The sequence below is a fragment of the Dipteris shenzhenensis genome, chromosome 29, assembly GCF_047967505.1.
Source record: "Dipteris shenzhenensis isolate YYH24624 ecotype China chromosome 29, Dip_SZ_1.0, whole genome shotgun sequence".
NCBI classification, from domain to species: domain Eukaryota; kingdom Viridiplantae; phylum Streptophyta; class Polypodiopsida; order Gleicheniales; family Dipteridaceae; genus Dipteris; species Dipteris shenzhenensis.
Genome location: NC_141624.1, coordinates 25,108,583 through 25,180,671, shown reverse-complemented (window position 1 = coordinate 25,180,671; position 72,089 = coordinate 25,108,583). Strand labels below are relative to the sequence as shown.

The window sequence follows — 72,089 nt, the reverse complement described above, 5'->3', positions numbered from 1 at the left end:
TCATTTATATATGTGTTTGAGTATTGTACATAACCGGGGTAAAGGCACAGTGACCTTAAACCCCCACACTCTCATGCCATCCTTTAAATGCCTGCATTTCCTGTTGATTGGGAACATTAGAAAGAACTGGTTCTTCTTCATTTCTTGTAATGAACTCCCAATAGCCTTTTCCTATAAGGAAATTCATCATTCTAAACTTCCATGCTTTTCAGTGACAATCTGTGAAAGAGAATCAGACGCCATTACAGAGCACTGCAAAAATTTCTGTCACTGGAAAAAACATAGCTTCTGCCTTACACAGGCAAATCTACAAAATTGACGAAAGTGGTATTTGACCACACAGTCACTTCCTAGTGACAATTTTGCAGGAACAGGCAACAAGGATGATTTTGTAACTCCCAATGTCTCTGCGCACAGGCATACGATGCAATTTCTGCGGTAACTTTTCACCGACCTATAGAGCAGTGGTTGCCTTTTTTTGAGTGCCTACGAAGAACTTTCGCCTTCAAAACGGGTCCCGAAATGGCCTCTAATCAGAAAAATAAAGTCACCGAGGGCTTTGCCCCTGCTTGCAACATATACAGCCCTCTCGCCACACCGCAAAGGGTGTCTCAATCTGAGACAGTGCACTCTTGCACTTTCGGCTGTGCTACCTGCAGAGATTTGCTCCCAAACTCGAAAAAGGAAAGCAACACTGGCCCTCTTACCAGGACACTGTGAACTTGGTTTGCTTTCTTGAGCTCCTTACCATGAACAAGGCTTTAATACCATGTCAAGATAGTGGGAGAGAAAGAAGGAGTCTCACTTGTGGCTTTCTCACATACACAATGGGGGAATACACACAAAGGTGGAGGCTGAAAACAGTTTTCCTCTTCTTAGTTGTGAAAGCCAAAAGAACACTTGTACAAAGAGATAGAAGAACCCTATATGTGGTTCTCAAACCAAACTCAGCTAACTAAGGTGGCATACTAACTGAGCCACGAACTAGAGTAAATAAGGATAGCTGTCATCCAGCTATCATTTGTGGGCGGTGTACCAACCGCATCTGCAGCTAACAAGTCGGTGACATAAATTCACAACGATCACCCTGGCATATCACGAGTGGAGCTCGATATCTCAACACAGTAGCCACCATTGGCTGGAGCTTATGGTGGCAGAGATGTGTAGATCTACAACGGTAGGGTGAGGCATCGCTGGCCAATAGCTTGAGAGATTTACATAGAAGTAGAGACTGTTGGAGGTGAGGTGAATGGTCATTGATGTTTTCTGAGAGGGGTGTGTCGACTGTCGATGGAGTGCCACCTCAGCCAAGAAGCTTAGTAAGGAGCTTTGGGTGAGCCTCTTACTAAAGGATGTAGATGGAGGTCTTTACCTCAAAATTCTATGCAGTAAAGAGAGTTCTCTCTTTCTCTCTCGAAACATAGTATCTTGCTCTCTGAATCTCTATGAATGAATGGTTTTCTCTCAAACACAATACTCTCTCAAAGAAGTCTAGGCTCTCAATTATCTCTCTCACAAGGAGTTCTCTCACAAATGCTCAAGAAATGAACAAAAAGAATAGATAGAATTCTTTCGATCGAATGAACGGAATTCACTCTCACAAGGATGGAATTTCTCTCACCTAAAACTAAAACTAACCTAGGAGAAAACATGTGCTCCTAAGGCAAGCCTACAACTAATCTAGGAGACTAGACATAAGCTCTGATACCATGACAAGATGCGGACTGTACTAGCCTAATCTATCACTTAATGAGCATAAAGATCACGGAGGATCAAACCAAATATGAAAAGCCATGGGGAGAGAGACAGGAAATATGAAACACTCAGTCTATTGCAATGTGTGTTCAACAATACATGGTAGGCCTCTTATATAGAGAGTGCCCTTTGAATAGTCAACAATTGTGGGATCCTCTCATCCACATCTCTTCTTGTGGATATCCTCAATCCACATCTCCACATCATGTAGTCCACATCTTAGGGTGGCTACTTTAATACATTCTTTATCACATAGCTTTGCCCTTTAATCTAATTGCTCATGGCACCACAACTCTCAACACTCTTCTTCTCTCTTCTCCCCACTCTTATTTCCTCTATTCTCTTTTTTCTTATTTCCTCTGTTCTCTTTTTTTTCCTTCTCTTCTCTTTTTCTTTTCCCTCTCGATCTTCTCTTCTCTTCTCTTCTCTTTTCCTCTCTTTCCCTTTGTTCCCCTCTCTTCTCTTATTTCCTCTCTTCTCCTTTCTCCTATGTCTTCTCTTCTTCCCCTCTCTTCTCTCCTCTCTTTTCCTTTCTTCTTCTCTTCTCTTTTTTTCCTCTCTTTTCCCCTCTCTTTTCTTCTCTTTCCTTCTCTCTTTTCCTCTCTCTTCCTTCCTCTTCTCTCCCCTCTCTTATTTCCTCTCTTTTCTTCTATCTCTTTTCTTAGTTCCTCTGTTCCCCTCTCGTCTCTTCTCTCTTTTCCTCTCTTCTTCTCTTCTCTTATTTCCTCTCTTTTCCTCCTCCCTTTTTCCTTCTCTCTTCTCCTCTCTTTTCCTTCTCTCCTTTCCTCTCTTTTCCTTCTCTCTTTTCCTCTCTTTTTCTTCTCTCTTTTTCTCTCTTCTGCTCTTCTCTCTTTTCCTCTCTTTTCCCTTCTCTTTTCCTCTCTCTTTTCCTCTCTTCCTTCTCTCTTCTCCTCTCTTTTCCTCTCTTTACTTCTCTCTTCTCCTCTCTTCTCCTTCTCTCTTTTCCTCCCTTGTCCTTCTCTTTTTTTCTCTCTTTTCCTCTCTCTTCATCCTCTCTTTTCCTCTCTTTTCCTTCTCTCTTTTTGTTCTCTCTTTTCCTCTCTTTTCCTTCTCTCTTTTCCTCTCTTTTCCTTCTCTCTTCCCCTCTCCTTGAGGTCCCACCCACGTGAAGCTTAAACATCTTGACATTGAGCAAGCATATGTAGACTTGTGTCATTGCGACCCTCTCCAAATCATTCTTTGAATTCTTGAGAGTGTCGGTTGTCTCAAATGCATTTTGGACTTTTGCTTTCTATGTCATGGCAACTGGAGGCTAAGATTTGAGACCCAGGAATTAAAAGAATGATCCGAGTCTATAAATGCTTGCTAGCTACACCAGTGCGAGGAGCCTATCTTTTTCTCTCTCTTTTCAAAAAATTTCCCCTATCTTTTTTGTGCTTTAAAAAAAATACAACATAACAAATAACAAAGAGAGGGATACAACATAATCTCATCATATATCATAATAAATATCCAAGAGGGGTTACAACAAATATCCAAGAGAGGGCTCCCTCTCATACACTAGAAACTGTAGCTAACATTCTCCAAATCGGAGTACTTTATAAACTGTAAAGACATTCTTCATTGTTTTTGTGATGAAGTGCTACCCTCCCCTTTGCCATATCTCTTCTTCTTCTTATCCTTCACCTCTTCTTTCTTTTTTTCCTTAGCCCATGGAGACTCCTTGGGCGCATGGCCTTCTTTTTCTGGATCAAGCTCTAGATCTCCTCAATAGAATTCTCCACCAAGATCTCCCGATTGGTTTTGTACATGTCCTTGTTGGGCAAATCCTTGCCTTTGGCATATGTGTTTGGACACAGATACACACCAGGGAGATATGGTATATCTACCTCCCCTTCCTTTATATCGTAATATTGACTATACAGCTCCTCCAAGTATGCTACCATAGCTTTTTCTCCATGGAGGGTAGTAGAGAGAGAGAGAGCGAAGAGAAGGGAGCAACTAGCAGTGAGCGAGGAGAAGGAAGCGATAAGAGAGCGACGAGAGAGCGACTAGAAGTAGCAGAATGGAAGGAGGGCAATTAGCATGCCCTTAAGAAAAACTTAAGGATGCCCATGATGCTGTAACATGGCTTACAACCAACCTCTCCACAAGCGTGCATTCAACGTACAGTAAACAAATCCTTAAGAATACTGTAGTATGTAGAGTGTTCCATGAAGTGAAATTGGATGAATTGCAAAGGAGAAGCCAACACGATTGCAAGAAAATTAAAGGAGGTTGTGGTATGCATAGCATATGGGGATTTTCAAATAACCAACTGATTAAAATGAGAAAACTTTCTTGTTTCTACAGTGCATGCATCATACAGGATCATGGCAATTGTGAGAACATTGCAACTGCAAAGACATGGGAGCGAGTTCAAGTTTTTCCTCTACGTTCAAATGGAGTCACAAACAATGGAGAGACAAACGACTAGCCACAGTTTGGGGAGAGTTTCAATGACCTCACTAACTATCTGGAAGAGGGGGATAACTTTGCAGTTGTCACAGATTCTGGGGAGAATGAGGAAGATGACCCATACTTTCTATTGCTGTGCACAAATCCTAAGTACAAGGTTGAGAAAAAATTTAAGGATAATTGGGGAACAACCTATGAGAAGTGGGATGTAGTAGTCAGAGATTTTTGGTACCAAAAAACATCCAAGAGAGGTTGCAATTACAAACTGCTACATAAGAGTCCACAAACATGTGTGTACTCTCATCTAGTAAGAGCTATTACGTTCTAGATGCAACCTGTGCCACAACCAAAGAAGGGCAAGAGTGTCTTTAAATTGGATTTAGACACACATGAGCACATCTTGGGGTGTCTTGGAGTGATGGACTAGGATGATTGAGATAGTCCTAAGAAAATGTATGTAGTCTCATTGTAGGGAAACAATATGTCCACTTGTCCTACAAAATGGAATTTGTATTGAGAATGCTTCTTTTTAGTATATCCCAAACAACCACCGTGCTAGTTTTATTAATTTGTTTTTGTAAATCCCAAATAGTAAAACCCATGCTTGTTTTTAGTATATTCCAACAACCATTGTGCTGGTTTCCCATAACAAATCCATTCATCTTGTAATAATAGAAACAAACCATCGCGCTAGTGGCTGTTCATATCCTAGTGCAAACCAACCATCGCACTGGTGGTAATAACTTATCATGCAGTACTACCATGCTATCCCTACAATAGTGCCATGCTATCCTAAAATTTGTTGCACAGTGCTATACTAAAACAGTTCCTTTAGATTGTTTATCGTTTTGTTAACCGTCAGATTTTATCCCATGCTTGCTTTTAGTATATCCCAATAACCACCGCATTGGTTTTCCATAATGAATCCATTCATCTTGTAATAATAGAAGCAAACCATCGTGCTGGTCATTGTTCATATTCTAGTGCAACCAACCACCATGTTGGAAATAACTTATCTTGCACTAATCCTGTGCTACTACCTTGCTATCCCTACACTACTACCATGCTATCCTAAAATTTTTTGCATAGTGCTAGTGCCCTTTAGACTAGGTATAGTTAAACATCAGATTTCAAGCACAGGCTACTTAAAACATTTAGAGTGTGTCTGGCTTTGACAATTACTTGTAGATCTTGGACATCCTCCAATATTGTTTACACTAATAGCTAGAGTGCTTTGGCTATTGCACATAATCTAGTGTTTCATGCCTATACCAAGCACATTGAGGTTCACTATCAATTATGTTCAAGAGCAGTTGTCAGCAGGAGACATAGAGTTGTCCTACCTTCCCACAGAGCACAACATAGCAGATATGTTTACAAAGGCTCTTCCTCATCCCAAGTTTGAAGCATTTCGATAGGCTTTACACTTTGTTCCCTTTGTTACATGATTTGGCATACCTTGTACATTCATAGGTGGCTATATCCTGTGGGATGAACATGTGCCACCATGACCAAAAAATACCAGATATTTTGAGACGTTTCTAGAATACTTCAGCCCATACCATGGAGGGAGGGGTTGTAGGCCATCATCTCCCAGTCGTATTGATGCACTCTAGGCCTTGGTATGTGCCATGTAGAGTTATTTATTGGCACTTAGGTCCCTTAGTACTTTCAGTGTCTTATAACACCTAGTACTAGTGGTACCACTACGACACTTTGTCTTAGAATTCCCTATTATTGTACTTTGTACTTTCATTCTTTCATAGTTGATGTGATGGTGGCTTTCAGCTCTTTCTCCATTCTTGTGCATCCTTCCGCTTCCTTGAGCCTACAGTTCGACCATCAAACGATGAGCATGAGAATGTGAAGTTCTGGGTTGCAAAAGTGGTGGACATGAGCATGGATGACCAGGGAAAAGCTGAAACATTTATAGCACTATGGTATGATCCAAGGGGTAGGAAGGAGAACCAAGACAACAATACATTGTATATTGGTTTTTTGAAAAAGGAATGGTTCCCAAACCATGAAGCAGTTTCAGAGCTTTCCACAAAGACAGTCATAGTATCCTGAAAATCAAGGACAAAGAAAACAAAGAAGCACATGGGGTATGATGTAGAAGAAAAAATAAGAATGCCGCTACCAATTATTTCTCACATTATGGAGTTTTTGAAGATTCTTGCTAAGGAGGAAGTAGAAGGAGATAGCGCAAATGAAGAATGCCCATGACAATACCATTTAAGCATCAATAAAGACTCGAGATGATGGTGCTCTGATGAGAGTGAATGAGGATGGCACCCAAGCAACAAGTGACGATGAATTGGACATTCAAACAAGCAAGTATCACGATCTCCCATTTATACTTAACACATTTGTGAAGGCAAAATTGAGTTATTGAAAAGACTGTGTTAGGCTCCTTTGTACAAAGACTCATCGAGAGCAATATTTCTTGTAAACATATGACAATGTAAAATTGCAAGCATAGCTATTACTATTTTTGGAGAACATTTAAAGAGTCTTCCATGTCTCTTGTCTATTTTAACCTTTAAGTCTTTTGAAACTTCAAGAGTGTTATAGTTTTCTACATCAAATCTTAAGTGCATTCTTTTGGATTAAATTATATTAATAAGTCTTTATTTTGAAAGTTATTTTTCATGGATTAAAATTAATAACTTGTGATTTTTTTAAAACGTGAATAAGATTGTTAAGAACAAGAAGTACAAAAGTAGGATTTAATCGAAGTTTTTACATTATTAGTGCACCATTATAGAGACAAATTGTGAAATTTATTATGTGGAAATGACAGTGCCAAAAAGTGAACTTTTGATTCTTAAATGAGATTTTCATAAAGTAAACTTTTCATTTGGGAAGGATTTTTGGGATTAGTCCAAAAGTAGACATATGAGTCCAAAATTAATGGAATAAGTGTTTTTAAATGAATTGCAACATTTCATTTTATGTTAAAAAAGAAGTGTAAATTGCAATATCTCATTTACATTTTTCCCTCAATTGCAACATTAATTAGACACACTAACATACATCATGACAACACCTCTTGTTCCGAGTCGCTAGAATTTGATTCATGATGTGTAAGTATAGGGGCATCATGCAAGGGACCTAGAAGATCTGTGTGTACCCACTTTGGCATATCACCATCATTGCACACACCTTTTACATCATCCAATACTCTACCATTCACATAGAGGTATAAAAGCTTATCTAATCTCTCTGATGTCAAGTGGTTTCTTGTAACAGAATCCACAAACTTGTAGTTACTCTAATTTTGTTCACTAAAGGAGTGGCTACAAGGTTGTGAGAATACTTTCTTGGACAAGGCCTCACCAAGGCTTGTAATGAGACATGGATGCTCCACACTCTTCCCACCATCTCCATGCTAGCATATCTTTGGCTAATTCTTTGATCTTGGATAGGCAAACAATCCTTCTCTATTTTGAAAAGTTGAGATTTTCTTAACAACAAAGGCATAATTGGATGGTTATAGATGTTGTAATCTTCCTATGGACATAGGCGTGGGATGGAAAATTGCCTTTTCTCACATCCCACTCTCTCCCGAGTAAGCATCTATCTACACTATGATCATTTGTGACATCATGCTCTGTATGCGAACATCAGTATTTCACATACACTAGCATAGTTAGCTAGCAATGCTTACATCTATGTGATAGTTGTTTCACTCACACTGAATACTTTCCAACATTATGACACAACTATTTCAAATATTTAAAAGAATTTGATCACATTACAAACAATCTTAAATATTTAGACTCAGCTTACGTATCATCAAACAAGGTATGTATGAAACTAGAAATTGATTGATTTGCAATTCCCATGGTCCCTCCATGGTCCAAATCAATGTCATATTACAGTGGTATAGTTGCACATGTTAAGGGTTCACTCATTCACATTTTCATTCTTTGCACGAGGTCCTATTCTTTCTACATGCTTACAGGATGGTAGCAATAGTTTTGACACTTGGTCCCTCACATCAGCTATTTGTCTTTCATGAGCTTCCATATTGGGGAGAGTTACAAATCAATCACATATTGGATCCCATGCATATCTTCAAGAATGTGGGGGCTTCTATGTGGGCACACTTGGTTGGTTATACAAAGACACAAGGGGAGTGCGAGAAGACTTGCATGAGATGGGTAGGATGTCTTACTTGTGGTCCCAATAGCGTGTGCAGAGAAGTCAAGAGCGTGGTTCTACAACTCAGGGGGGTGGTTCATGAACCAAAGAGCATCCTTTGTTCTCCCAAAGGCACCATGGATCCTTTCCAAGGTAGAGGAGGCAAGGGTCAAGACAAACATTGCACCTTTTCGGACACCCACGGGACACATGTGTTGCCTAAGGGGAGAGTTTACAAAGGAAATAAAGATTAGTGGCCTCAAGTTCCATGATTGGCACAAGGTCTTACAGGTATTTTACATGCTTGTGCTTGAAAGAATAGTAGAGCTAAGATTTTGATGCTTTCATGTAACTTATATGATTGTGACACTTTGTTATAACTCCTTTGTTGCTTGGGTCATTTATCATCCCAATTATAGTGAGAGGATGCTTAACAGAAGATGTTAGAAAATCTATCTACAATATCAATGGCATTGTCAAGTATGCTTACTATCATATCACCTTCATTATATTTCATACAGTTTTAAATGATTAGTAGAAAATATTGACTCTTACGGGTGCATGTGGCATAGGTGGATATCACAAAAAGAGATCTTTGTTTAAAGCATTGAGAGGGGTAAGGTGGACTTCATTAAAGCTACGTGCTTGATTGAGAAGCACATTCTCTCAAGCATTATGACAACTCAGGTATACTTGCTTGTACTACATGTAGTTGATGAGGTCGCCATTGTGGGAAACCATTCATAGTCATTGGATGTTTTTCCTTGAATGGTTTATGAAAAATTTGAAGGGATTTGTAAGGCAAAGAGCTAGACCTAAAGCAAGCATGGCAAAGGGATGTATTGTGCAAGACTCATTAGTATACATCATAGAGTTTCTTGCATCCATGGATCCTGATATGACACATACTTGGAACATCAAGGATGATGATAGTGTCATTGCAGAGGTTCCTCAAGGTAAAGGGGTTGAAAGAAAGATGAGTGAAAAGCAAAGAGAGAAATTCAATATGTTTTATGTCCTCAATAGTCCCAAGATGCAAAGATGGGTGGAGAGATATGAAGAGGTGGGTCAACGTTAGCTTGGGTGTAGCCAATCATGAAACTATTTTTAGGGCCATTTTGGGGTCACGACGCGATGCACTTTTGGGTGAATATTTGAATTTTGCATAGACCCATGCTCTCGCTGAAAATTTTCCTGATGTCATGAAGGCGCACTCGCATAATAATGAGATGCAATCTATTTTTTCAAAACACCGCATAGCTCGACACATGGAATCTCTACACTGCTTCACATAGCACAATCTCTGGCCTACACCACCTGATCACTTATCATCATATAGCCTTTTACTATAGCTTTGCCACTTGTCATTGGGCACACACCCATGCAAATCATTAAAATTAAAGGTTGGCTTGGAGAGACCACTGTGCTGCTTCTTGTCGTAATAATTAGATGCAATCTATAATTTTGAACACCACTACAACGTAGTCTCTAGCCTAACCACCTATCATCATGTAGCCTTTTGCTACTTCCTTGCTCGTAGCATCATAGGTTGATGTAGAGAGTCCACCGTGCTTGTTTTTGGCATAATAATGAGGCGCAATCTATCATTCTGAGCATTGGCTCAATGCAGTCTTTGGCCTGCTGACTAGCTGTCATCACCCAAAATTCAAGGTTATCTTGGAGAGACCACCGCATTGGTTCTTGGAGTTATAGCTCCGTTGCCTATTTTTACGTATTATAGGAGGAGATCTATGAAAGCCACCGTGCTAGTTCTTGGAGTTATATATTTGTGTACCAAGGAAAATGTATTCCGTTGTGCAACCAAGCAAAATGCAATTGACGATATGGCCCTTAAGGTGTCCTCTTTAGGGGCAAGGGCCATCTCTATGTGCATTATACAATGTCCAAGATGCCATTAGATAGAAATGGCATGTCGACATGGCCCTTGCCCCTAAAGGGGACCCCTTAAGGGCCATATAGTCAATTGCATTTTTTGAAAGTTTAATAGTATTTTTCTAGATGTATCTCCATGCAACCACAACAATGAGGTCATTGGAGTTATTTAAGCACTATTTTGGTCATAAACCAAGGAAATTGTAGTCCTTCTTTTTTAATATATTAGTCCTTGTTGCAACAAATATAAATGATGGAAAAAGTACAATTTATCGAGTGAAAATTGAGCAAAAGAGATTACAATTTACATTTACGTCCAATAATAGGTTATATAAAAACTATCAACTTATACCGAGTAAAAATTGAACATAGGATCTTACATTTATAAAAACTCGCCAATTGCTGAGAGCCTTAAACAAAATATTACAAGTGGCATCCATAACCATTCAAATACAAATATAAAATTTAACAACAGTGCATACTAAAAGCCTCAAATTGAACAAAAAGAGTTTTCATAAATGCCTTAGAGACCAAAACATTACATCCAGTGAGCCAAAAGATCATTGAGAGCCCAAAAGATTACATCCAGCCATTGCTGAGAGCCTCGTCTGAGCAAGAGGGGATTTGTATAGCTTGTTGCATTAAAATTTTTTAGGGAGCCAACGGAAGATACGATGGAGAGGCCGAAGACCACCATGCACATTACCAGGACTCAGATTATGGCCCCCCCAGCAAGTTGAGAGTACTCTGCTTTGAAAATATTGAGGCCTTCATTGACATCTAGGAGGAACCCATACATCATGGGAAAAAGCTTTTGATTGCACAATCAAAATAACTAAAAAGTGGGTTAGGGCCATAGAAAGGACAAGTATTTTCCTTAAAGCTATCAAGAAGCAAGCAGATATTGCTAGAGCTAGGAGATGCATAAAAATTGAAGAGCAAATCAAACTTCTGGAGGAGGATGAAACAACCCAGGGACAGGAAAAACTCAAAGCCTTCAAAGACAAAGCCAGGGTAGAAGCCATCATTGAGGCAATGCAATCCAAAGTTTACACAAGAGAATGGTAGGCAAGGAATGGAGACATGACAAATTTGTGTGGTTGGAGGAATAGGTTGGGGTCCAAGAATGTTCCTTTAGATTTTTTTTATACAGTAAACGAACTTGGAACTTGGTTGGGTGGGTTTAGACATCACAGCCATAAAGAGGCCCTCTGTGAGCATGTTATCTAAGGTGATGACATTCAGATGGTCGCTTGTGGGAATGAAGGGTCTCCACTACTGCTAGCATTTCTAGTCTAAGTGAGTGCAATGCAATCATATGAGAAGGTAGATATTATTGGGATCACAAAGCATCAAGGGGGGGTGGTACTAGGCATGCTGAAGATGAGTGGGTGAGCAAAAGATGAGCAGGGGAGCAGATGCAGTGAGGAGAGTTGCGGGAGGGAGCGTGGAGCAAAGTAGAGCAGGGGCGGAAAAGAGCTAGAGGAGGGGTGTGGAGCAAAGTAGCAGAGCAACGTAGTAAAATGCCAAATGCCACAGATCTTATATATAATATAAATTTTGAGCCACCGCGATGGCAAGATCCCGAGGTTCCATCCATATTAACTGCAAGCCACCGCGGTGGAATCCCCAAAATGGGCTAGTAATCATGAAGAAGACGCCATGTGGTGCCACTCTGGTGGCTGGTATAATTAACTGCCAGTCTAGTGGAATCTTAGCCATGATAGATGTGGCTGATGAGAGCCACCACCATCGGGTAGTAATTCTCATTACCATTTCTAATCACTCATTACCATGCACTCTAGTTCTCTACTAAGCATGTGAGCCTAGAGATTGGTAATTTTTACTACACTCGTAGTGATCATGCATGCTAAAGCATAGTAGTGGGTGAGCGGTGGCATGGTGGAATCATAGGCACAACAGACGTGGCTAATGACAGCCACTACTATCGGGTAGTAATTCCCATAAAAGTAAATCATGAAGCCTAATCACATCTAATCCCTCATTACCATAATTTACTACACTCGTAGTAATCATGCATGCAAGCCCGGTGGTGGTAATTAGAACTCGAGTAATTGTGGCCCATTGCAGTGGCTAGTAATTAACTGACATCTCGATGGATCTCAACTAACAGACGTGGTTGGGAATCTTAGGTGCCACCACCTCTAATCATTCATTACCATGCAAGTCAGTACTGCTGCCTTGAATTATTGAAAATTCGAGCCAACCACCGCGATGGCTCTCACCTTGATAGTAGTCGGGGGCTACAACCACCATGGTGGCTCTCACCTTCCTTAACAGTGGTCGGGCTACAACCACCATGGTGGCTCTCACCTTGACAGTGTACTTGGGCTATTCCATTCCCTTAACTATTTCCTCTTCTATCCCTCTTGAATGTTTTGTTCTCCCTTGCAATCTCATGCCTCCACTATTCCATTTCCTTCATTGCTTCATCTTCTATCCCTCTTGACCATTTCTTTCTTCCTTGCACTCTTCCTACAACTTCTATCCCCTCTCATAATGGACCCTACACAGTTTGGGAGTTCCTCACACAATCTTTCTTCCCCCTCTGCAACATAGTGCAAGAGCCCCTCCTCCCCTGATATTGAAATTGTGACATATGTTTTGGCAGGTTCAAGTAGTAGTAGAGTAACTGAAAGGACATGATGTATCTTTCTCAAGGGCGATCTCCAAGAGCGTGTTAACCAAGCTCAAGAATTTTATGGATGGCAAATCCCAATTGTCATCTCAATCTGCAAAGTTGCAATGCACTTGATGGCATCTACCCTCGATTTTTGAGAAATACGAGAAGCAAATGTCTCAGAAGGTGACTTTTCTACAAGAGAAAGCCACTAATGCAGCAAAGGTAGCGCAACTTGAGAAAAGTCTCAGGGAAGGTGCAGAAGCCAAGGTAGAGGAGGCATAAGAGCAAGCTAAGTCCGCTACAAAATTGGTCGACATGGAAAGGCATAGAAGAGAAGAAGTAGAGAAGCAGATGAAGGAGCTCCGAGATAGGCTCAATGAAGTGAGAAATGATGGAGACATGGTGGACAAGGAGCTAGAAAAGATGTGAAAGGACCTTGAAGATCAGAGAGCCGAAAAAGAGGGTCTTTACAAATGGCTCTGCAACATGCAGAACACATTGAACATTGAAAAAGACCAAATGATGGAGGAGCTGAAAAGGGAGAATGCAGAAACCAAAAAAGTGATGCAAGAATTGTGAGAGAGCTTCAAGGCCAGGAAGGATGGGGCAAAGAGCAGCTAGGGTGGAAAAGACAAAGAGGTAGCTCCCCAGAGGCCAGGAAGGATGCAGAGAGTAGCCACGGTGGAGCAAGTTCCAGCCACCATGGTGGAGCTAGTTCCAGCCACCGCGATGGAGCAATTTGCAGTAGCCACGGTGAGGATTGTTTTTTTGAAACACTATTGGAAGTGCAAAGAGAAAGCTACAAGACCCTGCAAGAAGATCAGGATAGATGTTTGCATGAGCTTGCCGTGGCTTTCGACAGTTATGAAAAGCAGTCCATCATCCTATGAGATTTTCAAATTAGAGTGGAAGTCTTGGAAACTTCCCATTTAGATGTTTTCAGCAATTTACACAGCTTCAACAAATGCTAAGGGAATCAGATGAAGTTGTTGCACAGAGTGAGAAAAATGTGGACAAGATGAAGGAGAACATCCATAGCCTTACGATGAGGGAGGAAGGAATCAAGAAGCAACTTCATCATGTACAGAGCAAGACTGTGGTATTGACGGCTGCAATAGTTAAATCGGATGCCTATCCTACTATGCAGCAGGGTTCGAAATGCATGGTCTGCCATACCCCCATCATAGATGATTATTGTATCCAATGGTTCGCATGCTGCCATCTCGTGCACTTTTTTTGCTTTGGAGTATTTGTGCATACAAAATCACTATGTAGAGAATGCCATTTGCCATTGCCCAAGCCATGTACAGATGAAATGTGCCTGCTTGCTACAACTATCTACAATGAGAAAGTAGATGTTGTAGCTCAATTTTCCGTTTTGGCAAAAGATCTTAAAGACAAGGAGATCAAATTGAGGAAGGCCAACATCGAACCTAACTGCGAGGAAAAGGAGCCTAAAGGGAGAAACCATCCCCCTTCAAGAAAGGAGCAAGAAGGGCCGAGCCTGCAACCAGGAAGCTCAAATCAAGGAAAGAGGAAGTGGCATGAGGGGAAGGGCCATGCCAAAATATGAAGGAACCAGTCCCATTTTGGAAAGGAGCAATGAGGGCCGAGCCTACAATAAGGGAGCTCAACAAGGAGTCCTTGAGATGTAATCTCAAGTAAAGGAGTCTTTGAGATTGTAATCTATGTAATCTCTGTAATCTATTGAATTGTTAATCTTCTCTAGAGTTTACTTAGGCAATGTTTTATCAGCTAAGCTAGATAGTGTCCTTTGATCCACGCCAACGCGGTGATAACAATGAGACAAAAGATTTCGATTTGACCCATAATGTGAGATAAAAGATTTTGATTAGATCACTAATGTGAGACTGAAAGATTTTGATTAGTGAACTATTGTACCACAAAAGATTTTGATGATACAACTAATGTGAGACAAAAGATTTAGATTAGACAACTAACATGAGACTGAAGAATGAGAAGGCCAGGCTCAATGAACTCTCTTCCTATTTAAGTGTAGTGTAGACACAATTAAGAGCCCATTCCAAAATCTAGCCCCAAAACTCTATACATTGATCCAAACTCTATACACCGATTCACCTACTGCGAATCTATGGCATAACTAAAAGACTTTGGAATGCTTTTTTTCTATCTGAAAATGATGTTGGATGAAATCCTCACAGAAATAGACCTGGAGAAGGAGAAATATGTGCACTAAGAATCTTTGATACAATAACTACAACCTTATCTTTGCCAAGTCTTCTAAAGTGACAAAGAGAATTTGGATCACTATCATGGATTGTAGCAAATGCAACTACTTCTCTTTGGCAACATAATGTTACCTCCATCCTAGGAATGAAATCTGTTGCCATCTTCCTATGGAACAATTATAAAAAACATTAGACTCTTTTGATTATTTTTCCTATTAATTGTAACTTTTTAATAAATGACTCTCTTTTATTTTACTTTTACTTTAATTTGTTTAATTTTGATGGTGATAGAAATTTATGGGTTTTCAATAATGGATTCATGTTTATCATTTAGCTTAATAGAATTTATAATTTAAATTTGTGATTATATGTTTTAGAATTATACATGATAGTATAAAGAATTTAGGTCTAGTGAGATGAGAGACTCTGGGAACGTCAAAATATCGGATTCCCTAAATTTTGAAAATGGATCTAAGGGTATAAGTATTATACTTTTTTACATGCTCATGACGATTTTATAGCAACCCTTATCTAATTATTAGTAAAACATGCGCCATTGACAACTACTTCAAAAAGGCATGACTGACTAAAAGTGGTGATTTTGAGAGGACCGCATAACGATGACCAAGCACAACACGACGATTGAGCATAGTAAGAAGCGGGGGAGTAGAGTGGGCCTGCATGCAAACTCTTTGAGATAGAAACAGAAGCAGATGCTATGTTCGAACAGAAAAATGAAGAAGCACCACAATCGTTGCATACTAAAGAAGTACAAAAGATAGAAGAAGAGGAAGGACGAGCCACAACCATGTCGATGCAACCTATCAAAGGAAAAGAAAGAGTTTGCATCTCATGCTAAAGGAGAAATAAATCCACAGGCCTCTCATCATCAAGTGCACTAAAAAATATACGAATGTCCAACCAAAAGTGGAAGTCTTTTGATTACTATGTTGGAATACTTGCAACTGCCTAATTGGGAGGTCACCTTATTATGGATGGGATACCTTTTCGAAGATCTTCTAAAAAAAGGATATTCCACTAATATTATTGAAAGAAAGGCTTGCACGGCACACTTTCACTTGCAAGCTGATCTAGCTGTCGACTATGAGAAAGAGGTGGAGCATAAGAGGATTGGAGATGATGACATGGATGATCTTGATGGCTCCCAGGATAAAGAGAATAAGAGGATTGGAGATGATGAATGGATGAACTTGATGTCTCCCAGGATAAAGAGCATGCAAACAATGACGAAGGGGATGCAAAGATGATTGTACATGATGACATGGATGATCTTCATGGCTCACAAGATTATGCAAAGAAATCACAAACATATATCCTGGTATGACAATTTTCTTTTCTTTTACAAGCATTAGATTTAACTACAACCTATCAATCTCATAAGCTTTTGTATTTTTTATAGACGGTAGAGGGGAAGGACAAAGAAATGATTACATGTGGATCTAAAGTCGAGAAGGCCACTCTATTTCCTTCAAGTTTAATCGATACAGTGATTGATGGAAAAACTAAAAAGGAAATATTTGAGATAGTAAGAGGATCACCAAAAGACTTTGCTAACATAGAGAGTCAACTACTTGCCTTATATGGGAACTCAGAGCATATGAAGATGGCACAATTGACGCTGAAGAACTCTGAAGATTTTTCTAAGCTACAAGAAATCAAAAGCAACTTTGATGTTTGGGTCAACGTTTTCTTGGGTGTAGCCAATTGCAAGACTATTTTTGAGGCCACTTTAGAGCCACGTCGTGATGCACTTCTGGGTGAATATTTGAATTTTGCGTGGACCCGCACTCTCACTGGAAATTTTCTCGACATCATGAAGATGCACTAGCATAATAATGAGACGTAATCTATTTATTCTAAACACCGCATAGCTCGATGCATGGCATCTCTGCACTGCTTCATGCAGCATAGTTTCTGGCCTAAGCCACTTGACCACTTATCATCATGCCATTTCTATCCAGTGGCATCCTAGATATTGTATAATGCATGTCAATATGGACCTTGCTCCTAGAGGGGAACCCTCAAGGGCCATATTGTCAATTGCATTTTTTTAAAGTTTAATTGTATTTTTCTAGATGTATCTCCATGCAACCACAACGATGGGTCGTTGGAGTTATGTTTGCGCTATTTTGGTCATAAACCAAGGAAATTTAAATCAGCCCGTGGATTCTACTTTGTCTCAAAATTCAAATCGTTGACCGGTCTAGACATGATGTAGAATTTCTTTGGGTCTAGTCATGGCAAGGGTGAACATGATGAATGCAGTGCTGTTATTAAGTAAGATCTATTTAAAGACCAATTAGCATGCCCTCAAGAAAAACTCAATGATGCCCATGATGCTGTAGCATGGCGTACAACCAACCTCTCCATAGGTGCGCATTCAACATATAGTAAACAAAGCCTAAAGAATATTGTAGAACACAGAGTATTCCATGAAGTGAAAGTGAATGAAGTGCAAAGGAGAAGCTGGCACGATTGTGAGAAAATTAAAGGAGTTCGTGTTTGCACATCATTATGGGGATTTTCAAACAACCAACTAATTAAAACAAGAAAACTTTCTTGTTTCTACAGTGCATGCATCATAAGGGATGATGACGATTGTGAGAACATTGCAACTGTGAAGACATGGGATTGAGTTTAAGCTTTCCCTCTACATTCAGATGGAGTCACAAACAATGGGGAGACAAATGACTTGCCACAGTTTGGGGAGGGCTTTGATGACCTCACTGATTGTTTGGAAGAGGGGACAACTTTGCAGTTGTCACAACCAGGGATGTTTTTATCGAAGCTATGCTTATATATTAATTTCAAATCTTGGTGAAAGTTTTCAAGATCATTTTTTAAGTTTCACAATATTGGTAGAATGTAGTACTTTTTCATATATATTCTTTGGAATTTTGAAGGAGAAAATGAAATCTTGGCAGAACTTTAAGTTTTTTTGCATAAAAGTTTCAAATTATGGCGAATGTTTCAAACATTTAAATTTTTATTAAGCCATACAAACTTTCGATGCCAATATAAAAGTTTAGCTTCTTAATGAAACTAACTTGAAAAAATCATCCATGGTCGTAGCATCTGGGAAGAATGAGGAAGATGACCCATACTTTCTGTTGCAGTGCACAAAACCTAAGCACAATGTTTAGTAGTCAGAGCAACCTATGAGAAGTGGGATGTAGTAGTCATAGCTTTTTGGTACCAAAAAAATCCAAGAGAGGTCGCAATTACGAACTGCTACATAAGAGTCCACAAACATGCGTACTCTCATCTAGTAAGAGTTATTAAGTTCCAGATGCAACCTTTGCCACAGCAAAAGAAGGGCAAGAGTGCCTTCAAATTGTATTTAGACACGCATGACCACATCTTGGGGTATCTTGGAGCGATGGACGAGGATGACTGAGATAGTACTAAGAAAATGTATGTAGTCTTATTGCAAGGAAACAATATGTCCACTTGTCCTAGAAAATGGAATTTGTATTTGAGACTATGCTTCTTTTTAGTATATTCCAAACAATCCTTGTGCTGGTTTTATTAAATTGTTTTTGTAAATCCCAAATGGTAAGTCCCATGCTTATTTTTAGTATATCCCAACAACCACCGCATTGGTTTCCCATAGCCAATCCACACATCCTACAAATCCATTCATCTTGTAATAATAGAAGCAAACCACCATGTTCGTGGTTGTTAATATCCTAATGCAACTAACCACCACGTTGGCGCTAACTTATCCTACACTACTACCATGTTATCCCTACACTACTGCCATGCTATCCTATAATTTCTTCACTCAGTCCTATATTGAAATAGTGCCCTTTAGACTGTTTATCATTTCGTTAATCGCCATCAGATTTCATCCCATGCTTGTTTTTAGTATATCCCAACAACCACTACATTGGTTTTCCATAATGAATCCACACATCCTACAAATCCATTCATCTTGTAATAATAGAAGCAAACCACTGTGCTAGTGGCAATTAATATCCTAGTGCAGCCAACAACCATGCTGCATTACTACCGTGCTATCCCTACACTACTGCCATGCTATCCTAAAATTTATTGCGCAGTGCTATACTAAAACAGTGCCCTTTAGACTCATTATTGTTAACCATTAGATTTCAACCACCGGGCTACTTAAAACATTTAAGTACTAACATGGAAGCAAGTTAATACAAAATCATGTATTATGAGCACATGAGAAAGTCCACAAGTCCAAGAAATGTCTATAAGATTTTTATTTTTTCAAAATACGACGACATTTTGCGGCTCAAGGAAATTCTAGACTGCCAACTATCTTATCAGTCTCTCTATAGTACTAAGCATCTCCTAGCTCTTTAGGCCAGTCTGATGCACAATGGAAAACCTCTTCACACACTCAAATTACACACTGCTTGCTTGACTCTACCAACTTATATGCCTATAGTAACTCCTCCTTTTGCTAGGGTCTTCTTCATCCTTGTCTTTGCGCTCTATACATCGTTGCACCTCTATCATGTCCTGCCAAAAGAAACCTATAACGTGAGCTTAACAAGTACCTTAAAAAGGAGCAAGAAAAGAAATAGCCAAGGAAATTAATATTAACTATCTCTACCGACTCCAAGTTATACACCCACCACCAAAGCATGTCCTCCTTGTAACTATTTTCCCCCTTCATGAGCTTTTCCCACACCTCTTTGGAAGTGTCGAGGGAGTGAACCAATTGTAGCTGAGAGTCACCACATTGAACAATTATCTCCGAGTGTGCCTTGGCATCTGTCAAAAGACAAACTTTTTCTTCAGTGGTGGAAACTGTAGGTCTAAGTTTTGGATAGGTATCAATTAACACGGACCAAAGATCTAAGCACTGAAGGAGAGCCTTCATCTTAATAGACCATAGACAATAATTGCAATTCGACAGTATTTCAATTTCGTATGCTCGTTTGATAATCTTGCTTGTTGATGCCATGGCTTTGATGGTGATAGAATTCAGATCTACAGAGGGCTTTGTAGCAGTATTGCTAGGGTGTAGTACAACAGAAGGGAGACTATTTCTTCCCAAGTGGACTCCCAATAGGGGAAGAAATAGAAGAGATCTACCTGTAGGTTTGTCAGATGGGTATCTTCTTGGTCTGCAAACATCAAAGAAAGAGTAGTGTAGAAGATTGAAGGTGAGCTTTAAAAGGTGTCACGATGAGTGACCTATGATACCATGTTAGGCGATGAAAGGAACAAAGATAGAGGTGAAAGCATGCATGTGATTGAGGTGATAAAGAAGGAGCGAATAGTGGATGATGCTCGACGAAAGAAGAAAGACAAACTGATTTATTCAAAGTGAGTGGGTGTTCATATAGAATGTGTAGTTGGTTTTGCAATTAGAACCGACATGCATGAGGGCTTAAACATGCGCACCTCATGACGATTATCCTAACACACTCAATTTAGGGTTAATTATTCTAAGAGGAGCTAGAAGCTCAACTTTGTGTAGAAAGAGGAGACGGAAGGTCAATGGAATGAAAGGAGGTGATGAAAGGTCTCAAAGGCAATCCTGTTGGGATAAATATGGTCAAGGGCTTGCTCTATGGTGCATGTGTGCATCTAGGGGAGTCACATGTGTGTATGTGTGTTGTAAAAGAACATCTAGTGCTATGATGTGTCTAGTGTGTGACCTAAGTGATGATGTAAGTCAAACGCCCCCACATGAGAGGTTCCTTTGATTTAGGTCCCACTGATGTAGGGGCTGATTTCCACTGATATAGGGGAGGTGCCTACACCATCCTCTCTTTCTATAAAATGGAGGACATTCCTTCATTCTAATACATGGATTTTGCCTCACTTGATCTCTCTCTCTTTGTGCCATGATGCATATCTTCTACCCCACACTCTTCTATATTTGGTATCAGAGCTGGTAGGCTTTGGAGAACCCATTTTGGTAGTGCCACCTCATCATCTTCTCCACCACCTCCTTTTGAGCTTTCTTCCTCCTTCCTCTTCAAAAATTGCTTAGCTCTGTTCTCCTTATCCCTTGTGTGTTTTGCCAAGCCCTCCTAGATAAAGACTCTACCCTATGGGGCACTCCTTTAGCTCAAAGCATTTCCCTAGATATGGAGTATATCACCCACACTGATCCAAGCAAGCTCTAATGAAAAAACGTGCAATTCTACCTTTTGGTCAACCATTGCTAGAGCCCTTCTAGCACAAGTTGGTTCATGTCTAGAGCTTGCTATTGGTGAATTTTGAAGGCCAATGCTTGTTGGAGCAAGGAGAAATCAAGGAAAAGACAGTCAAAGAAGGTGCAGCTCTCCCAGACAAGAAGGCTCACTATTTTGCCTATGGTTTGTGTTGGATCTACCTTGGTTTTCAAGCTTTAATTTTGCACAAAAATCCCTCTCAAACTCTTCTCCAGTTGTGTGAATTGTGCCCTCCAAGTTGAGCTAGTCTTCTGTAAAGAATTTTTTACAGTTTTAGACATTTGATGCTAGAGTAAATGCTAGAGTGATGTTTGAGGATTAAAGTAATGCTAAAGTATAGTCAGAGATTGCAATTTCAGATTAAAATTCAGTTGGGACTAATCTCTTATCAAAATGCCAAGCTTTGAAGGTTCTTCCAATGCTCGGGGGGTTCACTCATCATATGTAACTCTATCACGTGAGTTCAACAAAAGGATATTTTTTATTTCTAAAATTTACAGAAATAAATATACATAAGGGACTATTTTAAATAGTTTTGGAAAAAAATTACAGATTTGTATAGAAAAGGGGTACATTTTATTAATGAAAAATTTTACAGATAAGGGATTTTAAATATAGGCCTTGAACGCATGTGATATAGAGGGTTTGTACATAGTGACCGCCCCGAGTTCCAATGCTAAGCACTTGAAGAAGACTATAAGAAGGACAAAGTTCAAAGTGAAGAAGACCTCAGCCAAGAAACTTTGGGAGAAGCCAACTGGGTATGAATATGCTAAACAATTAGGCTTTTTTGAATTTATCTCTAGCAATCTACATTTGTATGGTGAAGGAGATTTCTTTGTTCAACAAGATTAGTCATTTTGTAAGAGAGTAGACATTGCCTGAAAAAGGTAAGACCCTCTCATGGCTACTTATAAAATTGACAAGTTCAATGGCCAAGGCTTCCATACTTGGCAGATGAAGATAAAGTTTATGCTTATGAAAGAAAATCTATGGGACTTAGTCAAGGAAGGAACTCAATCCTCTCAGGAATGTGAATCCATTACAAGCAAAGGTAAAGGAAAGGCCACTGACTCTACTTCTACACCTGCAGATACAAAAAGGATAGAGATAGCCTATGCAATCATTGCATTAGGTTTGGGTGATGATTATGTACACCACATTTCAGATTTGGAATCCCCTTCTGAAGCATGGCATAAGTTAGACATATTATTTGGTGCTAACTCTCATACTTCCAAATTAAATCTGAAAATTAAGTTCTTTGAACTTAAAATGGAGGGAGATAATGTTGTTGCACATGTCAACACTATCAAGAGTCTCATGACACAATTAGCCTCAATTAATTCTCTTGTCACTAAGGATGATGCTATGGTAGTGCTTTTAAAGAGCATGCCTCAAGACTTTGACTATGTGGTTACTACTTTGAAGAATCTTCCTCAACCCACATTAGAAGGCATCATCAGTGCCTTAAAATATGTAACATTCCAAGGCCTCATTGGTTAAGGCCATGGGAAGTTAGGCAGCTTTGGTTTCATTTGATTGGTCGCCTCTAACACAACATGATGTGTTAAAGAGTTGAAGGAAAATGGCAGGATCCCCCTGTCCATTGTACTTTGGAATTTACAAGTTACCAAAGTGTCTTCTTCCATGGTTGTTGTTGTTGTTATTGTTGCACCGATGATTGAAGAAATCTTTGTGATGCAGAGCATCATTTACTTTTTCTTCTTTAAACCTTTTGTCCTCGATGCTATTAATTGATGGTGATAGGTTGAATTCTTGGAGAGCATCAAGGGTAGAAGAAAGTTCTCAGAAGTAGGCAGGTGATAGCCTTTGTCCTAATCTCAGGTGCATACACAATGATTAACTGTGTCTTTCAATTGAGTGCATTGTGAACTCCACAAATGATTTCGACCTTCGTAGCCTAAAAATGGCAAAAAATATGTGATCAATGGCTCAAACTCAATGCCTACGTGTTGATGACTATCAAAATCCCAAATGATGGCAAAAGGATTGGAAAAATTCTCTCTTGGTTAGGCTAACCTAACCTAATGTAGTTAGTTGTAACTAATCTTGGGGTTAGTTTATATCTCTCTCTATACTCTCTCTCTACCTCTCTCTTTACCTCTCTCCTCTCTTTTGTCTCTCTCCCTCTTCTCTCTTTTCACTCCCTCTCTTTCTCTCCCTACACACACTCTCTCTACATTGTCTCTCATCTCTCTCTCCTACGTCGCATTATCGAGGCTAGGTGGGTGGGAGAGGGGAAGAGGAAGGATGACGGAGTACAAGGGTAAGGGCCTGCTAGAACACGATAGTGTTAGGATGCATGGACACAATCAAGATCAATCACATGAACACAATAGTGATCTTGAACATTGAATGCCAAAGGGTCGGAGATTTATTACATTGAGAGGACAACAGTCCCTTCAGTTTTTTCGGAACCTTTTGGGTCTCCACACAAAGTGAGGGAGCCTCATGAGTCCCTACACAAAGAGTGGGAGCCTCGTGAATCCCTACAAAAAGTGGGGGAACCTCAAGAGTCCCTCCAGAAAGTGAAGGAACCTTTTGAGACCCTCCATAAAGTGGGGGGACCTTAAAAAGTGCTGGCTCTTAATATTTCTCTCTCTAGTTTAGTCTTTCTCTCTCTAGATCCTAATTTTGCAAGTATGATTAGATCTTGTCTAGGGAGTATTTTGGCTATCCTCATTGCAAGTATGATTAGATCTTGTCTAGGGAGTATTTTGGCTATCCTCATCCTTTAATATTCATCATACCATCTTTAACACTTATTTCATTAATTTTGGACTTGTCAATGTACAAATTCATTTTTATAGATACTTTTGGGACTAGTTTATGGATAAAATTTAAGGAAAAACTCACTCTTTAAAACACAGATAAAAACATAAAAACAAGGAATTTTTATGAGTGTTTTGAAGGAAATAAAATCAAAATTATAAAAACTTAACAAAGATAAGCTACACCAAAAGATAAGAAACAGTAGCAAATAAAACTAAAATTATGAAAATTAACGTAAGTTCTTACATAGACTGGTGCACGGTCCCGATTGATTTTTGTACTTAAATTAATTTCTATTGAAAAAATCTACTTTATGAAAATATCCTTCCAAAACTAAAAGATGACACTACCCTTTTGAAATAAAGAATTTATTTACTTACACTATCATATTGTACTAATAATGCAAAAACTAAGAAATGTAATTCTTACATTACTCTATATTTTAGAAATCCTAGTATAATTTTTCATTTTAAAGAATCTTCATTTAAAAGTTTAACTTTTTCTTAACTTATTAATAACTTTAATAAATAAAAATCATTTAAATCCATGGATAAACTCTGTGTGTGTGTGTGTGTGTGTGTGTGTGTGTGTACATATGTACGTATGTATATATATATATAAGGTCCATGCATTAGATTAATTTACCATGAGAGTCCTCTAAAATCTTCAAGACTTAATAACAGTGGTAATAAACACCTTTCAGAGTTTCGAACCTCTAAAATCTCCAAGAGTTAATAATGGTGCCAATAAATACCATTCAGAGTTTCAAAAAGCAAAAATGGTATAATCTCAAAGAACTTTATAATGGTACCAATAAACACCTTGCAATAGTTACAAAGATTTTTTAAGCAAACACCTTCAAATGACGTATCTTGATGGAGGGGGAAAGAGAGGGAAAGAAGTTTCTTTTTAAATTAAAATTAAATTTTTTATTTTATTTTGTTTTGTTTTATTTTATTTTTGTCACCGCCTCCGCGCTGCCGCGGCAGCACGATCTCTTAAACAAGGGAGGGAGGAAGTAGGAGAAGGGAAGAGAGAGGGAGAGAAGGAAGGAGAATGGGAAGAGAGAGGGAGAGAAGGGAGGAGAAAGGGGAGGAAGAGGGAAAGGGGGAGCGAAGCACAATGCAAGAAGGAGGGAGAGGGAGGAAGGGAGGGGACCACGATGGGAGCGAGAGTAGAAGGAAGGGCTATAGTAGAAGGAAGAGGGAGAGAGGAAGGGAGAGGGAGAGAGGAAGGGAAGATTTCCTTTAATTTCCTTTCTTCCCTACTGTCCACAAGATAAATTTTTAAGGGTGAATATTTTCCCAAAGACGAATTTAGGAGCTTCTCCAAACTAGTGTGGCTAATCTTTCAATCTTGAAATTTGATAAATTCACCCAAAAATTGACGTAACTTTATCATATGAGGTCCGAATTGAGCCCTCCAAGTACTCAAATCGATCAGCATAATCCATATAAAGTCATCTATAGGGTTAGAATTTTCAAATTCCAGCTTATTAAAAACCTGTGAATGAAGTTTAATTATACTTAAACCAAATTCAAATGCTAATATTTGTAGCATAGCTAATATTTGTAACTCTACCCCATAACCTAGATCCTAAACCCTGATCCCTATAGCCTAAATCCAAATTCCTATATCATAAATACTATTTTCTATAACTTAAACCCTAAAACCTATACCTTAAATCCTAAACCCTAAACCCTATACCCTATATCCTAAACCTTAAGCCAAAAAATAGTATTTGAGGTATCTTATTTGAACGTGCACATAACCGATGGGCATGACCCTTTGCACATGCATCAATCAAATCTATGTTAAAGCACATGGAAAGTATCATATGCATCATATATGCTTTTGATAAGTCACCACAAACCCCATTTTCCATCAAGTGTTATGCACAACCGTCAAAAAATATTATTTGAGATTTGTTATTTGTCAATCCAACCCATATTGAGGCTTGTACAAAGTATCATGCCCATCGTATATGCTTTGGATCCTTAAACTTGCCACAAACCCCATTTTTCACCAAGTGTTATGCACAACTGCCAAAAAACATGCTCTGAGATGTGTTATTCGAACATGCACATACCCAATGGGCATGATACTTTGCACATGTATAAATATAACCTATTTTGAGCTGTCTGAAAAGTATCATGCCCATCAAATATGCTCTAGATAGTCAAAGTCACCACAAACCCCGTTTTTCACCAAGTGTTATGCACAACCGTAAAAAATAGTATCTTAGGTGTGTCATTCGAATGCGCTCAAACCCAATGGTCATAATACTTTGCACACATGTCAATACAACTTATGTTGAGGCATGTGTAAAATATCATGTCCATCGAATATTCTTTGGATGGTCAAATGCGCCACAAATACCTTTTTTCACGAAGTGTTATTGACAACCACCAAGAAATAGTACCTGAGGTGTATTATTCAAATGCATTCATAGCCAAAGAATATGATGCTTTGCACAAGTATAAATAAAACCTATATTGAGGTGGGTGCAAAATATCTTGTTCATCGGATATGCATTGGATGATCAAACGCACCACAAACCCCGTTTTTTACCAAGTGTTATGCACAACTACCTAAGAATAGTATTTGAGGTGTATTATTCAAATGCTCTCATACCCGATGGGTACAATACTTTTCATGTGCATCAATACAATCTGTTTTGAGTTTTGTGTAAAGTATTATGCCCATTGGATATGCTTTGGATGGTCAAAGTCGTCACAAATCGCCTTTTTCATCAAATGTTATCCACAATTGCAACAAAATAGAGTTTAAGGTGTGTTGTTTGAATGCGGACATACTAGATGGACATGATACTTTGCATTCATGTCAATCCAACCTATTTTGAGGTCTTTGCAAAGTATCATTCCCATCAAATATGCTTTGGATGGTCAAATGCACCACAAACTCCATTTTTTACTTTAAAGTGTCATGCACCACCACCAAAAAACACGCTTTGAGGTGTCTTATTTGAATGCACACATATTTGATGGCCACGATACATTGCAAGTTCATCAATACAACCTATTTTAAGGTGTGTGCAAATTATCATGCCCATTATATATGCTCTAGATAGTCAAAGTCGCCACAAATCTCTTTTTCCATCAAGTACTATGCACAACCGTCAAAAAATAGTATTTGAGGTGTGTTATTCGAACACACACATATCCAATCGGTAGGATACGATTGATACATGATGTGTTTCATCCATCCGAAGGAGCAAATACTCTAGAACCAGCTATTGTTACACAGCAACTGTGCTAATAGATGTTGAGGATTATGCAATGTATCATGTCCATAAGATATGATTTAGATGGTCAAACTCGCCACAAACCTCATTTTTCACCAAGTGTTATGCACAACTGTAAAAAACACACGTTTTAAGATGTGTTATTTAATTGCACACATACCCGATGAGCACGATACTTTGCAATTTCAATACAACCTATGTTGATCTGTATGCAAAGTATTGTGCGCATAATATATGCTCTGGATGGTCAAAGTTGCCACATATCCCATTTTAAACCAAGTGCTATGCACAACAGTGAAAAAATAGTATTTAAGGTATGTCATTCAAATGCCCTTATATCCGATGGGCACTATACTTTGCATGCACATCAATATAATGTAGTTGAGGCGCGTGTAAAATATGATTCCCATTGGATATGCTTTCGATGGTCAAACATGTCACAAACTCCATTTTTCACCAAGTGTTATGCACAAGCGCCAAAAAATAGTATCTGAGGTGTATTATTTAAATGCTCTCATACTTGATGGGCACGATTCTTTGTACACGTGTTAATCTAACCTAATTAGAGATGCATGAAAAATATCGTATCCATCAGATATGCTTTGGATCGTAAAATGCACCAGAAACTCCATTTGTCTCACTAAGTGTGATGCACAATTGCCAAAGAATAGTATGTGAGGTGTGTTATTCAAATTCCCTCATACCCGATGGAATGATACTTTGCACACATGTCAATACAACCTATGTTGAGATGCATGCAAAGCATTGTGCCCATCCGATATGCTTTGGATAGTCAAAGTCGACACAAACCCACTTTTTCATCTAGTATTATGCACAACCACCAAAAAATAGTATTTGAGATATGTTATTTAATTGCGCACCTACTTGATGGGCACAATGCCCACAACCGCCAAAAAATAGTATCTGAGGTGTATTATTCATATGCTCTCATATCTAATGGGCACAATGCTTTGCACACATATTAATCTAATATAGTTAGAGACACATGAAAATATCATGTCCGTCGGATATGCTTTGGATGGTCAAGCATGCCACAAACCCCATTTTTCATCGTGTTATGCACAATTGCTAAAGAATAGTATTTGAGGTGTGTATTCAAATGCACTCATACCTGATAGGCATGATACTTTGCACACACATCAATCCAACCTTTTTGAGGTGCATGCAAAGTATCATGCTCATCGGATATGATTTGGATGGTCAAAGCTAGCACAAACCCAATTTTTCATCAAGTATTATGCACAACCGTCAAAAAATAGTATTTGAGGTGTGTTATTCAAGTGTGCACATACCGGATGGACGTGATACCTTGCACTCATGTCAATTTCACCTTTTTTGAGTCATGTGCCAAGTATTGTGCCCATTGGATATGCTTTGGATGGTCAAACATGCTACAAACCCTATTTTTTACTAATTGTCATGCACAACCGCTGCCAAAAAACATGATCTGTGTGTTATTCGAGCACGCACATACCCGATGGACATGATACTGTGTGTAGGCATCAATATATTTTGATGCATATAAAAATTATCATGCCCATCAGATATGCTTTGGATGGTCAATGTTGCCACAAACCCCATTTTTCACCAAGTAATATGCACAACCGCCAAAAGAAACTATTTGAGATGTGTCATAAGAATGTGCTCATACTTGATGGACATGATACTTTACAGATGTTAATCCAACCTATGTTGAGGTGCATGTAAATTATGGTACCCATTGTATATGCTTTGGATGGCCAAACTCACCACAAACACCGTTTTTCACCAAGTGTTATGAGAATCTGAGGTGTGTCATTCGAATGTGCTCATACTTGACAGGCATGATACTTTACACATTCTTTCTATAAGCTGGAATTTGAAAATTCTAACCATATAGATGACTCTAGATGGCTTACGCCGATCGATTTGAGTACTTGAAGGGCTAAATTTGGGTCTCATATGAGGAAGTTGTGTTAATTTTTGGGCTAATTTATCAAATTTCAAGTTTGAAATATTAGCTAAAGTAGAAGGGAAAAGGGGAGGCAGGGGGGAAAAGGCGAAACATGGGATAGGAAGGGGGGGGGGGGGGAAAGGGGGGAAAGGGGGGAGGGGGGAGGGGAATGGGGGAATGGGGGGAGCAGAAGGGGGAATGGGGGAAAGGGGGGAATGGAGGAATGGGGAATGGGGGGGAGGGGAAGGGGAGAAAGGGGGAATGGGGGGAGGGGAAGGGGGGAAGGGCGGAAAGGGGGTAATGGAGAAAAGGGGGGAATGGAGGAGGGGAGGGGGGAGGGGAAGGGGGAAGGGGGAAGGGGAATGGGGGAAGGGGGGAAGGGGCAATGGGGAATGGGAAATGGGGGAAGGGGGGAATGGGGAAAAGGGGGGAAGGGGGGAGGGAATTTTGAATTCTAGAGCGAGAAGTTTGAATTCCTTGAGGGAAGTATATTGACTCTCACCTCTCCCTCTCCCTTTTCAATCACACCCTCCCTCTCATCGTGTTCCCCTTCCTTCCTCTCTCCCTCTCCCTCTCCCTCTCCCTCTCCCTTGTGTTGCATTGTGCTCCCTCTCCCTCTCCCTCTCTGTCGTGTTGTGCACCCCTTCCCCTTCCCCTCCCCCTCTCCCTCTCCCTCTCCCTCTCCCTCTCCTTTCTCCTTCCTTCTCTCTCTCTCTCTCTCTCTCTCTCTCTCTCTCTCTCTCTCTCTCTCTCTCTCTCTCTCTCTCTTCTATAGTGTGCGGCAGCAGTGACACACACACACACCGAGAGAGAGAGAGAGAGAGAGAGAGAGAGAGAGAGAGAGAGAGTCGTGTTGCTGTGGTAGTGCAAAGGCAGCTACCAAAAAAAAAAATTTATCGCCGCCTCTGCGCTACCACGACAGAGTGACTCTCTCTCTCTCTCTCTCTCTCTCTCTCTCTCTCTCTCTCCTTCCCTCTTCTTCCCTCGCTCTTCCCTTACCTTCATTCCTTCCCCCTCTTCTTTCCTCTCTTTCCCTTTCCATTCTCTTCCCTTCCTCCTCGTCACCCACCTATCTAATTAAATTTATTTTTAAAAAATTTATTACTCCCTCCTCTATTCTTCCCTTCCTCTCTCCCTCTCCCTTCCTCTCTCCCACTTCCTTCTACTCTAGTCCCTCCTTCTACTCTCACCCCCATGTGGTCCTCTCCCTTCCTCCCTCTCCCTCTCCCTCGCATTGGGCTTCATTCCCCCTCTCCATGTTTTTCCCCTTTCTCCTCCCTTCTCTCCCTCTCTCTTCCCTTCTCCTCTCCTTCCTCCCTCCGTTGTCCAAGAGATCGTGTTGCCACGGCAGCACGGATGCGGCGACCAAAAAAATAAAAAAATATATATTTTTTAATGCAATCTCTTCTCCTCCTCCTCGTCACCCACCTCTCTCTCTCTCTCTCTCTCTCTCCCCCCCCCCCTCTCCTTTCCTTGCTCTTCCCTTACCTTCATTCCTTCCCCTGTCATTTGAAGATGTGTGCTTCACTCAATGCAAACACATCTTAAAACCCTTTGTAACTATTGTAAGATGTTTATAAAGTTCTTTGAGATTATACCAATGTTGCTTTCTGAAACTTTGAAAGGTGTTTATTGACACCATTATTAAGTCTTGTCGATTTTAGAGTTCCAAAACTCTAAAAGGTGTTTATTAACACCGTCACAAAAAAAAGTCTTGGAGATTTTAGAAGGCTCAAATGGTAAATTAATCTCATACATGGACCTTAACTATATAAATATAAATATAAAAGCCTTACGAGCATGCCCATGCCACGTGGACTTTGTGGTGCACTGGTCCCACCATATGTATCAATGGCCTTTGATTGATGAACCACATGTGCAACGTTGTGTGTGACTCCATATCTACCAGATTTTAGAGTTTTAAAACTCTCAAAAGGTATTTGTTAATACCGTTATGATATCTTGAAGATTTGAGAGGACTCTTATGGTAAATTAATGTCATGCATGGCCCATACATACATGCATATATACATACATACATATATATACATGCATGCATGCATCCATACATACATACATGCATGCATGAATATATATAATTTTTTCATACATTTAAATTTCTTTTAATAATTTAAGTGTAATTAAACTATTATTTTTTATTAATTTATTAATTTAAATTGTTATTAAGTGCAACATTATAGAGAGATGTTCTAAAATTATGTCAAAAATAGTCCAAATGTAGACATATGAATCCAAAATTAATGAAATAAGTGTTCTTTCAAGCTCAAGATTTCACAAGCGGAGCTTTGCTACTACTCTACACAAACAATGATCTCATCATAGACTACACTTTTCGTCCTTGTTGCCATATATACAGAAAATTCCTTGAACCTCCCCAAAAATGGCTACACCCAATCAAACAATGACCCAATTCTTAGAAACATTGAATGAATATATACATTTGCAACTCAAGATAAGACTAGTGATAGTCAAAGTTGGATGTGGCATGCATGGGCATCAAACACATCGTTCTCAACATGTTTGGTATCCAAGCATGCCGAGGTCTTTGAAAGATGTTCAATTGTCAAATGTAGTTCAATCTCTTCTTCCTCCTTTTGTGCTATAAGTTGCTTAACAACCACACTTAAGGTTTCCCAACCCCTCTTCCTAAACCATTGCATCTAGTAATGAAGTGTTTGCTATCTCCAATTCCTGTGTGATAGTTAAGTTCAGCATCCAAGTGATAAATGAGAGAAATATTTTTTTCCTCTACATCTGGGTGGCCAACAAGCATATGACCCCTATTTTTCTTGCCATGCCTTGTAAACTATTTCCTTGATATGGGGGTTTCATCAGGACGCCACTTCTCATCTGTTCTAGGAATGTTATCTTGAAAATAATATTCCTCATCATCATGGATTGCAAAAGTTCCTTCATTCTTCTCTTCCACTTAATGGTGTGGCTCTCAAAATAGCCACTTTTATTTAACTCCTTGACATGCTACTCTACAGAAACTGCCCATGCAAAATCAACTAAACTGCCCTACTAAATCCCAACCCGCCTAAACTATTTTGTGTATGCCCTTGCAAAGGCCACTGTGACCTCCATATTATTAGGGTGTTGTTTCTGGTACACCTTATTGTGGAAAAGAAGAAAATCCCTATATGCTTCAGGATGAACACTGCTGCACTTAATACTATAGATAGGCAGACTCTGGCAGTTTTAAACTTGTGTGGAACCACTCCCTCTCTGATAGATCAGCCTCCTTTAAGGTTTTAGGATCAACTCCCATTAAACTAAGGCCATATTCAGCATGAAAAGCCTCCTTCATAAGACACAACCTTCTTTGCTTTGGATACTCAAGTTTGGGAGATTTCCATCGCCCTAAACACAGAATGACACATTGGTTGAAGTGTATAAATGATGTGGAGAAGACCCATAGAGAAAAAATGAACAGATACAACAAATGGGCAAACCATTAGTGGAAGAGGCTTGCATGTCAACTCTCCTCCTATTTGGAGGGGTTTCATCTTCTTCTTTTGGGCGAACATCTGGCACAGCTGTTTCCCTTTGTGCCAAGTCCGTAGGAGCAACTTGCTCTTTGTTGTTGTTGGTAGTGTTCTTCCGAGTCAGTGGATTTGGAGGTGGTTGTGGCTTCCCTCCAACCTGTTCTCTCTAATGCTTCCTTCCCTCCATGGTTGTGGAACCCATGCCCACCACTCCTTCCCTCCCTAGCCATGATGATGAGCTCACACAAATACATCGTCCGTTATAGATTTTGCATCCTCCTACTTTTTGAGCTACTCACCAAGGCTCTCAACTATCGTTCAACTTTAGCTGCATGCAGTTGAGAGCAAAAGGCCATGCCATGTTATGATTACTCATGTACTCTCAAACAGTATTTTACAAAATAATAATATCAAATGAATATGAATCGTTCTCAAATGTGTGTGCTTTTAACTCATGCTATCTTATCAATGCTAAAAAGCACAAAAGGCATAGCAGGTTAACATGCTTCCATCCAAGTACATAACTATGGAATGCTAACCACTACAGCAGGTGGGTATCCCTTACAAGTTTCAATACTGCAATGAAATCTTAGAATTAAAACATTTAACCCATAAGAAACTTATGTTGTCTCTCTCATAGTTGCTGCCACTAAATTCTTGCAAAGCTCTAGCTATGGCAGATTGTGGAGCTACAGAGCCGCCTCCTCCTACTCTTCTACCTCCAGCTTTTGACCATGATTTTTTCAATTTTCACCCCGATATGAATTGCAATGACAAAGTAGCAAATATTTGTGAGCAATAATTTGATTTTGAACTGCTGCATAAAACCCAAAACGTGATTCAAAGCTCAAGTTTGCAATACATCCATCAACACGGTCATGATGAAGGAGGTGCAGGCCCCAAGGTATAGTCAAGGTATGAAGAACAAAAAGTAGGCGTTGCTTGTGAGGAGAGGAAGGGGAAGGATGAGGGGAGGTAAAAGGCCACATTGGAGTGATTTTAGTGAGCCATCCAGGGATGATGGAGGAAATGTTGGCATGATCGACACTAGGCTTGATGTCTTCCATGAGTTGTGTAGCACAATTGAAACTACGAGGGCAACAAAACTTGGAGGGTATTGTGGATGCACTGTTTTTGGTATTGGGAATCCCACACAATCCATCCATTTGGTTAAAAGCCAATAAATTCATGCCAAAAAAATTGTGGATGCACTGTTTTTGGTATTGGGAATCCCACACAATCCATCCATTTGGTCGAAAGCCAATAAATTCATGCCAAAAAGTTTTTTGTCAAGTGAAGGAGGAGTAGACATTGTTCTCACAGGAAGTGACCTACGATTGGCACCATTCGGGGCCGATAAGCCAATATCCATTCTATCAATATTGCCATCATATATGTGCCTCGAGAGCTCAAGCGGTGCACTACTGAGAAACCCTATGTATCACGTGCATTCAAGGAGTAATTAAAACAACCCTCAACTAAAAAATTTCCACCAATAAAAATACCCCTCTTTACTTGTGAACTAGGTGATTTTTTCCTAAATTTGAATTTTAAAACCCCTCTTGTTATTGTAATCCTGTTAAATTTTTTTGAAAATATGAATTAAAACACTCCTCCTTTTGAATGCACGTGGCATACTAAAATTTTGTGAGGTGAACCCCCCAAGCTCAAGAGATCATCCCTTACATCAATTCATGAATATGTCAATGATAGGATCAAATTTTTCTTAAGCATTTTTTAAAATTGCCCCTCATAAACTTGCACTCAACAAAGGAGTTTTCAAGCTACACATTGAATCGAGACACATGGACCCATGAAATTGTAAAGGATATGATTCACTCCACTTTTTTTTCTAGTAGGTCTATGATGACACAAAAAAAGGAAGAAACATTTGCACGTATTAAAAGTTGACAAATATGCCAACAATTGTAGAGCTCGATCCTTTAACTAAACAAAGGATGAGAGCCAATACTTACACTTGGTTTTTGGCTGTTGAACCACTTTTCCCACTTGACTTCATGACCTTCTTGCTGTGTTGGGCCTGAGCTCAAAAGACTCTACATAGGAGGCATAAGATATCATGTCGAGAGACGTTGCATTCCTGACTTGAGTTAACTCTCTTCAGTGTATCCAATTCCAGATTTGGTATTGAGGAAGGTATTAACAACTCTCAAGTACAAGTATATCAATTTTCAAATACAGATCTAGAATTGTGGAATTAGAGCTCTAATGACCATAAATGCTAGGCTTTTAAAAGGGCACTCTTATGTAGCTTGCATCTGATCGTCTCACTGCTAATCTTGCCAATTGTGATTTGCACCTTCTCGTAGCTTGACGAAGTGTAACTTCTATCAATTGTCATTGTGGTTGTACACGCACCTGATCATTATTTGCGAATTTAGTGGTGCTTTGAACCAGAGATCCAACCAAGGCCATCCAAAGGATTGGAAAATACTTGTAAAACTTGCACAAGAGGCCTCCAAGATTCTTACCGCTTCTATTTAATAGCATGGAAGGTAGTAATTGTGACTTTGAAAGTGATGTTTGCTAGTGTGATTTGGAAATTTGGGAGATGAATTGTATATATGAATGGGAGAGGTCTTTGATTGCCAACCACAAGTGGATACAACCTTCAAGCATGAAAAAGATATGCAAAACTTGCTTCTATGGTGCACTTCGCTTCATTTGCCAACTATTTTGTGCCTTTTCTTTGCCTCAAAGAAATTGCAAAAAGAGATGAGAAGTTGAATTTTGCTTGGTGTGTCGCTCATGGTAATTTTATCAGCGTTCGACTATGCCTTCGACTATTGACATCCAGGCAATGTGTGAGTTATCTTACCCATTCATGACACTTATTCTCGACGTAATATTCTTGGTGCTAATAATCTTGATGCCTGGGAAAGGGCTCGTTCCCCTCAGATTATATCTCTTTGGGAAAGGAAGTGTGCCGCCTCTGCACTCACACAATGTGTGGTTATAATAATTACAATAGCTATATTCTATATTATCAAATAGATATTTTTAATTACTCATTCATTCAAAATTGCTTGTTTTCAATCTAAACTCTTACAACATTCCTCTCTTTTGATGCATGTTCTCAATGCGAGAGAGTAAAGAAATCTAAGCTGGATGCAACATCCAAGGATCATGACACCTTTAACACTTCACTTCATTTGCCAACCATTTCGTGGCCTTTTCTTTGCCTCAAAGAAATTGCCAAAAGAGATGAGTATTTGAATTTCGCTTGGCGTGTCGCTCGTGGTAATTTTATCAACATTCGACTATGCCTCCGACTATTGACATTCAGGTAATGTGCGAGTTATCTTACCCATTCATGAGACTTATTCTCGACGTAATATTGTCGATGCTAATAATCTTGATGCTCTCAATCTCGATGCCCGAGAAAGGACTCGTTCCCTCGGATTATATCTCTTTGGGAAATTAAGTGTGCCGCCATCGCACTCACACACTGTGTCATTATAATAATTACATTTGTTATATTCTAAATTATCACATAGATATTTTTAATTACTCGTTCATTGAAAATTGCTTGTTTTCAATCTAAACTTTTACAACATTCTGATGCATGTTTTCAATGCGAGAGAGTAAAGAATCTAAGCTAGATGCAACATCCAAGGATCATGACACCTTATTCATATGGTTGTAGTCGATGTGAAAATATTGTATACAGCCTAACGTGCATCAATTATGAGCTCTTGTGAGCATCGTCTTATTCGTGTATTTGTTGGGCTTCAACTTCCAAAATATGGACATCAAAAAGTCAGTAATAAATTACCACCCTTAACATTTGTAGAGACAATATGGTCCTAACGCTCATATGTTTACTCATTTGTAGCTACATGCTTGACGATAAAAAAGGCTTCGTGCCACAATTCTAGTTTTTTTTTTACTTTAATAAAAAAGAATTGAATAGATCACTATGAGAGCATTACATGGGCTTTGCCACGAGTGCATAACAAGAGCGTACGCGTGGGTCCTTTGTTGCCTCAGAACTAGTTGGTTTTTCTTAACAAGACGAATGCTGATAAATCATTCCTAAGGCCTACCTAAAATATGTAGAGTGTAGAGAGAGAAAGAGAGAGGGGGGGGGGAATATGCCCAAATCTGGATTAAGTAGTGGAGAATGAATTTTTGGAAATCAAAATTCGAAGTTAGACTCTAGTTGCATGTAGTTATATTGGAATATGTCCAAATCTGGACTAAGTAGTGGAGAAAGAATTTTTGGAAATGAAAATTCAGTTTAGTTTCATCATAAGGCTACCTTTCAGGCGGGTAAAGAAACAGGAGATAAGCACTTATTCCCAATACATGAGGAGAGGAAAAATGTGTCATGGTTTGCCATCACAATACAAGCGAAAAATTTATTGGTTCTGTCTTGTGTGCCGCGTTAACAAATCGGATCTCGATGCTCAAAGAGCGGCAAGCTGGAGGATGTTGATGGGGAAGGTGTAAGCAGATCCATCCAGAAATTGATCAGCAAGCAGCTCATACACGGCTTGTGTTGGATGAAAAGGATCCCAGAAGAAATACTTAGATCTGTCAGGGCACACAGGGAAGGATGCCTGGCAAGATAGCAAACCCCCGTCAGGACCGCCCAATCCACAACACGCCGTTCTAGCTTCTTCAAAACCTGCAATTTACCGAAAACGTTCACCACCGGCAATCCTTTTACTTACAATCTGAACTACAAGAGAGAACCTTTCTTTAGGCTTTACCAAATCTTTGGTGATCATTGAGAATGTCTAGAGCGGCGTTATAAGCATCCGCGTACACCACGTTTACTCCAGGCAGTTTGCTGCTTAGGTTGACTACTGTTTCCTTAAGAAGATCGTTGAACCTCGAGACCAGATCGTTGGATTCCCTGACGCAGTCCCCGTTGAATTGCAAATCCATCGTACGTAGGTATGGAGTGCAACCAATAGGAGGTACTGCAACGACTATCATCTTTCGGGCACCTGCCTTGTTAATTTTCTGGGCAAGATATGGTGACTCTGTTAGTCGAGAACGCATTTAGAGCAAATCATTCTCGCAGTAAAGATTTTAGGTTCCCTTGTGCGAGTAATTTGTACCGTCAATTGCGAGCTGTAGCGAGATATGAGGTTATTGACAAAAGTTTGTTTCGAAAGCTGGCCATCAGTCGATACAGGTGAAGGCAACAGGTAGTTGTTAAGGAAATCGTTTGCTCCTATGGTGATAGATACAATCGCCTTCGACATTAGATGCATAGCCTTGTCCTTTCCAAGCATTTCGTCCAGATCCGCCATTGTCTGTTCGAAGTAAGATATTTGTACATCCAATGGAAGACGCCCGATCTGCATTGTGGAAAATACCTCTTGATCAGAGCTGAATTAACCCTTCAATAAAATGGGTCGATCAACAAAAAGCCGCGCTTACTGACAAAATCTTGGCCTGTGTTGTTGAGAATTCCCGCCCCGCCAGAAGCATAGTTAACGCCCAAGAGTATAGCAGAACCTCTCGTTGTGGGCGCCAAGTACGGCGGTGCAAGGCCTGGTACTCCTAGCCTCAGCCCTGATGCCATAAAAATGCTGGCAGACTTTTAGAAGCAGACATTTTGCGTTGGGCAGCTTTAGTTTGCGGCATTAGTAAGTGCTGTGAGGTACTGCTGGGTATTAGTTGTACGTACCAATTAAGTCGGGGATGGTGAAACCGTTGGTGTATCTGCCTGTGGGAAGATTACCGGCAGGAGGGAAGTCGATACCAAAGTGAGGGAAGTTGGCGCGAGAAAGAGTTTGGATGTAGTTATTGTTGCCGGCATCAACAAGAGAGTCACCAAAGACGAAAGAGGCAGTAGCTGAAGGATCACGTATAGCACTATCTGCAGCAGCGACCAACTGCGTGATTTCGAAACAAATCGAGACTTGCAGGAGCAAAAGAGAGATACTGCATCGTGCCATGATGTAATGGTTTGCAAAGTTGATACCACAGTCTACGTCGGAATACTTTATCACATCAGTAGTCTCTTCGGGGCTTTTAAAAGACGATGGCTGAGGACTCTATCAGAAGATTTTGCTCATCCATGCTTCCTGCATGTTGTTGTAAGATGCTGCTCATCGGTTTGGAATGAATTCATGAGGTCCACCCTCCCTTTATGCTCACCACTACACTTGCCCAACAACGAATCTTCACTTAAAGCAATGTTGTAAACTATGTACAATGAACCTTCAACATTTTCATTTTCACCTCTACAAGATTGCTCAAGAAAAAACCCTCAACAATTTTGAAACCCCAAGTTTTGAGAGAATGTTTTCTCAACAAATTCGAAAATTTGAAACCCCAAGTTATGAGAGTTTAATAATGTTTTCTCAGCAAACTTTTTATGATTTGTAGAGAAAAATGTTTTCTCTAAACACTATTGCCACTCCAAAAAGCATTATCTTCACCAAAGACCTTGACCCGTTTTTAAAATAAATAAGATTTGAAGATAAATAAACCTTCCAATTTTCTATTGCTGTCCTTATGTTTTGGAGCCTTATAATTTCCTCCAAAAGCTCCAAAATTATCTTTAAAACCTCCAAACTTGTCTTAAGAGTTTCTAAAAGACTACTACACTTAATACTAAATTTTCAAAAAGCATTAGAGCTTGCATTGTTCCTTAAATACCTAGATTATAATTTAACATGACTAAGTGGCTCAGGGGGGTCATTCACCATACGTAACCCTATCACGTGTGTTCAACAAATGGGTTTTTATTAATTCCATTACTTATAGATTTATATATACATAAGGAAGTAAATTAAGACCTAAATGTTAAGATACAAAAGGGTGTTTTATATTAAAATAGTTCTAGAAGCTCCCCTCATGAAACGTGGATATTTAGGTAGAGTGGTTTATATCATGGGACATTGTTGGCATTTTGCTTTTGCAATGAGCAGGCACTCTTCTTGCATTTTCTTGAATTCTAGAATGATTTTCTCACTCTCTCTCTTGCTATCTATGGCCTTTGCAGCACACTAATGCTATGATTTCGTGCATATATTGATCTCCAATTTGGATGAAAATCATTGGACTTTATATTTTGTTGTTTTGAGGATGTTCCTTGTTTTGAGGACATTCTTAGACTCCATTTGTACTATGTAAATGGACTCATTTAACTTCGCATTTAAAATGCTATTCTTAGCCATTTTGAAATTTAGGATTTTCAATGTCAACTTGCATGTCTAAAAATTTATAATCGCTGAAGTTTTCCAAAGGACTTATGTACCTCCCATAGGACTCCTTAACCTTAAATTTTGGAATTTACAGTGGCTACAATAGTCAAGAGTATTTGTGGATAGTTTCTATCATGATCTTATTCAAAAGTATAAAAGGGTCAACGTTTGCTTGGGTGTAGCCAATCACAGAACTATTTTCGGGGCCATTTTGGGGCCGCGACGCGATGCATCTCTGGGTGAATATTTGAACTTTGCATGGACCCGCACTCTCGTCGAAAATTTTCTCGACATCATGAAGGCGCACTGGCGTAATAATGAGACACAATCTATTTGTTCAGAACACCGCATAGCTCAACACATGGCATCTCTACACTACTTTGCATAGTATAGTCTCTGGCCTACACCGCCTGATCACTTATCATCGTGCAACCTTTTGCTATAACTTTGCCACCTGTCACTGGGCACGAACCCATGCAGATTATTAAAATTGAAGGTTGGCTTGGAGAGACCACCGCACTGATTCTTGTTGTAATAATTAGACGCAATCTATCATTCTGAACACCGTCGTAGTGCAGTCTCTGGCCTACCACCTGTCATCGTGCAACCTTTTACCGCTTCTTTGCCTGTAGTCCATGAAAATCATAGGTTGGCTTGGAGAGACTACCATGCTAGTTTTTGGCGTAATAATGAGATGCAATCTATTATTCTAAGCATCGCCTCAGTGCAGTTTCTGGCCTGATGACCTGTCATCGCCTAGAATTCAAGGTTGTCTTCGAGAGACCACCGTGCTAGTTCTTGGAGTTATAGCTCCGTTATCTATTTTTATGTATTACAAGAGGAGGTCTATGACGACCAGCACACTGGCAAACAGAAGGAGATCTATGAAAGTCATTGCGTTGGTTCTTGGAGTTATATGTTTGCGTACCATGGAAAATGTATTCTGTTGTGCAACCAAGCAAAATGCAATTGACAATATAGCCCTCCCCTTTAGGGGCAAGGGCCATATCAACATGCCATTTCGATTCTATCCAATGGCATCCTAGATATTGAAGAATGCATATCGACGATATGGCCCTTGCCCCTAGAGGGGACCCCTCAAGGGCCATATCGTCAATTGCATTTTTTGAAAGCTCAATTGTATTTTTCTAGATGTATCTCCATGCAACCACAACGGTGGGGTCATTGGAGTTATTTTAGTGCTATTTTGGTCATAAACCAAGGAAATTATAGTCCTTTCCTGGTATTTTAGTCCTTGTTGCAGTAAATATAAATGAAGGCAAAAGTATAATTTATCAAGTGAAAATTGAGCAAAAGAGATTACAATGTACATCTACATCCAATAACAGGTTATATAAAAATTATCAACTTTTATCGAGCAAAAATTGAACAGAGGATCTTACATTTATAAAAACTCGGCAATTGCTAAGAGCCTTAAAGGCCAAAAGTAGGCAGTGGCCATAACCATTCAAATACAAATATAAAAGTTAACAACAATACATACTGAGAGCCGCAAATTGAACAAAAAGAGATTACGTAAATGCCTTAGAGACCAAAACTTTGTATCCAGTGACCCAAAAGATCGTTGAGAGCCCAAAAGATTACATCCAGCCATTGCTGAGAGCCTCGTTTGAGCAAGAAGAAATTTGTATAACTCAGTTTTCTGCCAGTCTAGCTTGTTGCATTAAAAGTTTTTAGGGAGTCAAAGGAGGATACGATGGAGAGGCTGAAGACCATGCACATTGCCAGGACTCCGATTACGTCCCTCCCAGTAAGTCGAGCATACTCTACTCTGAAAATATTGAGGCCTTCGTCAACATCCCATCGACATCTAGGGGAAACCCATACATCACATGATGGAATGTAACTCACATCTGACCATCTTGGAGTAGCCAAAGGATTATGGCACCAAGGGGAGGTGTTGAGAGTTGTGGTGCCATGAGCACATGTAGAGCAAAGGTATGAGCAACGGGCAAGCTACCACATGGCATGGAGGAGATATCCCACATGTGAGCAAGAAAATGGATGTAAGTACCCTCACCTATAAAAGGGAGGTTCATTTGAAGTAATATCAATCAAGCACTTTGCACTATCTCAAGATTCTCTTTATGAGTCCAAGCTAATCTATCTTAATACCTAATTGACTTGAGGTACTTTTAGCCGGAAAAGTTATCGAGATCAGAGGCTAGAGACTAAGTATGGCTACGCTCAAAGGCCATAGAGAAAAGGAGATCACGAGGGCGAAGGGATGTCATAGGGGTGAACAAGGAATTAGAAGTGGAGGGAATGAAAAGGGAGACTATGACACAAGGGGAAAGGGAGAGGGGGAAGAGAAGCATGTTCATGATAGGAAGAGGAATGTTGAGATGTAGACATCAAGGGAAGTGAACCATACTTTATTGGAAAGAAGGGATGAGAGGGAAATATCAAAATACTAACTAGGTGGCTTTACAAGAATGAGCGTGTCTCATCAAGGAATAGCCCCTTCCTTTTATAGCCAAAAGAGGGGGTCTCTCCACATCAATGTATCCTCCCACATGCATGGTGTGTGTGGAAAAGTCTTCCATGTGGGCTAGGTGGGTACGCACTCTCAATTGTGTGCGACAACCCTTTGGCTCCATTTTCCACATAAATCAAGCCCCATATCTCAAGTCTATGATACTCCCTTGGTCTCTTTCCAATTTTATAATAGGTTCAAACCTCTAGGAGGACAAGTGGAGGGTTGGCACAGGAATCTTGCCACCTCATCCTACTTTCCCCATTATTTAACTAGCTCTCTTTGTCCTTCTATACCTCCCCCACATGGGCCTATCCCATATGGAGGGAATAACTCAATATAATAGCCATCTCCACCCATTTTATATTGCTTCTCCCATGGACTTTGAGCCATATCTCAATTATTGCATCCTAGGTGGAGGGGTGGCACATGGAGGAGCCATGCCACCTTGCATTTTATAATATTACTATTATGGATTATGTACAACACACCTTATGGGTCCTCTTACATGGAAGGGTGGCACATGGTCGTGCCCTGCCACCTCAACCTTGGGCCCTATGCACACCATATTTGATTATACTATTGCCACATATACAAACACACATACATATTAATGCCTTTTTCCTTAGACAATTTTATCCATAACAGTTCCCCCCCCCAGGCAGGGAATGCACCGCATTTCCATGCCTGGGACCATCACGCACAAAGAAAGGCTTGAGGTAGCGCTTGTTGATCACCTTCTTGCCATATGGTTCATGCAGCTCCTGAACTTGTACAGACCCATTGCTACATTCTTTGATGACTTTGTATGGACCAGCCCACAGTGGCAGAAACTTCTTATCCAATTGGTGGTCCAATCTGTTATCAAAGCATAGCACAACATCCCCCTCAGCAAAGTGTCTTTCCCATCCCTTGCGAATCTTAGCATCCAATCGGGCCTTTTGTCGATTCTTTTGGATCTCTGTCTGGTGTAGTGCAAGGCGTCGGGTCTCATCTAACTTCTCAAGTTGTACCAATCTGGCCTCTACACGTTCATCTTCTGTCATCCTCTGTTCCTGCGCCAATCTCAAGGCTGGAATCTCTATCTCTAGTGGTAAAACTGCCTCAGTACCATACACCAACTCAAAAGGGGTGTGACCTGTAGATGTTTTATGAGTGATGTTGTAAGCCCACACTGCTTCAGTGACCTTCTGATCCCATTGGCTCCTATTCCCTGCGGCCATTTTTCCTATGGTTTTACAGAGGAGGCCATTGGTCCGCTCTGTTTGACCCATGGATGCTGGATAATAGATGCTAGAAGTGTGATGATCAATGCCCATGCGATCCATGAGTAACTCCACTGCTTCATTTAAGAATGGACTCCCATGGTCAGAGACTATCTCCATGAGTGTCCCAAACCTTGTGCAAATACGTTCAAATATGAAACTTGAAACTGCCTTTCCATTTGCAGCAGAGAGAGCGATAGCTTCAGCCCACCTAGTGACATACTGAGTGGCTACCAAAAGATACTTCTTTTTGCGGGCAGTCATGGGCAAGGGCCCGACAAAATCTATTCCCCACTTCTAAAACGGATGGATGGACATCACTGGGTGATGTTGCCCGGGACGCAAATCCTTCCTATCGAAGAATTGACATGGTTCACAGGTTTTGCAATACAAAGTGACATCCTTGAACAATGTCGGCCAATAGTATCCAGCATGTAAAATCTTCTTAGCTGTATAGTCACTGGCATAGTGGCCTCCACAAAATCCATCATGATAATGCTTCAAGACCTTAGGCACTTCATCTGCATCAATGGCCCGTCTGAGTACCCCATCCATGCCTTGACGGTACAACACCCCATCAAGGAGGGTGTAGCGCCTACTATCTCTGCGGATCTTCTTTCTCTCATAGCTTGTACTTTCTGAAGGAAAGGAGAAAGCGGTCAAAAACTTATAGATACCACCATACCAAGGATCCCCAACTTCTATGGCTGCTACCAGGGTTACATCAAGGCATTCTTCTAAATCAATCAAAGCATTCTTCAAGTTGGAACAACCCCCTTTTATAATTTTGAAAGAAAAATCATATTCTTGTAGAACTGCCAACCATTTGGCCAACCGGCCCATGGGATTTGGTGATTGAAGAACCTGCTTTGCAAGACCAGTGCTAGTGAGTATAAAGAAGGACTTTCTAGCCACATAATGCTTAAATTTCTCAATGCAAAACACCAAAGACAAGGCATGCTTGTCGGCCTCTGAATAGCGTCGCTCAGTGTCGAGCAATTGTCGAGAAGCAAATCGAACGGGATACATGAACCGATCCTTCCCTTGCTGGAGAAGAATACCTGCCAAAGTGTGCTCACCAAACCCAGGATTGATATAGAAGGTCTTTGACCAATCTGGATTGCACAGAATGGGTTCTGAAGCCAGAGCATTCTTGATTTGTGCAAACCCATGATCACAATCCTCATTCCAAGAGAAATCAACCCCATCTTTTAATAGCATAGTCATGGGCCGTGTCAAAGCAGCATACTGATCAATGAAGTGGCGACAGTATCCTGCTAGATTGACAAATGAGCATACCTGACATTTGGTTGTAGGTGGGGAGAGTTTGAGGATGGCTTCTACCTTCTCGGGGTCAGGCTTGATGCCCTCAGATGAGACAACATGTCCCAATAACCTCCCTTGAGTGGCTCCAATGGTGCATTTCTCAGGGTTGAGACTACCATTTGCATCATTGACCCTTTGGAATGCCAATCTAACCTTCATGATGTGCTCCTTACGTGATGAGAATATACAGAAATCATCTAAAAACACCTCTAAGAAATCCCCCAAATAAGGAGCAAACACCATCTGCATAAATCTTAGAAAGGTGGCAGGAGCATTGATGAGGCCAAATGGCATTACTTTGAATGCAAATGTCCCCCAGGGTGTGGCAAATATGGTTTTAAGCACATCTTCCTCGGCAATTCTGACTTGATAAAACCCCGAGTAACCATCACAGAAAGTATACATCTCATGACCACTTACCTTCTCAAGAATGAGGTCTTGAAAGGGTAGAGGATGATGATCCCTCTTGGTGGCAGCGTTGAGCTTCTTATAGTCGATGCAGACCCGCCACTTGTTGTTTTTCTTTGGGATGACTACCACTGGTGAAAGCCATTCAGTATTGTGTACCGGAACAATAAACCCAGCCTCTACAAGCTTCTGCAACTCTGAGCGCAAAGCATCAGTCTGCAGGGGCCCTAATCTCCGATACTTCTGAGCCACAGGCTTTGCATCAGGCTTTAGCTCTATCTTGTGCTCTATGGCAGTCACATGGCAAAGGTGGTGGTAGCTAGTTGCAAAGAGATCAGGGAAATCTTTGAACATTTCAAGAAACTCATCTTTCTCACCTGGAGTGAGGTCTGGAGAAAGCATTGATTCGAGCTATTGAGGACTAGCTGTTATCTTTTCTGCAGATGGCAGGGTCGGAGACACCCCCATCATGTAAACTTCCTCCTCTGAGAATTCCTCCCCCCCGTCTGATTCTTCCATGGACTCAGACACTGAAGATGAGATAGTATCACTGTCATGCTCCTCTTCTTCTTCCGGTTCCATGGCGCCAGGTTGCACAGGGATTTTCTCCTTGGAAGCACCAAAAGACATGTGTCCTGTCTTCCAATAGCTGACTGCATCACTTTTTCTCAACCATGGTCTCCCGAGTATGGCAGGGTAACTTCTGCATGTATCTTCAATGTCCACTACATAGAAATTGACAGTGGTGGTCAGCCCGTTGACAGTGATGGGCAAATCCTCAATGACTCCCATGGTGGCGAGTCGTCGACCATCTGCTACCTTGATTCGAGTGGAGGAACGCCTTGTACATTTCAAATTCAATTTCTTCATGATGCGGGGCACCATGATATTACATGCAGCTCCCCCATCAACACACACATTTTTGACACGGCAATTATCTATGATGACATCTACTGTGTGTGGGTGCCGATCAATTTCTTCAGAGATAGAAGATACCTCTCGTACCTTTCCCTTTTTCTTGCTCTTCCTTGTTGAGAGACCCTGCTGCAGCTCACGTCTCACCTTAGGGCTTAATGCTATTAGTTGAGGGAGTGTGATGCTCAAAGAACGATGAGCAAGGTCTTGAACGACCGAATAGTCCTCTTGCCCTGAGCCGATGGGAAAATCCGAGGGTGACCACTTACTCCTGCGAGATCTTTTAGTCTTCTCTGTTGGTGGGTCTGCCATCTTAGCATCTGAGGGCTCTGAGAAGGACACCTTCTTCCTGGGGCGGCCCGGTCCACGGCTTGGAGAGGGGTCCGAGGTAGCACGAGTTCTTTTCCTGAGATCAAGGATCTCCACATCAGAATCCTCAGTGCCCGACTCACTTAGAAGATTCACCCTTGGAATATTGGGGCATTCTGTGCGATAATGACCCTTCTGGTGGCACTCGTAGCATACAACATTAGCACGATCTCTTGGAGGGCAGTTGACTTGATTTCTGATGCCCACCATCTCAAGCCGAAGGTCATTTAGGGCCTTGGCTAGGTCATTGACTCCAGGTTCTGTTGCAGGGGGGGCCTCTTTAGTTGGAGGGGCCACGGGAGTAGAGAGGAGGGGGGCTCGTGGGCGAGGCTGGGGAAATCTTCGAGGCGGAGGATGAGGATATCCACCTTGTTGAGGGTAAGCATCTAAGGGAGGACCATACATTTGAGGTGGAGGTGGTGGATACATCCCTGATGAGGGGTGGGGGTATGCCCCTGAGTTAGACCCCCCAGGTTGTTCTTGCAGGAATGGAGGGGGATGCGGAGGGACAATCGTCTTCTTTGAAGCGGGGTCAAACTGAACTTTGTCAAACTTTTGAGCAATCTCATGTGCTAGCACCATAGTTTTTGGATTCTCCCATTTAAGCTTGAGGCGGAATTCATCACTCGCTCCTGCTACAAGGTAGCCCAGCACATGCTGAGTCATTCCAGCTCGAAACCCGGCATTGTCCTCCTGTGTGGCAATCAAACGGTCCAGGAGCACGGCCGCTCGATCCACATATCGACGCGCCGTCTCACCTTCTGACTGCTTCAAATTTGCCACCTGCAGGTACACATTCTCCGGCTCCTCTTCTTTGCCGAAATACTCAATCATTGCTGCTGTCAACCTTGGCCAGCTTTGGCGAACATCTACGGCTTGCTTCTCATACCACACTTGAGCCAAACCTTCTAGAAATGTGGGAAGAACCAATAGCCATCTGTCTTCAGTAAGAAAGTTGAGAGAAACACAACGGCGCTTGAAAGCCACAAGATACTCATTTGGATTTTCTTCTACCCATCCACAAAACACGGGAATGTCAGCCATGCTTGGAAGATGGAAAAGAGGGGCTTATCTATGGATGAACAATAGTAAGAGGAAGCTTGAACTGAAAATCGGGTGAAGATACATCCAAAAAGCACACATAGGCAGGGTAGGGTGTGATTGGTGTAGTGTGAAATATTACACGAGAAGAATCTTCAGCATAGAATAGCACATAGACAATCTTAAAAGGACCAACCCTCATGATATCACATTGATCATTACACGTGAGGGTTAGAGGTGCGGTGTTGCATGAGGTTGTTCATCAAGGCAAACAAGAATGCCATGACAAATGTCAACAGTTGGAGAGCTTGCACATCACCTTCAGCTTCTTCCAGTTCTTGTAGTCGCCATGCTATTTCTTCAAGGGGTGTGCGGTCTGGCATCCTTCTTTTGAGCAATGTCCTTGAGAACCCTCCTGATGATCTTCCGAAGTCGGTGAACTCGTATCAAGTATGCCCAACACTTAGTTTCATGATGACCACAACCTTTGCATTCCTTACAAACGATCACCCTCCTTCGTGGCTTGCGGCTTTGTTGGGGTGGCGCTTCCACTCGCGTCATGCGTGATTGAAATACAAGCTTCACATGCCAAGAAATCAGCAACAAGATTTTGAGCTCGAGGGATATGCTGAATTTTTACCTCTTCAAATTGGTTGCAAAGTTCCAAGGCTTGTTGATGTCGTGGAACCAAGCCTTTGCTCCGCAACTTCCACCTTCCACTAACTTGTTCACACACTAGTTGAGAATCTCCTTGCACCTCCAATTGCTTGGCATGATGTTCTTGTGCCTTTTGTAGCCCAAAAATGAACGCCGAGTACTCAGCTTGATTGCAAGTACTTGCGGGCGAAGACTTGCTGTAACAAAACTCCTCACCACCCGGTGAAGTGAGCTTCACACCCACGCCAGCCGCCTTGGTCGAAGGTTTGTAAGCTCCATCAAATTGAAGAATCCAAGATGTCATCACACCAAGACGAGAATTCGGACATCCCAAGTTTCTCGGTAGTCCAAGATAGGTAGGAGGAGAGGGTGGGGAGAATTCAACACTTGAGCCAAACGTTTAGCACCAAATAAACTTGTAATTCTTTGTTGATAGTTTATCTTAAGCCCAAAAAGAATTACAATTTGAAGCTCGAAATGAGGCACAAAAGGCTGATTAGGTACAAATGGATTCCTTGGTTGAAACATTACCAACCATAGCCAAGGCCTAGAAACCTTTGTAATGAGATTGTGAATAAACCATTCAGGACGAGCTTTTCCACAGGAATCAACAAGCAGATGCGCCAAATCTCCCCCCAAGCTTGGGGAGCATCCCACCCTTCGAAGAAGGAAACCGTTTTGATTACCTCTGAAGCAGCAAGTAGTTCGATCACTGCACAATGAGTAGAAGTAAAGTCAAAATCCTCCCAGCGTATCAGTAGTTCCGTCACCATGAATCATCCACAGTGTGTCATTCCACCCGTCATCACCATCAATAATGCACTGGACAATCAGCCGTTGAATGTTGACATGAAGATCAAGGAAGACATCTCGTGCATTGGTAGCCATAAGGTGCGGAGGAACAGGCACCAATTCCTTAAACGCGTCGAGAAGTGACATAAATGTCCACCCTTCTCATGAGGCGTGCATTCGTGAAATGAGCTTGGAGAAGTTCTGAATTGGCAATCTAGCAAGAGATGTGGATAGAGCACATAAAATGAAATATTTTTGCTTTTTACAGCAAGAGCAAACTCCTTATGGTTAGAGAGTTACAGCTCCCGCAATTTCAATATATGAATAAAAATCATTACATTTTTACCACTTTCAACTTGTTGGCCCAATGATAAGACTTTCTTTTGTGAAGGGGGAGGTCTTGGGTTCCAATCCTACTCTTTAATAAAAAGAGAGGAGAGGAGAGGAGAAGGAGAAGAGAAAGAGAAGAAGAGAAGAGATAGGGGGGGGGCGGGATCTGCTATTACTCTTTTGCAGGGGCTCAGGAAACAGTCCGCGACCAGAGCAGCCCAGAGAACTGTCGCGCAGAAACTGTCCGCAACCAGAAGTCGCGGCAATCCAAGAAACTGTCCGCAACCAGAAGTTGCAGCAGTCCAGAGAACTGAAAGCGCAGGAAACTGTCCGCAACCAGAAGTCGCGGCAGTCCAGAGAACTGTCGCGCAGGAGACGCACGAATCGAATGCACGCGCAGTAGCTTAGAAAGAGCACAGATGGTATAGTTTTGTTGATGTAAACTCGCCACCAGCCGTGGAGATTCGTATCCCAGCAGCCACACCAAAACTTTTAGCCAGAAAAGTTATCGAGATCAGAGGCTAGAGACTAAGTATGGCTACGCTCAAAGGCCATAGAGAAAAGGAGATCACGAGGGCGAAGGGATGTCATAGGGGTGAACAAGGAATTAGAAGTGGAGGGAATGAAAAGGGAGACTATGACACAAGGGGAAAGGGAGAGGGGAAAGAGAAGCATGTTCATGATAGGAAGAGGAATGTTGAGATGTAGACATCAAGCGAAGTGAACCATACTTTATTGGAAAGAAGGGATGAGAGGGAAATATCAAAATACTAGCTAGGTGGCTTTACAAGAATGAGCGTGTCTCATCAAGGAATAGCCCCTTCCTTTTATAGCCAAAAGAGGGGGTCTCTCCACATTAATGTATCCTCCCACATGCATGGTGTGTGTGGAAAAGTCTTCCATGTGGGCTAGGTGGGTACGCACTCTCAATTGTGTGCGACAACCCTTTGCCTCCATTTTCCACATAAATCAAGCCCCATATCTCAAGTCTATGATACTCCCTTGGTCTCTTTCCAATTTTATAATAGGTTCAAACCTCTAGGAGGACAAGTGGAGGGTTGGCACAAGGAATCTTGCCACCTCATCCTACTTTCCCCATTATTTAACTAGCTCTCTTTGTCCTTCTATACCTCCCCCACATGGGCCTATCCCATATGGAGGGAATAACTCAATATAATAGCCATCTCCACCCATTTTATATTGCTTCTCCCATGGACTTTGAGCCATATCTCAATTATTGCATCCTAGGTGGAGGGATGGCACATGGAGGAGCCATGCCACCTTGGATTTTATAATATTACTATTATGGATTATGTACAACACACCTTATGGGTCCTCTTACATGGAAGGGTGGCACATGGTCGTGCCCTACCACCTTAACCTTGGGCCCTATGCACACCATATTTGATTATACTATTGCCACATATACAAACACACATACATATTAATGCCTTTTTCCTTAGACAATTTTATCCATAACAGTACATGTCATGAGCACTCTCTTCATCATGTTTCCACATAGGTTCCATCCACCTTAGAGTGCTCCATAGATCCTGAGGCACACATGTTTTGTCATGGTATCAGAGCATAGGTTTAGCTCTCCTAGTTTAGCTCATTAGTAGTTCACTAGGATTGCTCCCATTCCTAGATTAGTTGTAGGCATGCCTTAGGAACTCATGAGTTCTCCTAGGTTAGTTTTAGTTTTAGATTGAAGACAAATTTCCGTCCCTAGAGAGAGAAAAGTTCAGTCCATTGATTCCTTCCACTACATTTGAAGATTTTCGTTCAATTGAGTTTGTGAGAGAGAGATTGAGTTCTTCTGTGAGAGAAAGAGATAATGATCGTTCCTCATGATCTACTGCTACACAACCAGAGCCATAACCTCTAGCCTCACAGGACTAGAAGCACGATGCCCACGTTCCAAGCCTCCAGCCACACCTACAACGACTAAACGAATGCCCAAAGCTCCATATGCCTTGCAACAAACGCTTCTACCAGTAGCGCAGCCTCTCTCTATCTGCCTTCTACACAGTGTTGGTCGACCAACGACCTCCACCGGCGAAACCTCTGCATCGACCTCTCCTAGCTCCAACAGCCTTGCAGTACCAAGTCTCTAGAGCATACGGTTGCGCCAGCTCTACACAGCATGAACGCCATACAGGGCTCCTTCTCCAACACTCACAGCAAATCAACGCATGTGCCTCCAGTCCGTCAACGTCCTTTACACCGCGAACCCATCTGCAGGTAATCGCGACGGACTCCACTATGAGCAATCGATCACGTACCACGAGTGACGAACTGCCACAACAACGGGCAGCAACGATCTCCAACACACAGGGTGATCTTCCATGAAACTACAAGCAGCTCCTGGCATCTTCATGAGCTTCAGATCTGCAACAACACGCCTCTGTTCTTCCATGCCGTCGTCGCCCAAGATCTCTGCATCTTCAAAGGTTTCTTTGTAAGTTGCTAGAAAAATGCCACGTGGCATAGGATAAGATGTAACTATGGTTGGGTCTCTAGTCACTAGGGTTAGTTCAACCTTGGTCAATGGTCAAGCAACCCAAAAGAAACCATGGTCAAGTAAATCACACTAAGCCATGGTTAGTCTTAGGTTCAGGATTAGTTAAGTGCCTTCTAAGCACACAGCCTCTTGCTAAGCACAGTATGGAATTCATCATGTGAATCCCTGTGCCACATCATCAAAGGCTCTCTTCTTCACAGAATTTTCGACAAGCCATAACTTGCAATCCAAGAAGAGTTTGGACACGCTCTAAAAAGGAAAAGTGATCGTCTTTTCGAGCTCCACGTGCCTGTCATGTCAGAATCATTGTATGCAATTAGACACTACCAATATTAAAAGAAATCAATTGATAAGACCTTTGCAACAAATGACAAATCAAAGCATGAATGCACACTTTGTCATCATAACTATGCCAAAAGCACAAGTGCATAAGATGACCATAGCACAGAAAATGGCATCCACACATAAAGCATCAAGGCACATGGCAGAACAAAGCATCATGCATCAAGCGAAGAAGACAACAAGGTCATCATCAAGCCATGAGCAGAATGACAGGAAAAACATGTATTGAGAAACGAAAACCCTTGCCAATCTTGCCTATGTTTTGTAAATGAAGCCTGACCACCTGAGAGTAGCTATGAAAGCACCCAGGGGAGGTATTGACATGTAAAAGCCACACTTGACCACCTTAAGTAGCAATGTATGCACTAAGGGGAGGTGATGGAATGTAACTCACATCTGACCACCTTGCAGTAGCCAAAGGATTATGGCACCAAGGGGAGGTGTTGAGAGTTGTGGTGCCATGAGCACATGTAGAGCAAAGGTATGAGCAAAGGGCAAGCTACCACATGGCATGGAGGAGATATCCCACATTTGAGCAAGCAAATGGATGTAAGTACCCTCACCTATAAAAGGGAGGTTCATTTGAAGTAATATCAATCAAGCACTTTGCACTATCTCAAGATTCTCTTTATGAGTCCAAGCTAATCTATCTTGGAACCTAATTGACTTGAGGTACATGTCATGAGCACTCTCTTCATCATGTTTCCACAGCCACCTTAGATTGCTCCATAGATCCTGAGGCACACATGTTTTGTCATCACAGTCATAAAGAGGCCCTCTATGAGCATGTCCTCTAAGGTGATGACATTCAGATGTGGGGAATCGCCTGTGGGAACGAAGGGTCTCCACTAGTGCTAGTATTTTTACTCCAGGTGAGTGCAACAAAATCACCTTATATGAGAAGGAAGATATTATTAGGATCACAGAGCATCAAGGGGGGGTGGTACTAGGCATGCTAAAGATGAGTGGGTGAGCAGCAACAGATGAGCAAGGGAGGAGATGCAGTGACAAGAGTTGGAGGAGGGAGCATGAAGCAAAGTAGAGCAGGAGCGGAAAGGAGCTAGAGGAGGGGTGTGGAGCAAAGTAGCAGAGCATGTGGAGCAAAGTAGTAGAGCATGGGTGGATCAAAGCAATGTAGTAAAATGCCAAATGCCATGAATCTTATATATATTATAAAGTTCGAGCCACCGCAATGGCTAGAGCCCGAGGTTCCATCCATAGTAATTGCAGGCCATCCGCAGTGGAATCCCCCAGACGGGCTGGTAATCATGATGAAGATGCCATGTGGTGCTACTTCGGTGGCTGGTAATTGACTGCCAGCCCGGTGGAATCTTAGCCACGACAGACGTGGCTGATGAGAGCCACCACCGCCGGGTAGTAATTCCCACAAAGGTAAAACATAAAGCTCTAATCACTCATTACCATGCACTCTAGTTCTCTATTGAGCATGCGAGCCCAATGACTAGTAATTTTTACTGCACTCATAGTGATCATGCATGCTAAAGCATGGTGGTGGGTGAGCGGTGGCATGGTGGAATTGTAACCACGACAGACGTGGTTGATGACAGCCACCACCATCGGGCAGTAATTCCCACAAAAGTAAATCATGGAGCTTAATCACCTCTAATCCCTCATTACCATAATTTACTACACTCGTAGTAATCATGCATGCAAGCCTGGTGGTTGTAACTAGAAGCTGAGTAATCATAGGCCACTACGGTGGCTAGTAATTAACTGCCAGCCTGGTGGGTCTTAGCCGCCACCACACACGTGGTTGGGAATCTTAGATGCCACCACCTCTAATCATTAATTACCATGCAATTCAGTACTACCGCCTTGAATTATTTAAAATTCGGGCCAATCACCGCGTTGGCTCTCACCTTGATAGTAGTCGGGCTACAACCACTGCGATGGCTCTCACCTTGATAGTGTAGTCGAGCTACAAACTGCTATTCCATTCCCTTAACCATTTCCTCTTTTATCCCTCTCGAACATTTTATTCTCCCTTGCAATCCCAAGCCTCCAATATTCCATTTCCTTCATTGCTTCATCTTCTATCCCTCTCGACCATTTCTTTCTCCCTTCTTGCAATCAGACTACAAACTCAAGCCATTCCATTTCCTTTACTGTTTCATCTTCTATCCCTCTCCACCATTTCTATCTCCCTTGCATTCTTCCTACAACTTCTATCCCCTCTCGTAATGGACCCTGTGCATTCCAGGAGCTCCTCACACAATCTTTCCTCCCCCTTTGCAGCATAGTGTGAGAGCCCCTCCTCCCCTAATATTAAAATCGTGACATATGGGAGCTCCTCTCTCACTCTTCAAAAGCCCAATTTGGATGCTCTCCAAAACTTCACCAGGTTGGTATAGGAGGTGAATGTGAAGGAGGGGCAACTAGTCTGTCAAGGTCAGAAGACTACCATCAATGAAAGCGTGATTGAAAATGCTCTAGGAATTTCTGGAGGCAATTTGCAAGCACACTTTTTTGAGAAGCAGTGGAAGAGACAGGATATTCTAGATGTATACCCCAATGCTTAGATTAGTAAAGATGGTGGAGTCAAGATTTCAAGCTTGCCAATAGACCTCCAAGACGTGCTGAAGAAGACCATTCACTTCTTTCCTGATACGAGAGGAACCTGCAAGTTCTGACAGGTTCAAGCAGAAGTAGAGCAACTGAAAGGACGTGGTGTATCTTTCTCAAGGGCGATCTCCAAGCTCCTCTTTGCATTCAAAGTGTGCAAGTCTATTCAAACTACCAGCACTATGTAGCATATCCATCAGTTCATAAGCATGTTCTTGTCCCACTGTGCTTCCAATCTTACTGAAGAAAATTTCTTCATCTGAACCGGTAAGATGTAAAGGGCATCTAAGTCTTGGACAAAATTCTCTAGAGTTTTTAGCACCACAGAATGGTATGACAGTTGCACATCTAGGAAAGCCTCCTTAGTTATGAAGTTTCTATTCAATGTATAGTTGGTTTGATGAACAATCCATGACCTCTAAATTTGATAGGAAAACGAGATTTTACCTACAAGATGGACACATTCTACAAGTCTTAGGTGTGGAGACAAGAAGATATTGATGTACTCTCAAGCAATTTCAAGATAATCTTATGTTCCCAACATGCTCCTTTCTCTTCTATGCATTCCATTGTTTGCCATTTCTCCCAAACACCATTGCACTTTTCTACTACATATTTTTTGAGCTCCAACCCAATTTTGTTGGTCATCTCGCCTAATATCTCCCTCCCTTAGAATATTCTTGTCGATGCAGAAAGATCATACACAATGATGACATGATTTAAGGTGATCCAGATATTGCCAATAGCCAATTGACACTTATGCTTGTCAAGAATGATTGACTAGCTTTTTTCTATTATGTACAAAGTCTTGATCATGTAGCTCAGATACTTCATTTTCTAAAACTTTTGCTAAGAGTGGCCCTCCATCCCACTTGATCCCAAATCTACTACCTTTCTTATCTACATAATCGGAGAGAATCAATGTTTTTAATCGACTATCACCATTAGATGCATGCCTAATAATTGGACCAATTGTGAGCTTTACCTTCTCATCCCATAATCTTGAAATGGCATCCCATTGTTTGCGGACAAAAGTTCCATCAGATCAGCCATAGGTGCAATGAAGTACAAGAACCAAGAGCAGGAGGCCATCATGCAATGGGTTTTCAAGGAAAACTCTTACACCTCCACCAATGACAAAATTTTGAAATGTGTCGATCATCTAATCATATTCTTTTTATCATTCTCCCACTTTGATCATGCATGTACTCATACCCTCATGATCATCTAGTTTATACCATTAAAACCCACTAGTGTGTCATCTTTTGGATTCCACCTACAAGCAATAATGAGCACAATCTCATTTTCAATCCTCTTGCATTTAAAACAATATTTAGATAAAGAAAATGATTTTCATAAAAAATAACTTGATATGATTACCTTATCAGCTTCTTTATGGAGGTTTCATCTTCCACTAATATGAACGAAATATTTGACATGATCCTATGCTTTTGTTTCTTCTTTTCATAAATTTTAGCAACTGCATAAAAAATATAACCATGTATACCCAATGCAAATTGAATGGCAATTTTTGGCCCTTGCTTTGTTGTTGATAAAGAAGGTCCATTCAGGTTGGAACTCAAGAAATTATCTAACCTTGGGCCTCCCCACATCCTTGCAACCTCAAATATTGTCTTTGTATTCTCACCATTAGGGGAGAATTGGGGTCTCAAAAGGGCCTCATAAGAAATTGATTAAGAAATTTATTAAGTTAGTTACAATTGAACCACTATGGTAACCCATGGGCTAAGGGCCCCTTAGCATTTACTCAACTGACATGGTTTGAAATTGATCAAACTTGGCCTTTGGATAGAGATGGGTGGTGGATGGATCAAAGGTCTAGGATGGCTTCGGTGGGCTTCAAGTGGCAAGATCTAACAAGGGGAGGGCAAGGTTTGACTTTCTGGAGGCCTCATTAAGAGGGTAAAGGCACCTTTTCATGTGCACCCTTGATCTAGATCCAAGATCAATGGCCAAGATTGAGGCGCCTGTTTGGAGGGCTAGGATGAAGGCGCATTTTGGATGGTGGAGATGAAGATCTGAGATCAAGGGCTCGGATTGAAGCACCTGTTTGGATGGCTCGGATTGAATCGCCATTTGCTCTCACCTCTTCCATTGGATCTAACCTAGATCTATGGCCCAAATTCCATAGAGCACACTTTGCACTCATCCCCTCCGTTAAATCCTCCTTGGATCCACACCTTGATCTATGGCCCAGATTGGAGTGCATTTTACTCTCATCTCCTCCCTTGGATCCAACCCTTGATCCATGGACCAGATTGAAGCACAGTTTCCCCTCATCCCCTCCTTTGGATCTACTCATTGATCTAATGGCTGGGAGTGCTCTACCATAAATTTGAATGTGACCCTTGGATTGGAGATCAGATCAATGGCTAGGAGTGAGGACCAAGGGTCCAAACCATGGGTGAGAGCTCTCCCCAACCATAAATGCTCAATATGTCCTTTTGTACAACACAACATACTAGTGTCCCACACAAAGAAGCACTCTCATTAGTATACCTCAAATCCATCTCTAATCCCTTAAAATTAGGAAGCACTAATTGGAGGCCCTTTTTGAGACCCCATTTCTCCCCTAATGTATATCATCTTCCTGCACTTGATCTGACTATGTTTGTAGGATCCTCTTGTAGAAAGTCCCATAAGGTAGCTTTACCACCAAACTTGTCCAACCTATGGGCTTCAATTATATTTTTGCAAAAAAAATTTACATCCTTTCGATTGACAGACTCTATGCTAGCTTCTCTTAAAGTCCAGACTCTTACTAAAAGAATGGCAATATGAGAATTTGCCCACCACAGTTGCATAGAAAGGTCTCTCACTCGCTCTTAAGGAAAAAGAGTTGCATTGTTAAAATCACTCTTTGTAAGATAGTCTTGTCTTCTTCCACAACCGGTGTCCCTATTTCCTCTCTTCTTTTCAACCTTCTCATACTCGCTTTTTAGTAGAAAGAGTTGCATTACTAAACTCACTCTTTGTAATATTGTCTAGTCTTCTTCCATAACCGGTGTCCCTATTTCCTCTATTCTTTTCAACCTCCTCTTCTCTATACCACTTCAGAGAGAATCTAAAATATTTTCACATTCTAATACAATCAACGAGTACAAAGTAAAAGAAATTTGGGAAGCCTATCCCTTTTGCATTAATTTTTCAACTCTATTTCAGTACAATGCCTATGATAGGAGTTGGCCTCAATCTCACAAGAGGCATAGAGTCTAGAAAATCTTAAATGCAACATAAAAAAATTTATGTGGAATCCCCAATATGCATATGGGGCTTGTGAGACGAGTGAGACATTGAAGCTGCCTTGATATTTGCATCATGCTTACATGGGCCTACCATCATGCTTCACGGACCGATGGATTCTATGATTTGAAGAAAAATACATCCACGCAATCCAAAATTGAAGGCTATACATGTGAGGACTAAAGATTCCTAATATGTTAAGGAATAATAAGAACATATGAAACCATTCTAACCTAAATATAGCATCTATAATGAAGACGATACTCTCTCTCTCTCTTTCTATGTTTAGAGTCGGCTCTCGCCTGATGGGGGTCACAATAGCCTTGGTTAGACGCAAAACTATAACCAGAAGACATGCCAGAGCTGCACCTTTGAGCAGCTAATAGCACTCTATTGCCGATTTCATGCCCCCATTGCCACACCCACCTTGATGTCTTGATGGTGATGATGATGATGATGATGACGAGATAGTCGACTACCAACATGACATGATTGTGTTGTACTTAGGATTTAGTATTAACATTCTGCATATTTTGCATTTGCATTGGTGTGGATGCTCGTTTAGTAGCTCCACCACCACAGCTCATTTGTACTAGGTTTTTCATATTCTACATATTTTGCATTTGCATTGGTGTAGATGCTCGTTTAGTAGCTCCACCACCATAGCTCATTTGCGCCAGGTTTTTCACAGTCTCATAGACCCATCGGTCTTCCAAAGAATTTAAGAAACTTTCTTTCTTTCTTTTCTCTCTCTCTCTCTCTCTCTCTCTCTCTCTCTCTCTCTCTCTCTCTCTCTCTCCTAATCTATCCCATCCCCTTACTTGGAAATAGAGTGCATGAGCATCATAGAAACAAGTGCATAATAATACATGTAATGACAAAGTGTCTATAATAAATTCAAAACCTCTTGTTTTAATATTAATTAAATTAATTAAATATGTGTATGATTGAAGTGTACAAACCATAAACACATACAACCTACTTATACTGGACAACCTAATTATTTTGGAGCTCAAGATGCTTAAATATGACCTTATAGAACTTGACATGATATAGTATTGGCAAACCCCATCTATGAATGCAATAGCAATAAGTATATTTTAGATGATAGCAATTGGAATGTATAAAATAGCTTTGTAAATGTGGCATGTTGTTTCTCTCATTTGCATGAGCTCTTTGCATATTTCAAGTGACTTCACACATTTCTTTAATCTCAGTAGATGGCACATATTTTGGCACTACCAAGTATCAAAAACAATCTTAAACTTCCACATTCTCTAAAGTAGCTGCTAACACCTCACTTTTTTGTGTAGGTTGAAATAATGCACATGACATACTCATCTTACATTCTAAATATCTCATATTCCCTCAAAAGTGACTCCAAAAATAAGTTTAAAAATGACTCCAAAGTGTCTCTCTCACATTAAAAGTTTTAAAATTCCTCGAGGAAATAAATATATTTACATAAAGGGATTTATTAAATTTGAAAAAATCTACAGAGGGGATGTAAAGAAATGTGAAAATTAGGGTACATAGGGATAGAAAAGAATCCTTGAACACAAGTTATAGATACATTATACTAAGTGACCCCCCGCCCCCCCCCCCCCCCCCCCCCCCCCCCCGGGACAAACATGCATCTCTCTCTCTCTCTCTCTCTCTCTCTCTCTCTCCATAAGTGGTTAAGATAAAACTCTTTTAGGTTTGTGTCCATTGTTGTGACACTTGTTGCACCAAACACTTGGTTGGAGATGTGATGGGGCATTAGCTCCATTTTTTAGAAGGTGAGATTTAAACACCGAATCTACCACCATCACTATGTATATGTTCTTCTCAAACCATCATCATCTTCATAGAATCTGTCTAAACTATGGCCATCAGAGCCATAAGGACTTGTCAGAGTTCATTTTGCTAAACTAGGACTTATTGTGGTGGCTACTCTTTTGAACCAACAATTTCTCTGTGTGGCACACACCATCAACCATAGGCTAAAATGTGAGGAATCCAATATTTGTAGAAGCCACAACTTGTTTTAGTTCATGTTTAAGACCATGAATGAAATATGAGTTCAATACTTTGTGTGCTAAATGATTTGCTTGGAAAATTTGTGGAGGAGCATTCGAAACTTAGCCACATAGTTGTGAAGTCCTTTTGGTACATTAGATTGAGCTCGATGAGAATGTGGATGGTGGTCTTCTATTTGTAGTATCAAGCCAAGAATGCATCATCGAGGGCTTTGTTAGAAGAAAAGTGGCCATATTCAACACTTCTCTACATTGTCGAGAGGTTGGTCTACCAAACAAGCACTCTCAAATAGTAGAACATGGGCATCAACCTCGTCTATAGAGATGAGGACTCAGAGGAGGAAAAACGGTGTAGGTGGAGTGAGAGATGGTGGAAGGCCAGAGCAGAAAGGGGAAAGGCATGCCTAGTGGGTCGCGGCAAATCCGACGGGGAGGACTCGGATGGGTCGTACTCGAACAACGCATCGGAAGTCTCAATTGGGGAAGATGTGGATACGTCCTACCCATTAATCAAGGGAAACCGGTGTTCCTTGGGAGAGGCTTTGAAGCTAGGTGCACATGGATCTGGAACGGCCGCCAAAGAGACCAAAGGGATGACCAGTCGAGAGAGGGAAGCGGAACCGTGTCATGGGAGTGCGAGGTGCATCCCGAACTTAGGGTACTTTACCATCATGACTGATTGGAAACACACGTGGGTACTAGAAACACATGGATAAGGCATGTGTTTCCTGCTTGTGAAAGCTTTTTCTTGTACCTTGACCAAATTTTGCAAGAAAAAAAATTTATATGATACCATAAGGCATCTCTTTTAGAGGAATTCGACCAAAAGCATAGACCAAGTGGCTTGTATAGGGGAAGACAAGGACTCAATTACATAAATGAATAAGGCTATTGAAGTGCATGATATGAGGGGGGGAGGGGCACAATGAGAGCATATAGATGGGTAGGAAAAGGTCACAAGAGCATGTAGGTGATGGGAGGAAAGGATTAAAGTGTAGGCTCACAAGTTGGACACATGTGTTTGCTGTTTAATTTGACTAGGGGGGGAAGATGACAAGAGCATGTAACTGAGGAAATGATGTGGAGTAATTTTAAAAAGAAGAGGTATAACTAGTAATAGGTTTGGCTTTATAAAGGAGGAAAACCACTGGCCATGGTTTGCCTACTTTTTCCATACACATCACCAATTTATTGGATGTTCTAGTGACCCCAAAGTAAGTTTTATGAGGCCTAAAATATTCCAAAAAAACAAAACGCAAAATGGCACATCACTGGGTTTGATGCTATGAATTATGAAATGAAAGCTTCTTGGACATGTTTTATGGCCCTATTGCAAAGAAGTGCATCAATGTTGAATTCAGGCCCATAGCTTGAATAATCTAGAGATCATTTTAAAAGTTTATCTGCCATAGTTGATTAGAGATGATACTTTCTTTTTCTTTTCCTTGTGCATATTATTCCTTATAGATATTGTGGGTACTTCTATCCCTTGCATATCTATTGATTACCATTTACACGAGCCAGAGGTGTGTGTTGGGGGGGGTGGCGGTTTGGGTGGTGGTTTATGGGAGTTACGCATAGTTGGTGTGGGCCAAGATATTTTGGGTACTTCGATCCCTTGCATACATCTCATGATTACCATTTATAGGAGCTAGAGGTGAGTTATGCACAGTTGGTGTGGGCTAGACAATTGGATGAGTTATGGTGGATTGGGCAAAAGGGAGGACGAAGTGCTCAATTATCGAGTAAACATGGAAAATTATATTAAGTCTTATGCATGTCGTTACAATGACCTTTGGACAAATCCAACACTATTGTCATTTTGCATTGCCTTAGAATGTCTACCTTGGCCTTGCCTGACTTGTAGACATGAAATATAGCTATGGGGGAAGCTTTTTGAGAGTAAAGTAAGCATGCAATGCCTTCTTGTAAGCTCTAGGCCTCTCTCATGCATTGGAGTTCATTTTTGTAATATGTTGAACTACACTGCCACATCATTGCTAGGAGAGATATACCCTACCAATTTGCTACCAACAATTGCTCACACTACCCAAAAGAACTTAGCAAAGCCAAGCAAGATCAACAATCCTACCCATCATTTCCTTCCCTCTTCAACTTTGCATTTTCAAGGCACCCAAATAAGATACTAGCTCAAAAGGAGCGATTTTCAATTTACATTTCAAGCCATGTATTGTCAAAGCCATTTGTCAGATTCACATTTTCATCGTACACCTCCTTCACATGTCGTTGACAGATTGCACCAATGCTTATGAGCACAAGAACAATGCCTATCTGCAAATATATAACGACTTACTCAACGGCTATCAGCCCAACACTTATATCAACGTAGCGGCAACACCTATCAATTGTATACTCAAAGGCTTATCAACTCACGGCATACAATTCACGGTTAGAAAAGGTGACCTCTCTCACACAGAGTGTATATTACAATGAAAGATTGATAGTTAGCCTAGCCTCTAGGAATTACACACATAAGTGTTCACTATGGAATCAATTCTTCATCAAGTGTGTCCTTCACAACATTCGTGTGTATGTGCAGACTAGGATGCTCAGAGACACATATAGAAGCAACACTTTATGTTTACGTCCATTCACAAACTGGACAAGATACAATACCAAAAGGTTCTCTTGCTAAATGCCTAGGACCTCTAGATCTCTGAGGCCACGTGCTCCTCTGAGCGAATGTAGACTCTCTATCCAAAGGATCCCTCCACCTTGTTGTCCAGAACCTTAGCCTATGTGGGCACGTCCTTCAAGCTTAGTCTGCAGCTCTCTAGCCCTCTTCTCTCCTCCGAGATGAGGCCTAGATGATGCTCATATAATGCTCCTTGGAAGGTGCTCCAAGTGATTTAAAATAAGGCCCAAACCCTCCTCTTATATAGGCAATAGGGCCAACCAAAAAACCAACCAACTCCCTGCCCCAAAACTGACCCTATGAGGGCATGCTTCAGCCGACCTAATGGCCAACTCTATTGCTCACAACCTACCCCCTCTAAGCTCTCAAAACCAAGGCCCTTGGCCCCACACTTCCATGCTAGGTCTCCAACCAGTCCCACCAGCCCTCTCTAGTGGCCGACTAAGCTCCTAAGCTCCCCTACCAGGACTGCGCCCTATTGCAACCCTCTACAGGCACCCTGATCTACCCATACATGTGCACCGCAGCCCATAGTAGGGCTCACATCATCAACTCTTATTCCGATCCTGTCAAGCCTTCATGGATCAAATCCAATTTACTTTGAACCAGGTATGTGCTCTTGCCTTGTTATGTTGCCCACATGGCAGCTCATTCCTTGTCTCTCTGGTCCACATCCCAATGCACACAGTGATCCCATTTGGGTGCTCACAAGTGGAGAGGTGACCATTCATTTTCCAACACTCATGTCTTCTTCTCCTCTCCATTGCCTTTCTAGCAAGACATGTCCTTGTCCATGTTTTGGTCTATGACTTTCTCTGACATCTCCACAGGTGACTCTTCATTCGCATTAGCATCAATAGCTGGCTCTCCATTCGCAACATCAACATAAAGAGATGGATCTCTATTTGTAACATCAGCATCAAGGGATGGCTCTCCACGGCTGGCATCCTCTCTAATGCATTCACAAATCTCCATGCCTGATAAGTCTACAAACTCCAGCCTTTGTCTTCAAGATGCTCTTCTCACTTTCGCGCACCCTCTTCTCACCATAAGTTTCCCCCTCATCAAGAACCTTGCAACAAAGTCACACAAACCTGTAACAAGGAACGAACCCATTGCAATATGTCCTACTGCAGCCGCCACCAACTCAAGTGAAATCTGTTGGAATATGAAGCCAAAGAGTCTAAAATGAGTGTTCTAGGTGGTCTAGGTGGGGTTTTATAGTCTAGTGAGTCCTAGACATGCCACGTGTCATATTGGGAGATATCCCATAGACATTGTGACTTTCTAGAGTCTAGTGGCACACTATATACTGTTGTACTTGTCTATTGTCTAAAACATCAGTCAACATCAAGCTATCTACATGTGAGTATTTTAGTTATCATTGCCTAACACTTGTTCTTTCATTTTCTTTCCATTTTGCCTTTCCATTATGCTTTCCATATTTCCATTCCATTCCATTCCTAGTTATCTTGGCATTCTCCTACCGCCATGTCTCTTCAGAATCAGCAGCCTCAACCACGTCATTAATACACCACCTTAGGAATGCAAACTACTAACAGAGAATTCGCAACTCCTTACCTTAGGATAAATGTTTAATTTGGTAGAATGGTAACTAGTACTAATACAATTTTGAATTTTTATTCGAAGAAAGGGGCATACTTAGGAGATAGACAATGGTAGAACAATGCAAAAATGCCTCAAGAATCTATTATATAAATCTGAGACAAACGCTCTTATACATGACTTAATCGAAGTTCCAAAAAATACGACTGTCTGCTGCCCTAGATGCTTTATAGTGAGCACAAACTCCATTCCTACTTCTATCCTTACCTTTGGTTGCATGCTCACAATTTAATATTACTATTTAATTGCTCCTTGCTCGCATTGGTTGCATGCTCCTTCATGAGCTTCAATAACCTTTTATAGTGTGAGTTCCTTGGATAATACCCTCTTGCAGACATGTTCTATCCTACTGGATATAGGTATGCACCAAAATCTAAGAGCTGGTTATATTCTAGACTGTGTGTGAGGACTACTACAGCTGCACTCATCCACTCCCCTCTGCTAATCGATAGGTTGATGAGCTGCGGTGGACTGCCCAGAGACTGAATTCTCTTCAGCCCCCAAAATGGAGCCTTTTATTTATGGAGGAATGGGAAGCCCCTTGACTGACCTAGTCTGTAAGCCCAGTGACCACAATCTAGAGCTAGTCTGTAAATAGATCGACTAGCTAACCAATCTGCCACAAACCGAGTTGGTCTCTAAAACTGCAGACAGGTTGTTGTCTCTTTCTACTATCCTATAATATGTCTCCTACAGAGACCTTTTGTTGGTTGTCTGCCAGTCTACCTGCCCTTTTCCAAAGCCTACCTAGGCCTTTCTAATAGCTGTAGTTCTACTACGACTACTTGGTGTGTGGTCTCTACCAGCCTCTTCTATAGCAGCATACTACTAGCTCTTTACTTGGTATCTCCTACACAGTCCTGCATAGCAGCCACAAAACTAATCCGCATGCCTTTTGAAGCTCCAGGAAGTCCTACAAATGCCACCATACAACCCAAGCCTCATGTCCTACATGTTGCTCATAGGTTTTCTTTCTTCTTGAGCTTTTGCCCACCTGTAATAGTGGACCATGTGGTAGCCCACATGGTAGCCTACAATGTTGCTCACATGACTAACTTATAATTGATTCCTTCCACCTAGATCAGCCCTTATGGCATCCAAACTTGATGAAAACATAATAGACTCAACTTCCCAATCCTACAATGGTACCATGTCCCTATGCTCTCGTGATATGGAGGCTTACATTGCTACTCATCCATTTGGAGGAGTTTGAGACTAGTCATATTCCCCTAACTATAATCTACTAATCATTTGGAGGAGTTTGAGACTAATCATTTGGAGGAGTTTGAGACTAATCATATTCCCCTAAGTCTAATCTACTACTATCAGGCTAGGTATAGGATAAAATGTTTCTTGCTATGCTATAGCCTCTCTTTAGAAAAGGCAAAGGTAGGAAGGCACATGAGAACCATGTGCAATTGTGTCTTGGTAGTGGTTTTCTATTATATAAGGTTGTATCTTCTTCATTGATGTCATAAGCTCCTACACATGAGGTGCAACTTGGTTTCGCGGTCCACTTTTGTGCAATGTTGTACTTGCAAGGGGGGTTGGCGGCATGTGAAATGCTATCTGGAAGATATATTACCTTCCTTGATGCCGCTATTCCTAAATTGGATCACTACTAGCCAGCTTGCATTGGATTGATCAGCCTTCTCTTATGACTATCTAAGAGACAATTTCTTGCTTTGAGGAATACATGGTTGAATTGAATTACAAAATTACTAATCCCCCTCCCTTCTTGCTATCTCCAAGAGCTCATGAAGCATCAAGTGGGCACAAGAATTCCAATGATGTTAAAGTACAAATTAGCCACTCATGAGGTCAAACTTCAACAAGATTTTCAGCAATAAGATTTGGTCCTTGACATATATGAATCTAGACTTATCTCCTATAAAGTCAACCTCAAAGTTGGTGTCTCAAAACTTTACCCAAATGGAATTGTATGCAGTGATCTCAATGCATGCACCTTTATAACTATTACAATTGTAATAAGATCCATTATTCCTTTCCCCATGACCTAGCAATAATGGGCACCTTGCTAACCTAGAAGACAATTAAAGGATGAAGACTTTTGAGCTCTTCGACCCTGCAATAGCCACCTCTCTTGCTACGGTCCTAGAAGCTAGCCAAAGGGTGAAGAATTTTGAGCTCTTTGCTCCCTGTAATAGCCACCGGACGTTGAGATATGCTCTATGTAGCTCCAACCTGCTTCGAATTTTACTTACTAGGGATGAACTCCCAAATGCCTCCTTTTATAGGGGCCTATAGACCCTAATTTAGCCAACCCAACAACCTAGAATGGCCAATCCAAGTGGACCCACCCACCTGACAGCCTACTGGTATGTGGGGGCCAACTTGGTTGGATGATGGCGCTAACCCGCATTTGCTAGCCCGCCTAGCCATGTGACTAGTTGCCACTAGCCCAGGCCTATTATCCCGGCCCATATCTCCTTTAGGCTCTTTTGTTTGCCCTAGACTGCTGCCTCCTTCTCAACTTGCTCCAACCTTGAAAGCACTGCTCCAGCTCCATCTAGTACTGCTGTAAGCACCTGACATACAAATTCTTATGCAGGCATCTACAATCCCACACAGTTTGTAAACATCCCAATCTACTATGCCTCAGCTTGCTTGCTCCAAAATGCCAGCCTCTTGATCTCCAAGCTAGATTACTTCAACCAGTCCATACTCTACTTTGTACATGATCTCTCCACTAGGACCTCCACTCACGGCCAAGTATTCTTCTGATTATACTGCCCACATGGCAGCCTTATGTGTTGCCCATGTGGCAGCCCTTTTTCTTGTGTTTTCTTTATCTATATGCTGCCTACATGACAACCAATGTGTTATCCATGTGGTAGCTCTATGTTCCATGTCAGATCAGCCCATGTGGCATCCCAAATCAATGCCCACATTTCATCTCACATACACAAGTACACCTCCCCTTTGCTCCTCTTTTTGGGGACCTCACAGATGGGGAGGTGACCAAGACCTACTAAAGGGCGGGTTGGTAGCCTGATCAGTTGCTTACTAAGCCTTTGAGGCCTAGATGGCCAGACTTGGAGGGAGGGGACAGACTAGCCCCTCTCCTATAAATACAACCCCGTTGAGGCATTGTTGTACCTTCGATATGCCATTGAGAGCATGAAGTTGAGTAGGGAGCACAAAGTTGAGTAGGGTGTAAGGAATATTTGGAAGGTACCAGGCTTTAAACTCAGTTGTTTTGGTAGCAAGTTTGCAGCAACGTATGAGTACTTGGGTATTTGCGGCATTGCTTGAGTGCTCCTGCCTTCATCTCTGCTCCCATACACCATAGTTATCTACTTGCTTCTCACCTACAAGTTTTTATCTAATTTCCCCAATGTCACTACCATCCATGCTAATGGATGCATGTACATCTATATGTATGCATATATGTATGTATGTATAATTTTATATATGTATTTGTATAACAATGCTTGAACAATGTATCAACACATAGAATCCACATTCATGGCCATTGCACAATTAGGTGGGCATTATTCAACAATAGACCTCAACCATGGATAAAATGAGAAACAAAGTCAAGTGACATTAGCCTAAGGAACAAAACTTAATGATGTGTTGTTAGCACTTAGATAATCCAACCTACACATATGAATTGAGCATTCAATAGCAAATGATAATGTACTAGAGCTTGGGAGATGAACCAAAACAAAGGGATGTCGGAGGTCGAGGAAGCACAAGTAAGGGGTACGCTTTGCCACACTGAGCCCTGGATCTGGTTGTTGCTTCCCTAGGCATTCCTAAATGCCACCAAAAGCTTCAGCTGAGCGTGCTCAGAGGATGCGTAAGGTGAGTAGAGTCGTGTCCCATGGAAAACGAAGGCAAGGGAGCTTCCTAGATCCTGCTGCGTCACACATTGTCTAAGCTGTTGAGAATCCATACCCTGAGAGGAGAGGTCAGCAGGATAGTGTCCCATCCGTTCTTGAAAACCGGCATATCTAGATCCTCCTTGAAAATTATTTTGCCGCAGAACATGAACTTGGGTGAGGAAGTGAGGACCGACTATAGCTGCTATCCTCCACTGACGCCCCATCCTGTCCATTCAGTGGTCATGCTGAATATTGTCAAATAATTTAACTTCCTCTCAACAGATTGTAGAACCCGATTCCCCTCTGTTAACAATAAGACAAGATCAAATTTTGTACCTGCATCTTGGATAAGTTGTTAACATGGCTTGCAACTGCTAGGGCTTGGACGTGAATCTCTATCACAATTCACATCCAATTAGTTTTGAGCTTCAATCTTGCCACGCCTTCCTCAATGACAGATGTCCTATGGTATGCTATATGAAAACATCATCACAACTCCTCCTTCACTCTTACGGTGGTATCATAGGCTAGAGCATTAAAGTACATATGATGATGATGGTAGATGATTCCAACGGCGAGGCGATTCGTTTTTGTAGATCTACTTACTCGTTCAAAGTCTTTGTTGATTGTACAAAGGTCATGATCTGATGGGTTTCCAACAGGCGGGCAAGGGAAACCATTCCATAGTTGTGATTTAGACATTTTCTCAGTCACAATGGAGCCTGCTGCAAGACCCTCGAAAGCTTGGAGGTCAAGGTTGATTCGAGAATTTTCTTATTATTTGAGCCTAAAAATTCCAGTTAATGCTTCAGAATGATGGGGAAAACCCCAAACCATGTAGGGAGAAAAACAAGAGTTGCTAAGACAAGAACCCATATGGAGACCAGTAAGCTCTGATAGTGAAGATGGGCAGAATCGCTCGCTCTTGGGTGCTGGAGTTGGGTCTACAGCTAATGACAAAACAAACAAAATCTCCCAGGAGACACCCTATTTGGCCGCTCAATGATTTGGATATCATCCCAGTTCACTTTTAAGGAATGCCATTTCGAGTTCGGCCAGCATTCATGTCCATGTCCTCAACTCCAATGATGGTGCCAAGAGACTTCTGATCGTCTGAGGCCTAACTGAGTTCTCAGCATCTCTGCCGTTTTCCATCCAGCTGACCTTGTGTCCCATAGGTCTATCCACCGTCTGATACCTCTCCGATGTAATCGTCTCACTAGTGCCAAATCGGACATAGCCAGTGCTCCATGCGGGAAGGGAACAGCCCTGCTCCACTAAATCCATTCGCCCAAGCTGGCGTCTCCGCATAGCCCACTTCTGCCCTGCCATTGCAAATGCTTCCTCGCCTCCTTCCACGCCAAGACCAATCCCTCCATCAAATCCGAGCCCTTGACTTTCACCAGGAATTCAAAGAAGATTTTGTGATACCATGTAGCACCCGGCCAACTCCCCACCTTCCAGCCCTTTGCCCGATCAACCGCCCATTTCAGTATCTGAATTCACGGTGCGTTTGTCTCAAATAGAGCTGGCATCCATTTACACAGCAGGGCCTTCTTCTTAATCTCAGTGTCGACTAGCCCCAAGCCGCCGTTGATCTTTGGGGTCTTGATCACTTCCCAAGAGATGTAGTGGATGCGTTTTTTCCCACTCTCTTCAGCCTAAAGGAATGATCTGAATAGCTTTTCTACCTCTGCCCAGTGGCTCTTTCTGAAATGCCACACCGATGCTAGGTACGTAGTTGATGCCGAGAGGATGTGTTGCAGGACCAGGAGCCTTGCATTCCAGCCAAGTGGGAGGCCATTCCAGTACAACAGTTTCTGTTTAAGTTTGTTCGTCATCCAGTCAAATCTTTGTCGCAGTGAGATCCCTATTCCAATTGGAGCGCCCAAGTATCTCACAATCTCTCCTTTCTCCACCCAATGAACTCCCAGGTCTTTCAGCCATGGGGGCAATATCCCTTGATTTAATGTGAGGGCAAAAGTCTTTGACAGACTGCAAACCGAACCTGAAGCCTGGCAGAACACTTGGATTGTCCTGAATAAATTTGAGACGCTTTCTTGATCCACAGCTGAGATAGAGAGCATATCATCAGCAAACATTTGAATTGTTAGTTGACTGCCATTAGACCTTAAAATCCTGCCCTGGCTCACCTTTTTTATCATGGCCATTAGCGCGGGACAATAGCCAAAGCGAATAGGAGGGGGGCAATGGGCCAGCCCTGCCTCACTGATCTTTTTAGCTCGTATCTTCCCACTACACCCCCTTTGACACAAAGAATAGCAGAGGCGTTACCAAATAGCATCAACACTCTTTTACAGAAGCCTTCACCAAAGCCCAGTCTATTCAGGATAGCTTCAATGTAGTCCCACCTGATCCAGTCATAGGCCTTGTCCAGGTTTATGCCGAAGTCCGGCCATCTCGCCATAGTCGATAGCAGTGGATGTGTTCAGAATGTTCTCGAAAATGTCTCTAGACTTGATGAAACCTGTTTGCTCTTTGTCCACTATAGTGCAACATAACTCCCTTATTCTCAAGGCCAGGGTTTTGGCAATTATCTTGTAGGTGAGATTGAGCATGGTGATGGGGCGCCAGTCCCCAACAATCAGTCTTGCCTGTCTCTTAGGGAACAATTTAACCAGACCTGCATTGGATGCCTCGGAGAGAGAGCCTCTGTCTACCTGATTGGTCATCTCAATAAGATCCGATTTGAGCAGACTCCAAAAGTGAATGAAGAACTCGACTGGCTCGGGGGCTCTCTCTTTCTCCATAGATGATAATGCATTCCAAAGTTCCTCTTCAGTGAAAGGTCGTGCCATCAGGTTTCTCTGACCTTTGGAGATTCGGATGTCTACATTTTCTAAGAGAGTATCAAGGTTCTCGGTCCAGCTCTGATTCACGGCAGCATCTTCTCCCACAATACTGCTCAGATGGTCTAAAAACACTTTAGCTATGTGCCAGAACTCAGTTACCGTGTTGCCATTGGCATCTTGGATCCTGTCGATGTTTTCTCTTATGTGCTTCCTTTTAACTGATAGGAAGAACAGCTTGGATGGGCAATCACCCACCTGCAGCCAAGTAAGCCTGCTCTTTAACTGGGCTTCTTGAGCAGCCTCCATCTCTCTAGCAGAAGCCACTGCCTCAATTTCAGCCAAGCATGTGGAAATGATGTTGTCCTGAGGGTTTGTTTCCACAGCCTTGCGTAGGGAATTACGGATCTCTGAAAGCTGACCCTCCTCCCTGAGTTTTCTTCTCCTCACCTCCAGTGTCCAGGTTCTCACTTTCAAGACAGTAGCTCTCACTGCTGAATCCCATCTCGTCAGGAGGTCAGTTATACCTGCTGCAGCATTTTTCCACGTCCTGTCGATCACCTGACAGAATGAGGTGTTCTTTAGGAGTCTATTGTCAAACTTAAAGGGGCGATCCAATGACCTCCCGCAAACAAGCGGGATGGAGAAACACCACTATAGGAACATGGTCCGAAAGGCAAGAGGAGGAAGGCACGAGGAGAGGTCATACAACCCCCCAAAAGGTGGTTTCGTCGACCAGCCCTCGTCTGAGGCATAAAAGCGATCTAACCTCCACGCTCTGAACTCTTCTCCTAACCTTCTGTTGTTCCACGAAAATCCCTCCAGGCCCTTCCCATCCAACTGCACACAATCC

At 41.4% G+C, this 72,089-nt stretch overlaps 1 protein-coding gene across 1 annotated transcript; it reads right to left on the bottom strand.

The window, feature by feature from the left end:
• Positions 1-37,166: 37,166 nt before the first annotated feature.
• LOC147882625 (GDSL esterase/lipase At4g16230-like) lies at positions 37,167-63,924 on the bottom strand. Its single transcript, XM_087400463.1, has 6 exons — positions 63,760-63,924; positions 38,435-38,642; positions 38,189-38,319; positions 37,860-38,102; positions 37,506-37,761; positions 37,167-37,420 (listed from the first exon to the last, which is right to left on the bottom strand). The coding sequence occupies exons 1-6, from the start codon at positions 63,922-63,924 to the stop codon at positions 37,200-37,202; spliced, it is 1,224 nt and encodes a 407-aa protein (XP_087256589.1). The 3' UTR covers positions 37,167-37,199.
• Positions 63,925-72,089: the final 8,165 nt, after the last annotated feature.

Excerpts from the sequence above, each read along its gene's own strand:
- LOC147882625 (XM_087400463.1), bottom strand. The coding sequence starts at position 63,924 with ATGGAGATTTGTGAATGCATTAGAGAGGATGCCAGCCGTGGAGAGCCA. Across the intron at positions 38,320-38,434 it reads CACCATCCCCGACTTAATTG|GGCTGAGGCTAGGAGTACCA; the intron begins GTACGTACAACT and ends TTATGGCATCAG. Across the intron at positions 38,103-38,188 it reads ACAACACAGGCCAAGATTTT|ATCGGGCGTCTTCCATTGGA; the intron begins GTCAGTAAGCGC and ends TCCACAATGCAG.